This window comes from Nicotiana tabacum, chromosome 3 (assembly GCF_000715075.1).
Source record: "Nicotiana tabacum cultivar K326 chromosome 3, ASM71507v2, whole genome shotgun sequence".
Taxonomy (NCBI): Eukaryota; Viridiplantae; Streptophyta; class Magnoliopsida; order Solanales; family Solanaceae; genus Nicotiana; species Nicotiana tabacum.
Window position 1 is genome coordinate 68,729,196 of NC_134082.1, and position 61,715 is coordinate 68,790,910.

At 39.2% G+C, this 61,715-nt stretch overlaps 1 protein-coding gene across 3 annotated transcripts; it reads left to right on the forward strand.

The window, feature by feature from the left end:
- Positions 1-33,260: 33,260 nt before the first annotated feature.
- On the forward strand, positions 33,261-60,256 carry LOC107831304 (uncharacterized). 3 transcript variants are annotated; one of them, XM_075249523.1, is made up of 4 exons: positions 33,261-34,467; positions 58,260-58,883; positions 58,990-59,165; positions 59,286-60,256. In XM_075249523.1, the coding sequence occupies exons 2-4, from the start codon at positions 58,306-58,308 to the stop codon at positions 59,882-59,884; spliced, it is 1,353 nt and encodes a 450-aa protein (XP_075105624.1). In that variant the 5' UTR covers positions 33,261-34,467; positions 58,260-58,305; the 3' UTR covers positions 59,885-60,256. The 3 variants fall into 3 exon arrangements, with proteins under 3 accessions (XP_075105624.1, XP_075105623.1, XP_016514549.1); XM_075249522.1 differs by lacking the exon at positions 33,261-34,467 and adding an exon at positions 46,630-47,067; XM_016659063.2 differs by lacking the exon at positions 33,261-34,467 and adding an exon at positions 56,281-56,746.
- The last annotated feature ends 1,459 nt before the right edge of the window (positions 60,257-61,715 follow it).

Sequence of the window (61,715 nt, forward strand, 5' to 3'; positions counted from 1 at the left end):
TCCTGGCTGGCTAGTTAACTTAGTAGTAGTTCCAAAGAAAAATAATAAATTTCGTATGTGTGTAGACTATAAGGATTTAAATAAGGCGTTCACGAAAGACTCTTTCCTATTACCGAACATTGATCAAATGATTAATGTGACGTTCGGGTACGAGTTAATGAGTTTCCTTGATGCTTACTCTGGATACAACCAAATCAAGATGAACCCGAAGGATTAGGAAAAAGCTTTATTCATAACAAACTTCGGCACATATTGTTATAATGTGATGCCTTTCAGACTAAAGAACGTCCAAGCCACTTATCAGCGGCTCGTGAACAAAATGTTTAAGAAACTAAATAGGGAAAACTATAGAAGTTTACATATATGATGGTTAAGTCTTTGAACATAGGTGATCACCTTAAGCACCTGCAACAAACCTTTGACATCTTAAGGAAGTACAACATGAAGCTTAACCTAGAGAAGTGTGCATTTGGGGTCAGCTCCGGTAAACTCCTCGGATTCCTAGTGTTGCAAAGGGGGATCGAGGTTAACCCCGATAAAATTAAAGCCATGAAAGACATCTCGGGCCAGTTATCAAGTGTAAAAGGCATTCAAAGGTTGACAGGAAGATTGGCCGCTTTGAGCAGATTCATTTCCCAGTATTCAGAGAAATGCCATCATTTCTTTTCACTACTAAAAAAGAAGAAGAACTTCAAATGGACTCTGAAATATCAGTAGGCCTTGAAGGATTTGAAAATATATTTGTCAAGTCCTCCACTACTGTCAAAACTAGAGGAAGGCAAACAACTACTGATCTACTTAGCGGTCTTGGAGGTAGCAGTAAGTGCCTTTTTAGCCCGTGAGGATGGAGGTACAATCTACTATCTATTATATTAGTAAAATTTTAACGAGATCAGAAACTCATTACCCACATCTGGAAAAATTGGCCTTGGCTCTCGTAGGTGCCGCTCGAAAGCTAAGGCCTTATTTCCAATGTCATCCGATAGCTGTGGTGACTACTTTTCCCCTACGGAGTTTCTTCATAAACCTGATCTTTCAGGAAGGCTGGCCAAGTGGGTATTCAAAATAAGTGAATTTGACAGAAAGTATAAACATTGGACTGCGATTAAGTCACAAGTTTTGGCCGACTTTGTGGACTATTTCAGTCCGGTACTGTTACCTTTGGCTACCAAAGAAGTAGTGATGGCATCATAATCGACATTAGAAGTTTGGACCTTGTTCACAGATGGAGCTTCTAATGTGAAGGGGTCCGAGCTCGGCATAGTGCTAACCACGCCCTCGGGAGAATCCCTAAGGCAGGCCATAAGAACCGTTGCTCTGACTAAAAATAAAGCAGAGTATGAAGCTTTGATTGCAGGACTCAAGCTGGCCCCGGGATTAGACTCTAAGGTTATAGAATCAAATATGACTCCCACTTGGTAGTAAATTAGGTCTACGGGATCTTCGAATCCAAAGAGAAGCGCATGCAACAGTATGTAGTGAAAGTATAGGCTTTGCTTGCTCGGTTCAGGGAATTGTAAATTACACACATCCCGAGGGAAGTGAATGCGTAAGCAGACGCACTAGCTAATCTGGGGTCGTCCATGGAAATTAAGGGATTAGACTCTAGTATGGTCGTACAACTTATGCATTCGGTATTTGATGCGGACAACTATTACGAGTTAAACGTGACCAATTTAGTTTGGGACTAGAGAAATAAGATCATTGACTATCGCGAGCACAAAAAATTGCCTGAAAATCCCAAGGCATCTCGGGCGCTGCACACTAAAGGAGCTTAATACAGCTTCAAGGGAGGCCAATTGTATAGTAGATCTTTCCAAGGCCCTTTTGCCTGATGTTTAAGGGCTTTCGAAGCCAACTATGTCATGCGGGAAGTCCATGAAGGGATCTACAAAAATCACTCAGGCACAGATTCCTTAGTGCTAAAATTAATTAGGGCAGGATACTACCGGCCCCGGATGGAGCAAGATGCTAAGGCTTACGTACAGAAATACAATAAATGTAAACGCCACATACCATTGGTACATCAACTGGAAGAACTATTGCACTCGTTTTGTTGCCCTAGCCATTCATGAAGTGGGGAATGGATATAGTCAGTTCGCTGCCCCTGGCCCCCGGTGATTTTAAATGACTATTTTTCTAAGTGCGTTGAAACAGGTCCTTACTAGAAAATCGGTAAACACGAAGTGGTAGATTTCTTATGGGAGAATATAATTTACAAATTTGAGATACCAAAAGAGATAGCCTGTGACAATGGGCCACAATTTATAGACACAAAGGTCACAAAATTCCTTGAAGACTTAAAAATCAAAAGGATCACATCATCACCTTATCACCCGAGCGCAAACGGTCAAGCAGAATCAACAAACAAGGTGACTATCCAAAATCTCAAAAAGAGATTGGAAGTAGCTAAGGGCAAATGGTCCGAAGAGCTACGAGGAGTGCTATGGGCATATCGAACAACGACCAAGTCAAGCACGAGGGAGACTCATTTCTCTCTTGTGTACGGTGCGGAAGCCTTGATCCCGGTAGAAGTAGGGGAACCTACCTTGAGATATTTTCGGTCGGACAAAGAAATAAACAATGAGGCGATGTTGGTCAAATTGGAGTTGCTCGATGAACGCATGGACTTGGCGCATATAAGGATGGCAACCTAGAAACAGAGAATGAAAAGATATTACAATCGAAGAGCGAACCTCCGTTATTTCAAAGTAGGAGACTTGGTTTTAAGGAAGGTAATTTAGAACACTCGAGAGCTCAACATAGAGAAGTTGGGTCCGACTTGGGAAGGCCCCTACCAGGTATCAGTTGTCACCGGAAAAGAGTTATATGAATTGGATAATCAAGACGGAGTAAAGCTGCCGAGCAACTAGAATGTGGAACACCTCAAAGATATTATTGTTGATGAGCCTCGCCTATAGTGAAAGTATATGCATCACTCTTTTTTCCCTTCACTCAGTTTTTGTCCCAATTGGGTTTTTCTGGCAAGGTTTTTAATGAGGCAGCAACAGAAAGTATACTATGAAGGAAGCTTCGTCAATAGGAATAAGACCCTTAAATGACAAGGCATGCAAGCAACGAGCCACTAAGGAATGGTTAGATAGTTTTTTTCTCGGTAGCAAAGTTCTTATCGAGAAGTAAAGTTTGTTGTAGGACAAAGATTACCCGACTGTTCACAAGTGCACGCTACTAGGGGATTGTTAGATAATCTTTGTCTCGATAGAAAAAGTTCCTAAGGGGAAGTGAAGTTTGCTATCAAACTAAATATTATCTAACCATTCACTAGTGGAATCTTCAAAGGTGCATAACTTTCAGTGTTCAAATTCGCACTCTTTGCATTCAAACACCGGGGGTGGGGGTGGGGGGAATGATATGAGAATACAGCGACAATGACTTCCACATTGACTGGGACTACGAAATTCGAAAATAAAGTTGTATCATCGGTACCTGGGACTGCGCGCCCAACCCCATAAAAACAAGTTGTACAAGTTAGCTATAAGTAATGGCAATTTCTTTTTAGCACAATGAATGCTTATGTACTTTTGAAAATGGAAGGAACAAAGTAAAGTCCTTTTTTCTTATCCTTTGTCCTATCGATGAATTAATTATCATTTGAAAGTTAAACAAGTACTTCAAATTCTAGTGCCGTAATGAACATGGGACGTCCTTTTCAAGAGCATCGTAAACATAAGAGGACCCTCTCTTATAAAACCTTCATGGTAAAGGATTGATTCTGAAAGAGCTTACGCCCCGAATCCAAATGCTCTCAGGGAAAAATACACCTGAACCCTACATAATTCGACGCAAAGAGAAAAACTCCCTTAATACTTAGACGAAACGTACGCAAAGAGAAAGAGTTGCACATACTTATATAAAAATATGCCTTTATTCACAACAAACGTGCCAAGAAGCAAAAATACAAAGGTATGGAAAAGAAAAAAAGCCAAAATATAAACTATTGCACCCCTGGAATCCGGAGGAAGAGAAGCATTTGCACCCCCGAGAGAAGTAGGCGGATCCGTGTCGGCTCAATATCTTGGCCTTCACCATCTTGTTCTTCTACATCATCCTCTTCAAGTTCTTCTTCAATTCCTGAGAACTCGGAATCGGAACCAGAAGAGTCGGTAGCATCAAGTTGGACCGGGATACCCCTTCGGGCAGTTGACTCCAGCTCGCGGGCCTCAGCGATTTCGGCATCAAAGCCAATGATGCCCGCTTTGGCCTCTTCCAAGGTTTTTCTCCTCGTGCTATACATAAAATATATATTTTCAACAATGAGGGAAGCCGCTCGGCGCTGAAGCTCTTCTTTAAGACGGTCAACCTCGGTCGAAAGGTTTTTCCGCTCAGATCTAGCGGCTTGGAGGATGACATCAAGGTCACAGATAGTAGAATTAAAAACACTATTGTGTTCCATGACTTTCTTATGCCTCTCTTCCAAATGGGCATACTTCTCCTCGGTAGCAGTAACATATTCAGCTTTGGAGTTCAAGGTTGCCTCCAAATTATTCAATCTTTCAGCAGGCAGCCTCACGATCGGATGCAGCAAGAACGTCATTATGGACTTCAACCTATTTGGACCTAGCATCTTCGAATTATACCCTTAATAGGGAAGCTTCTTGGCCAAGGTTCACTACCTCTTGCTCACTTTGTTGCAATCAATCATCCAACTCAATGACCTCAACAACTCATGCTTCCAATTCCAGGAGACGAGCAACAATGTAGTCTAGCTCGGTCAACAGTTGATCCTGCTCGGAGGTGAATTCCTCCTTATCAAGAATCAACCTTTGAAGGCCCTCGGAAGAAAGGAAGTTAGCTCATAAAACATAATTACATACTAAAAACCATACCATAACAAAGGATAAACGATGAAGTTACGAGTGCGGTTCCATAATTCAGAAAAGGATAGAGTCATGGCCGGAATGATATCCCTGGTAGAAACTACAATGAACCGCTCCATTCATCCACGGTCGTTGCCATCATCCATGATGGTTAGCAACACATGGTGGCCACGTTTGCTGAAGTTTATCATTCCCCCAAGGACCATCTTGGGGGAATAAAGGTTCATCAGTCGAGCTAAGGATAACTCTTCTCTCGTCTCCTGGTATAGACACCAAAGACAAGCAATAGTTTGCCATATAGAGTGGCTCACATGTGCCAAGCAGACTTGGTAACGAAGGCAAAACTCCAAGATAATGGAGTCAAGCCCCCCGCTCATTGATAACAAGGCCAAAGTAAAGGGATACATATAAACATAGGTAATACCCTTCTTGTAAAAGGTTACCCGCCCCCTAGGTCATGAGCGATGATGTTTAAATCTTGAATTCACAGCAAGGATGCTAAAAAGACAGATGGAAGAAGGATACACGCCAACAACCCATGTGCGAGGGTTAAAAAAAGGGTACTTCTCTTCGAAGTCCTTAGTTGTGATAAGTTTTCTGGGAATGATGGTACCCACCGTAAGAGGAGTAGCATCGTCAATACTTTCTTTGTTCTTTGAGGCACTGGGATTTTTGAAGAGGAGTCCATTTTATCAAGAGGGAGAAAGGGTTTTTTCTCTGAAGAAGAAGATTAGAGGGAGTTGAAAGTAAGTGTGAGTTGAGTAAGGAGAGTTTGAGAGAATTTAGAGAAGCATGAAGTGAAAAAGGGGAAGAGTAATACGTATATGTAAAGGGATAGCCGGCTAAAATCGTGGCCATGATTACCTCGAGAACCAGCAAAAGTGTTGCTAAATCATGGGATGACGCGTGTTCGGGGCATTAAATATGGAGAGACATGCATCTAACCAACCGTCAAAAACTTTTCAAAAGGGCTCATAAGAATTTCCCACCAAGAAAGGTATCTTTACCAACTTCCCGGTGACACAAGGATATTCCACCGGTAAGCAGGGGACTATCTGTATAGAGTAAAATATGTTCATATTAGATGCTCACATGATAAAGTGACACGCGGATCCGTAGACAGAAGGTAATTAGGTCTGAAGGCAACAGTTTCGTTTCTTCCCGAAGGGGATGGTGTTCATAAAGGTGAAACAAATGCCTGCCACCCAATAGCATTTAATAGAGAATATTCTATAGTATTAAGTACATAGTCCATTACAGAGAATATGGCATTCACTGCCTATCATTACACATTCTTCAATAGCCCTCATAATTGTCATTTAAGAGGGGCTTGATCCTAGGACCTTGTTCCCTATGTGCAACTATAAATAGTGAGTTTTACAACCATTGTAACGGACACGCAAATCTGACAAGCATATACTATATTGTGTTCAAAACTCTATAATATTTTATCTTCCTGCTTATTAATATTTGTTATTGTTGCCTCCGGAAGCTCTGCTCCCGGAACCAGGATTTCTGTTGTTTTATTTCGATTTCAACGTTAAGTCCTATATTCTTGTTTAATTTATTTATCATTTTAGGGTCAAGTCAATTCACTTGTCTATAAATCACGTATAAATTCAACTGTATTGCTTTACGGGTAAACATGAATAATTATGTAGTACATTAGCGAAGCGATTTGACCAAAAGATGTCAAAAACTTTATGACTAAAATAATTAATGATAATGATGAGGCCAATCTTAGTCAAGCATAATAAATCCCAAATCTGAGAATGAATCGGAAATTAGTGAATAAAATAAAATAAGAGCGAACAGTCATTATTCATCTTTGTCATTTCTTCTTTTATGAGACAAAAGAGATGATCTATTTTACATTCTTTTTGGAAGAGAATAGAAGGAGAGAGTAGAGATAGAAAAACTGAACCCCCCCCCCCCTTCTTTGGGAATTTCTCCCCTATATATAGTTCAGAGACCCTGGCTACCTTTTACGGTCGGTGTACCTTCACGATGTGACCTTTTTTGTCGCTATTTGAATGTCGTCTTTGACTTACTGTATGTTGTAGGTGCTTAGACCAAAGTAGGTCGTGATGTTCCTCGCTATCCCGCCCCTTAGGCGGGGTCCCAACTGGGTCGGCTACTATGGTCAGATTTTGACCTATACAGTTAGTCCCTCCATCCATCAGGGTTATCTATTGGTGGGCCCGACAGGCGGATTATGATTTTGAACACTTAGGAGAAATCTGACTGTTTTTGCCTTGGACGTAGTTTTTAAATCGAGGCAATGGGATGGCGCTATAATAGTGCCTTTGGAGCATCGTGACCGTTCGGAATCAAAGCGTTTGTTTGATTTGAAACGTCGTTCGTGGCTACTGTCATTATGACACACGTTCCCTGGGGATTGAACCATTTCGTGCCCTTATCAGTTTCGATTGTAGACACTTAGGTTTCCCGCTTGGGGAATTTATGTCCCTATAAATAGAGGAAAAACACCATTCGATTGGCACACTTTCTTTCCTTTGTTGAGAGAGCTTTGTAGATCGTCCTCTTTTTAGATACTTTCAGATTTTTGATCCTCTTCGATTAGCCAGAAATTTTCATCCCCATCTCTTCTTTTTCTTAAGCCCTTTGTTCCATTAAATCGATATAAATGGCTGGTAGTTCTTCCCGCACTAATAATCCTACCGCAATTTCGGCATATAAAAGTGATGTTCTTGCTTCCGAAGGAGTGGAAGTGATAGAGGATGAGGGTATTCCAACAGCGGTAGAAATATTGCCTCCCTGTGGAAAGCCGTGGAATGATTTCCACAGCCCTACCGGAGAAGAGCCGAAACCTGCTCCCTCTGTTATGACTGGGGCGGGGATTGCGGAGTTGAGGGCCAAATGGGGGATCCCTCACCATGTCGAAATGCTGCCGGTGGTTGGATATGATTTCATATATTTCGATTGCCCAAAATATTGCGCGTTCTATGCCTATCCCTTTATCGTCGGGTATACGCTTCCTCTCCCCTTCTTGGTGGTAGATTTCTGCCGTTTCTATGAGGTGTGTCCGTCTTAACTTTCGTGTACTTGTATAAATTGTTCCTTATGCTGCTCAAGTTCGCGAAACTCGCTGGTCGGGAGGTCACTCAGAGACATAAGCTCAATATCTTTTCCCCTCAACTCATCCGAGGCACGATGATCCGCATACGCCATCGAGGGTCAAAGAGTCTGGTGGTGAGGATGGACGACAGGGCCAACCGTCGCTTTTATGAAAACTATTTTAATGTGTCGACCGAGAACCTAGTGGTGGATCCTGCAGGATTTTGAGAGATGGAACTTCGCACGTAAGTTTTTGTATCTTTAGTCGGAATGATAGTCGATCGCTTTCCTTTGAGCGGTATTGAACTTTTTTTGCTTTTGCAGCCACCAGACTACCTCCTGCGCTTGTTGACAATATCCGTAACTGGGTGAACGCCATTCTTCCTCACACGGGGGGAGTTCACGAATGGTCGTCCTTCTATGAGAAATATGGACGTAAGCCCCTTACTGGTAAGTAGGTTTACCACAGTCTCTGTTTTCCACTTTGCAATTTGGCTTTGTTGCTTATATGACATTTATCGTTAGCAGGGAGAGTGCGAAGGGCGAGGGCTCCTCCACTTGCATTTCATCAGCCGATGTCCTCTGCTCGGCCCGTACCGAGTCCTACTTCCCGACCTATGGCAAGGGTTGCTCAAGTTAAATCTGTGGCCATAGCCATGTGCGCGGAAGCTGTTCCTCAATCTGGGGCTCCGACTTCTACTATCTTCCTAATAGGGGAACCTTCCCATGCTGAGGATGGTGAGGGGCTGTCAAAGAGACGACGAGTGGAATCCGAGATGGCTTCATCGGTCGTGGTGTGCCCAAAGGGTGGTATTCTTTTGATGGAGTCTAAGACGGGGAACGATGCTAACCCGTCTGCAGAGGTAGAGCCGATCATCGTACCCAACCCATCGATAGAGACTCCGGCCATTATAAGCGACCAACAGACTACTCTGATGGGGAGTCGGAGTCCCAGGTCGTTGCTGTTACTTTGGGCGGGCCTTCATCTTTTGGATCGGGTCGTGCTTCTTCTTCGGCCACAAAGAGGGGAAAAGGTGTCATGGTCGATGACTACGAATCTGAGTCTGATCTTGATCCTGATGACGTCAGGATGTTTGAAGAGGGCCTTACTTGTTTGGTGGTTCATGCGGGAAGCCCATCCCATATACATGAAATCTCAACGGATATCAACCTCCTAGGGATACAGAAGACCTGGTACCGCAGTTTGAACTTTTGTGTTCTGCCGCCGCGAGTAAGGCTCTACGAGATGTCCGTGATATTGATTTGATGCATGAAGTGGCTACTATGGGCCTGAGGGTAAGTTTCCCCTTTCTTTTATGTTCTTTTCATTTTTGGAGACCTTGGCCGAAACTAATCTTTTTGTCTTTCAGATGTATATGGTGGAGATTGAGAATGCTCGTAGGGCCGACACTCAAGCAAAAATTTTCATGACGATGTTGGAGAAGTATCGGCACTACCGCAACAAGTGTCGTGAGATGCATGAGCAGCTGAAGGCGAACGTCGGTGATCGATCCCTTGGTGAGGAACTGGAGAAGAGGGATCAGGAGTTAATGCAGGCCGTGCTCAAGGAGCAATTTCGTGCAAAGGACGAAGAACTTGAGTTGGGTAAAGGGGTTGCCGCAGAGTGTGAACATCTTCAAGCAAAGGTGCGGTCGATGTAGTCCGAGATAGATCAAAATGCCCTCAGGGTCGAGGCGGTGAGTGCGAAATGGGTGGGAAAGTTAGCCGAACTAGAGAGAAATGTTTCAGGGTTGGAGAATATTGAGAGTGCTTGGGCGTCGGCTTCAGCGAGGGTGGCAGCTTTAGAGGACACTATCCGCGTCCTTCAATCTGAGCAGGAATCTGAGAGGGCGACGTCGATGCTTAGGGAGGAGAGGCTCGAAGAGCGTATTGGTGACATCGACAGGAAAGTATCGACTTTGGGGGATCGGGTCGCTACTCTTGAAGCCGAGAAGGTGCAATTATTGGCCCAAGTCGAATCTGCCTCTACCACTATTCCCCGTCATCTGCACGAACTATGGGTACATGTCGAGGCCCAACGGGACTTATACAAGACTTTGTGGGAAGCGGGCAATGTTTCTGAGGCAGCATATGAAGGAGCACGAGCAAAGGCACGAGAGGCCCGTGTTAACTATGGATATGATCCTGCGACGCCGGGCGCCGACGAGGATGCCGATGCTGAAGAGAGATTTCCTGGAGATGGTGACGAGGAGGACGGCGGTGATGACGCCGAGTGAAAGAAATGTTTATCTTTGTTTGTGTTGTTCTTTTTTTTATTTGTATTTGTGTTGTTCTTTTTTTTCCTTTGGACTTGCCCGGCTTTTAGCCGTGTGTAATTTGTGACTATTTGCGCAACTACATTAAATAAAAAGAAGTTTTCAATGGTGTATGTCTTTTGCACTTCCCTTCCTTTTCCTTTGCATAATTTTGGCGTGAATTTCGAATTCCCGTACCTGATTTTCCGGGAATTTAATCTCAGCCGGACTGAGTAGGACTTCGTCGGGTGAGTCCGAATAGAGTTGTTGATCTGCCTATTTGGGCGAGGTCGACAGGTGACTTATTGCTTTGAGAAGATTAGCTCTTGAATCAAAACGAGATTATATAACATATTCGTTAGTTAGGACAAAGCAAGTCATGACTTGGGTCATCCGGATGGGGCCAAACTACCGTTGATTCGGGCGAAGTCATTTTCCTTTTGGCGAAGTCCATTGGCCTTAAGGGTGTTATTTCGAATATTTGTCGAAAAGTTAACCCGTCGTTGTTCGATCGAGGTCGAATTCTTCTCTTTGGCAATGGCCCTTGGCCTTGAGGGTGTTATTTCAAACTTTCGTCGAAATGTTAACCCGTCGTTGTTCGGTCGAGGTCGAACTCTTTTCTTTGGCGATGGCCCTTGGCCTTGAAGGTGTTATTTCGAACTTTCGTCGAAATGTTAACCCGTCGTTGTTTGGTCGAGGTCGAACTCTTCTCTTTGGCGATGGCCCTTGGCCTTGAAGGTGTTATTTCGAACTTTCGTCGAAATGTTAACCCGTCATTGTTCGATCGAGGTCGAACTCTTCTCATTGGCAATGGCCCTTGGCCTTAAGGGTGTTATTTCAAACTTTCATCGAAATGTTAACCTGTCGTTGTTCGATCGAGATCGAACTCTTCTCTTTGGCGATGGCCCTTGGTCTTAAGGGTGTTATTTTGAACTTTCATTGAAATGTTAACCCATCGTTGTTAGATCGAGGTCGAACTCTTCTCTTTGGCGATGGCCCTTGGCCTTGAGGGTGTTATTACAAAATTTCGTCGAAATATTAACCCGTCGTTGTTCGATCAAGGTCGAACTCTTCTCTTTGGCGATGGACCTTGGCCTTGAGGGTGTTATTTCGAACTTTCGTTAAAATGTTAACCCGTAATTGTTTGATCGAGGTCGAACTATTCTCTTTGGCGATGGCCCTAGGCCTTTAGGGTGTTAATTTGAACTTTCGTCGAAATGTTAACCCGTCGTTGTTCGATCGAGGTTGAACTCTTCTCTTTGGCGATGAACCTTGGCCTTAAGGGTGTTATTTTGAACTTTCATCGAAATGTTAACCCATCATTGTTCGATCGAGGTCGAACTCTTTTATTTTGCAATTGCCCTTGGCCTTAAGGGTGTTATTTCAAACTTTGTCAAAATGTTAATCTGTCGTTATTCGATCGAGGTCGAACTCTTCTCTTTGGCGATGGACCTTGGTCTTAAGGGTGTCATTTCAAACTTTCGTCGAAATGTTAACCCGTCGTTGTTCGATCGAGGTCGAACTCTTCTCTTTGGCGATGGCCCTAGGCCTTAAGGGTGTTATTTCAAACTTTCGACAAAATGTTAACCCGTCGTTGTTCGATTGAGGTCGAACTCTTCTCTTTGGCGATGGCCCTTGGCCTTGAGGGTGTTATTTCGAACTTTCATCGAAATGTTAACCCGTCGTCATTTTCTAAAGGTCGAACTCTTCTCTTTGGTGATGGCCCTTGGCTTTAAGAGTGTTATTTCGAACTTTCGTCGAAATGTTAACCCGTCATTGTTCGATTAAAGTTGAACTCTTCTCTTTGGCGATGGCCCTTGGCCTTGAGGGTGTTATTTCAAACTTTCGTCGAAATGTTAACCCATCGTTGTTCGATCGAGGTCGAACTTTTCTCTTTGGTGATGGCCCTTGGCCTTAAGGGTGTTATTTCAAACTTTCATCGAAATGTTAACCTGTCGTTGTTCGATCAAGGTCGAACTCTTCTCTTTGGCGATGGACCTTGGACTCAAGGGTGTTATTTCAAACTTTCGTCGAAATGTTAACTCGTTATTATTCTATCGAGGTCGAACTGATGGCCCTTGTCCTTAAGGGTGCTATTTCAAACTTTCGTCGAAATGTTAGCCTGTCGTTGTTCGATCGAGCTCGAACTCTTCTCTTTGGCGATGGCCCTTGGCCTTGAGGGTGTTATTTCAAAATTTCGTCGAAATGTAACCCATTGTTGTTCGATCGAGGTTGAACTCTTATCTTTGGCGATGGACCTTGGCCTTGAGGGTGTTATTTAGAACTTTTGTAGAAATGTTAACCTGTCGTTGTTCGATTGATGTCGAACTCTTCTCTTTGGCGATGTTCGTAGGCCTTAAGGGTGTTATTTCGAACTTTCGTCGAAATATTAACCTGTCGTTGTTCGATCGAGGTCGAACTCTTCTCTTCGGCGATGGCCCTTGGTCTTGAGGGTGTTATTTCGAACTTTCGTTGAAATGTTAACCTGTTGTTGTTCTATCGAGGTCGAACTCTTCTCTTTAGCGATGGTCGTAGGCCTTAAGGGTGTTATTTCAAAATATCGTCGAAATATTAACCTGTCGTTGTTCGATCGAGGTCGAACTCTTCTCTTTGGCGATGGCCCTTGGCCTTGAGGGTGTTATTTCGAACTTTCGTCGAAATGTTAACCCATCGTTGTTCGATAGAGGTCGAACTCTTTTCTTTAGTGATGGCCCTTGGCCTTGAGGGTGTTATTTCGAACTTTTGTCGAAATGTTAACCCACTACGAGTCCCAGTTTTTTTAGAGTTTTGGGTATCCTCTGGAGGAGTCCCAGTTTTGATCAACCTCTGTGTTTCCTGGGTGAGTCCCAGTTCACTTGATTTTGTTTGAGTCGGAGAGTGTGATGCTAGAGTGTATAAAACGTTGTTATTTCGCTCACGTTTGTTTTGTACATATGTCGGAGTTTCCCTGTCCAATACTTTCGCGTTTCGGTCTGGAGATGTCATTGGCAGGCGGGGTGATGACTTATGCTTTGGACTCGGGGACGTCTCCCTCGTCGACTTGGTCTGAACCCCCCCCCCCCCCGGAGAACCTTATTAGGACAACTCCTGGGTGAGGGGGAGAGAGCACGACTTAAGGGGCGTTATTTTCTGGAATTTAGGGTGTCAGGTGGGCGATATTTCAATTATTTTGTAGTAGTTTCGCATTCTCTAGTTGAGATGTTCTTTTGCTTGCTCGCCTGCGCGGTGCTTGTGTTCTTGTTTGAGCCAACAACAGAAGGTGAGCCAAAATGATATTTTCCTTACCCCGATCCAATGAGCCGGTGAGTGAGGGTGGATCTATAGCGTTGCTCGCTTTGCCGGGTGTTTAAAGGGTTGATGGAGCAGTGGTTTCTGAATTCGGTGGTCGTATTCAGCTTTCTTTTCCCCTCTTCTTTGTGATCTAGCTCTGCATGGGTTGGGCTTGTCTTAGCTTGTTCATGGATCGCCCGGTATGTGGGGGAGGATGTTGGTTATAACTTCTGCTTGCCTGCGACATCATTATCTAAATTAGCACGTGAGGTTTACTTACCGCTCTTTTTGGTGGATGATCATGTTTTCAGTTTTTGATCTGGAAGAGACTAGAAAATTTGACTAAGAAATCCCCACAGACGGCGCCAAATTGTTTGACCAACAGATGTCAAAACCTTTATGACTAAAATAATTAATGATAATGATGAGGTCAATCTTAGTTAAGCATAATAAAACTCAGATATGAGAATGAATCGGAAATTAATGAATAGAATAAAATAAGAGCGAACAATCTTTATTCATCTTTGTCATTTCTTCTTTTATGAGACAAAGGAGGTGATCTATTTTACATCCTTTTTGGAAGAGAATAGAAGGAGAGAGTAGAGAGAGAAAAACCGAAAAGCCTCCCCCCTCCTTTCTTTGGGAATTCCTCCCCTATATATAGTTCTGAGACCCTGGCTACCTTCTTCGATCAGCGTGCCTTCACGCTGTGACCTTTTTGTCGTTACTTGAATGTCGTCTTTGAGTTACTGTACACTATAGGTGCTTAGACCGAAGTAGGTCGTGATGTTCCTCGCTATCCTGTCTCTTAGGCGGGGTCCCAGCTGGGTCGGCTACTGTGGTCAGATTTTGACTTATACAGAAACTCCAAATAAAAAATACTTATAAAAACTTAACATTTACACTGAACTATATTGATATATCATAGTTAAGAGATAAAATGAAATAAGAGTATATAATATAAAGTCTAATTAAGTAATTTACGCAACAAAAAAAGTTCATTCTGCATATATAATTTAATTCAAATATTAAATACGAGTAAGTTTTTATCTTCTTGTTTTAAAAACTGTAGACCTTAGCCTAAATTATGAGGGAGAAGTTTAAGCTTCAATTGAATGTAATGCTGGAGGGAGGACCAACACAACAACGTGAGCTGTGAGCATACTCATCATCTTTAACTTGTAAATATATATATATATATATATATATATATATATATATATATATATATATAAGATAAAATTTATTTATAGTAGTACGTATTTATAATTACAAAAATAGTAATCATAAATATTTTGCACTTGTTATACAATTATCACAACAATGCCCATTATTATTATGAGAAAGAGAGGAGCGACAAAGCAAAGCAAGCAAGCTGGCGTTTGTTGCTTTGATCGGGTCAAACGGTTCTCTAATTCCAAATTGCAAATAGACAAATAATAATTATTGACACACGTGTGGTCACGCGTGCCGGTTCTGCCCCGTCGTGGACCACTACACATTAGTTCCTTTGACGGAGAAGACCAGACTTTATTTTTGTTTTATATTCTTGTTGTGCATCTTTTCTTGTTCAATATCGAAAAATTAATTTTGAATTATTTTGGTAGTGCTTATATATTGCCTGTAGACACACAAATTGTGTCATTTCTTCGTGTGTTTTGTTTCAGAAAATGATGCACGTTGAACAAACTGCTTTGTTTCCAAAACCAAACAGACTTGGGAGGACATTGGTGATTGAGTTAATGTGAACTATCCAAATGAATATTTCGAATGATCATCAGCTACATAGTTTTTCTGATTGGAGTGTACAGTTTCGAATCTCCCTGAGAATTGACTTTGGGCCTACTCTTGCACAGATCTTATAACTTTGGGCCTATCTATACTTGCATACGAGAATCAATTCTCGTATTTAGAGGCTATCAGAAGTAGAAAAAATTTAACCTAAACTATATATATATCTAATACACATAAACTATATATATATATATATATATATATATATATATATATATATATATATATATATATATATATATATATATATATATATATATCATGGGAACCGGAGTTTCTTCTCAGTATATAATCTATATACTAGCTAAAAAAAGTAAAAAAAATAAATTCCGTCGGCTATTTATATTAAAGATCACGTTTAATTCCTAGCTCTACATTTCATGACTTTGAATTGGCTAGATTCAGTCCAATATACAGCCCAATAAATCTGTCTCGCCTCCAATAAGCTTACTTTCAAGAAAAAATTATCTCCTATAGCAAACCTTTACACCTTATTTATTAATTATTATAAATAAATGCCTTTTTATAAAATTATATTCTATAGCTACCTTTTAGGTTTTATAACAAATTATGTATTTATAGTCACTTCTACTGCCCATGTCACGACCCAAACTGGAGGATCATGACTAGCACCCCGGCCATACTTGTCGAGCACCAACGTACATTTTATCTAACCTTCCTTATTATCTTTAAGGGCCGACGAGATCATTATAAATGGTAGTTATGGATCATGAACAACAAACAATGAAAGATAATGTAATGAATATACACAGCATGGGATGACAAGACTGCCAAGAAACTACATATAAGGTACGAGCTACCACACTCCCATGAAAGACTATAAAACAAAAATCAGCCAACAAGGCATACCAAACTATACATGAGTCGACACCTATCTATGAGCCTCTAAAGGAGCATAAGTGCTGCAACATTGTCGGAACAGGACCCCGACATACCCATAATATCTATAACAAAAATGCATATCAAGATCACGGCAAGTCCGGAGAAAGAATCTCGCCAATAACCACTGAACTGGGAAGCCTACTGTGGTGGGGGAGCTGCGTCTACCTGTCTATCAGGACCTGCAACATGACATGTAGTGTCCACAATATAAAGGACGTCAGTACGAATAAAGTACTAAGTATGAAAGGTAGGAAAGCATAAGTAAGAATAGTAATGTAAACAGGGATAGAGAATATACAACCTGTAACATCTGGATACCTCTGAGGGCTACTGACATGAAATGCATCATACATACATATATATACATAAACTTTTGAAACTTACGCCTCTATGGGCATCATCATCATCATATCGTACCCGGCCATAATAGGCTCAGTAAAACGTACCCGGCCACGTGGAGCTTGGTAAAACCCAATTGATCAGTGGTTTCACAATAGGTGCCGTATCCGGCCGTCTATAGCGCGGCTCGGTAGAGTAAAATAGATTCATATATATAATGCATGCTGGACTCATTAGAATAATATTCTGAACCTTTCAGAGTGACGTAAGGTCGGTATCCTCTGTACACGTTATTAGTACTAACTCTTCATCAAGAATCTTATAAGAATCATGAAGTACCAACAACATTGATAACATAAGAATAAGAGAAGCAACCTCAACATCAATTGTTCCATAAGAAGGGAAACAACGTAAGTACTGCTAGCTTCTAAGAGTAGAGTATCTTTGGAAGCTCGTTCATTGCATTATGTACAATCAGAGTCGTGCAAAAGAAGGAAAGGGATAGCCTCATATACCTTGTATATGTACTGCCCAATCTCAAGCTATGAAAATGTCACGATTCCTTAGTCTACAATAAGAGAAATGACACTATCGTTATCGTTTAAGCGTCATAACTATTATGTATCGACCACAACCTATTTTACGATAAAACGGACAACACCTCCCCTATATATATAACTTCACACAAGTCAAAACAATCACCAAACAGCCCAACATACCCATATCACTTTATACACAATACGACAACCATAATAGTGTCAAACAATCCGAAAATGTTATGACGAACGACCAGCAAACAACCCTGCCATTATGTGGTGTTTCTCCACACCGTTTCTTCTCTCAACTTCATAAAAATAGTAGCAAAAGAGACAACCCAATAGCAATACGAAACAGCCCACAAAACAGTCCTACAAACTCAACAACTCAAAATTAATTTTTCAGTTTACTTAAATACATTTTGACTTGTCTTTTCTTTCAAATTGAGAAACACAACCAAAAGTACATAATTATACCTCTTATCCAATAAATCAGCCATGAATTCAACTTAAAAATAAGTTCACAACCAGCCAACCATGACGCAAGAACAAACAACATACCACTCTTTCAAAACTCGCTAGGTCTATTCTTTATGATCGAGTTACAACTTGCAAGCGCATAGATAATGGAAGGAGAAGTATAACCTTACCTTGTACCACGAAACCTGGTCCTCCTTCATCAAAAACCAGTCCCTCAACGCGGCTACAAGAAGGAGAAAGAGAAACTAGCAAGCTATCCGAACTTTTCGGCACTAGAATCACGTCGTAACACCAGAAATACCTTAGGGTTTGTGGGGGATTTTTGGGGGAGGAGTTGTAGGGGTTCAATTTGGTTTTCAAGGTCTAAGATATGGGTGAAATAAATGAGTTTATAAGCCCTTAAAAGTTCCTTCTTGGTCGACTTTGGGGCTTTTAATTGAGTCCTCTCATTTTGGCAAGTAGGTGATGCACCAACATGTCACCTACCAATCTGCACAATCTTGCAAAAATGCAAATATCTCTATACTCCAAGATCGTATTGACAAACGGTTTAATGCGTTAAAAACTAGACTCATAGATCTTCAATTTGGTGGGTAGTTCACCCCGTAATTCAAAGTAAATTGGGAGAAAATTTTAGTAACATTTGACCTAAAGTTTAAGTAAAATTATGAACATAAGTTGCAACAACTTTTGTCGACTTTTGTTTCATAATTCGTTTGAATTGAATACTTATGATATGGATATTATATAATTCAAATACCTTAAAACACGACCTCTTGAGAATATTAGCACCCCTAGGTTTACCCAAAAATACGAGATACAACATCCCTGATTTGTTTAACTTCTAATACTTGTTAACAACCCTTATATACCTTTGTATCATTTAAGACCAATATGATTAACTTCTCATCATCTCAAAGATAATCTCTTCTCAGATTTACGTCGACTAACTTATGGCATGACCAATGTACGTGAATATGGGTGGAACATATTAAGCCATTAAATACGTTGTGATATATGTTTCTCTCTCATACTTTCTATTTTCTCTCTCCCAATAACACCAGTATTGTATAAAATTTTGTTAAACCCACATTCTCTCTCCACGATCTCTCTCCCAACCCAGTACCATTATGAACTGATTCATCTCCATTCTCTCTCTCAAGTTTCAAACAAATTAGAATACCTTCTTTCTTCGACTAATTCATCTTCGACTGATTTTCAAACAAATACCTTCTTTCTTTTTTCTTTCACCAGATTAGAATATGTACACAATAATTTTTTTGTACTATTAAAAGGATATGAAGAAACAAACTGACAGGTTTTTAGTGTTACAAAGAAGCAAAAATCAAAACCAGGAAAGATTCATGCCACCGATGATAGATGAACAAATTCATACCATAGATTATATAAGAGAGTTTCCTTGAATCAACAAGAGTCACTGATAGTTCTCTAGCAAAGTCTCTGTTTCCTTCTGATTTTGACCAAACTTAAAAAATATGAATTATATTTTACAGTTGTATTCATACGTATTCAGCGTATTGTATATATGTATCCATTGTATATTAAGCAATATGTATGTATGTATGTATATATATATATATATATATATATATATATATATATATATATATATATATATATATATATATATATATATATATATATATATATTGTATTGTATGTGCTCTGCCTTTTGGTATTCACATGTATTCAAATATATTCAGATTGTATTATATGTGTACTACATTTTGTATTCATATGTATTCAAATATATTCAGATTGTATTGTATGTGTAATGCATTTTGTATTCATATGTATAACGCATATTGTAATTATGTGGTCAGATATAACTACACCTGTATGTATTCATATTTATTCAAAATATAAATGCAATATGTATTCAGCAGTTTACTAAATTATATCTTTACTAACTGTTCTAAAAAGAAATCATCACACAGCAAACAGAACTTCCACGAACGATAGCAACAAAAAAAGGAGGGATTAAAACTCTAGAGATTCCTCTATTTTGTGGCATTTTTGGGTTGGAAAATCTTTTCTATAACGGGAAATACAGATTTTGCGTGTTATAATTGAGTTAGTTGAGTTATATTAGGAGTCTATCGCGTTAATTGAGCCACTTACCATTTTTAAACAACTGAAAAGGCCATTTCTATGCAGTTTACGTTGTTGTATTCCCGAATACAGCTCGCGAATACATTCGAATACAATCGTTGCTTAGTTGGACTCCCATGTTTCACGCTGAGTTTTGCTACTGTATTCATAAATACAGTAGCTTAAATACATCGAATATACTCTATAGCAACTAAAAATATAGCTATAGAAAGTAATTTAATAAATGGTAACTATAGCTAGCTAATAATCTCTAAACAATAGTGGTTTGTGAAAATTTCTCTACTTTCAATATACCGCCCAATAAAATTTATGTTGTTTATATAAATTCTTATGAACTTGACCTACCATGCAAAAATCTCTTGAGGTTATGGGTGCTAAGAGAATCAGCGTTGTAGATTACACCAATGTGATTGGCCATTATCAAGTGACTTTAGACTAATGGTTTGAGATTCATATTTACTGTTTTACACTTTTATATTTCCACTTTGATTAACACTATTTTTTATTACTCCATTCCCCCTCCCCCCCCCCCCAAAAAAAAAAATATTCCTATATTTCCTTAATGAAAAACTTTCATAGTTACATAAATGGTATGACATGTTTAAGACAATAAATTTTAAAAGTTTATGGTCACACAAATGCTATTTCATATTTAAAATCACAAGTTTCAAAATTTTTTATTTTTTTATTAAGTTTTGTGTCAAGTCAAACTACGACAAGCAAACTATGGAAGAGCAATTATATTTCTCTTAAACAAAAAAATATTATTTTAAACAAAACTTATGAGTTTAAAGTAGTTATTCCAATGGAGCAATAAAATTGTATTACTCTCAACTCTGTAGACAATAAATTACATCGAGAAAATAAAATCAAGATCGAAAATAGCGCAACAATTGTAGTATTTTATTTTGAATATTTGAGTGTTACAATCTCTATGGATCTTCTGATTCTTCTTTCCAATTGTAAATAAATTCAAGGGCCTTTGAGCTTGATCTTGAATCTATGTTTGTTGCCACGATCGATGATCTCGAATTCAACTAGCACGAACTTTGATTTGAACTCGCACTCCTTGAACCTTGATTTGTTCTTCATTCTTGAGCTTGAACTTGATTTCTTGAACTTGAACTTGATTGCTTGAAGCTTGAAACTTATGGAGGAATTTGCGGTGTTTGATCCACGAGCTCTCTCTTGCTTCTTGTTATAATTTCTGATCCCTTTTCTGGGTTATGAAGCCCCTATTTATAGTTATGGAAGGGAGGAGTCATGATAAGAACAAACTCTTTCCGACCAATCAAATTGAAGTGTGACATGACCGCATTGGATTGGCCAGAACATGTCACTTGCACACGTGGCCCGATTTCATTGGCCTTTCAGTGTGACTGGGCATGCCTTGTCATTTTGACACGTTACGTGGTCCTATTTGCTCTTCCGCTTGACTTGGCGCACCACGTCATTTGACACGTGCCACCAAACTGGGTCTCTAGGAAGATGACATCTTGGGCTTAATGAAGTGGGCTCATCATTTTAGCCCAATGGATTAAGACTTATTTATTTAATCCATATATGTTGGACTTATTTGTATAATCCATAACCCAAAATATTTTAGTTGGACTAGAATATCTTGAATTTAAAATATGGTCCAAATTATTTTATGAATTTAAATTCAATAAAATTTATATATCTGCAAATGCCCCCTACTTCAAGACTTGTCAAAGTATAAATGTGTCGATTGTAAACACGTGATTTTTGATCCTCCCCGAGAATTTTCACATTTTTAGCGTGAATATGTGAAATTGGGTCTAGTATAGCTATTTTAACTATTTTACTTTATTTCGTTGCAAAAAGAAAATTTCAAAAAATATATATATATAAATTTTAGTTTATGTATTTCTCATAAACTTGAAAAATACAAAAATTGCACTTTATTTTTGTACTTTATATAATTTCGAAAATTACAAAAAAATATAGTTCTATTAAGGTTTTATAGTCATTTTTAACTTTGAAAAATACAAAAATATTACCTCATATTTTATCTTAATATTTAAAAAACGAAAATTACAAAAAAAATAGTTTTATTAATATTTTGTAGCTATTTTAAACCTTGAAAAATATTTAAAAAGATATAGTTTTGTTTAAATACTAGTCTTATTTTTGGTAGTTATTTTGCTTACATAGGACTAGTTAAGCAACGTGTTCCTATTTCTCGGGTCCGGGCAAAAGAATAATATTCGGGTTTAAACTACCCGGTTTTAGGCCTAATTTTTGGACCTAGCCCATAATAAACAGTGTCCAGGACACATGGGGAACCTCACCACGCGTGGGGGACATATGCCTCGAACCCCACCACGCGTGGGGCTCATTTTCATGGGCATTGTGTTACAAAATACGGAAAAGCCAACAGAAAAGGGACAACGAAAAAAAGAGACTTTGAATATTTTTGAAAAAGGACTACTGTTGGTCTTTCTTCTTAAAAAAAGAAGAAAGAAAGGAAATCTGGGGGGAACGAAAAAACGAACGAAAAGGGATTTTGGAAATTTTGGAAACGTGTACTGTTCATCTCTCTTCTTCAACAAGAAGAAGAAGCAGAAGCCAAAACTCCATCAACGGACCATCTTCCTCCTCCCAAACACCACCCCGACGCCATAACCACCACCCCCCACGTCCAAAAACTCCAGTCGAACCCCGTCACCTCCAAACCATCCAGCTCCCTCTCCGTCAACGACCACCAGTCCAAAACCAACAACCCGTTAGCCACCTTCCTCGTCGGAACTCTATCGTCGAAAACGACCAACGAACCAGAAAACCCTACCTTCAAAAAACTCCATTTCCGGACCACCCCAAACGAAAAAAACCAGTCGACCTCCATCACCGGCAACCACCCCTCCTCCTCCTAAGCTTCCCACCGGAATAACCAGACGACGTCAACCTCCCAGCTGCCCAAACAACCCACCCTACTGTCGCAACCAACGCCCTCGTCATTTTCCAGTCGACAACCATCACCCCGTCACCATTAAACACTGCCCGTCGACCCCCACAATCGTCGACTAAACAGTCCGTCAGCTTCACGCCACTAGTTGAGCCGGAGTTCATGGAGGTGAGCTGCTCGACCTTGTGTTGAAGTCGAGTTCCAGTCCAAAGACCAAAAGCTGAGTCGAGGTCCAGTCCGTCGAATTTGTTCCGGGGTTTTCGTTGTTGTGCCTTGTTCAGTGAAGTCCGGTTCGAGTTTCGTAGGAAGCACTGTTTGTCGTTCTAGGATTGTCGAGGTTCGAAGGTTGGTGTTCTTCGTCCTTTGTCTCATTTCAGTCATTTTGCATATTATGGTTCAAGGCAATAAATGAGAATATTCGATATATATGAATGTCAACAATGCAATTTTTGTTGTTATGTTAAAAATGTTTATTCTATGTTTAGTTACTGCATGCTTAAAGTAAATGTGAGCATATGAACGAAGTTATTCTATTTTTTCATTTTTACCCTGGATATTATTACCTGTTAGAATCGTTGTTTTTTTTGTTTAACCTCGGATGATTTCATGGGTAGAAAATCGTAATTGCTTTAAGTTTGCCCTCAAATAAATAAATAAAAAAAACGAGACTAGCTTCGCCAAATAAAAATGTATGGATTGCGAAGCCCTCACAAAATATATGTCTTAAATACTTAGATTCCGGGACGGGCCGTTTAGCAAATTTCACGGCCCTACCCCAAATAATAATGCGCTAGTTGCTGTAGGCGCGCCTTTAATAATGTTATCTCCCTAAACTCGGGTGCACATTTATGTGACCCAAATCCAAATCTCAACGGAGTCGAAATATATCTCTAGTCAGGGGCGCATTGATTGTGGCGTGGCCCGAGATGCATTTCCATGACGTTGCAAATTCTTAAAAGAAAAATAAGAATGAGATGAGCCTCGCCGAATAAAAATACAAATTGCGGGGCCCTCAGTAAATACTTGTTTAAAATTACTTAGAATTCAGGAGGGTCGTTTAGCGAATTTCACGGCCTCCGCAAAATAATAATGCGCTAGTTGCTTTAGGCGCGTCTTTAATAATGTAATTTTCTTAAACTAGGGTGTGCATTTCATGCGACCTAAATCCAAATCCTAAAACATCAAATAAAATATGTTTCGGATTGTGGGTGCATTTCATGTGACACAGTCCAAAGATATATTTTAAGCGATGTTCACATTCTTGTAAAAACAATAATAATGCACATAAGTTCATATTGTATTAAAAATCAGATAAATAAGCCAAATATAACAGTTGAGCGACCGTGCTAGAATCACGGAACTCGGGAATGCCTAACACCTTCTCCCGGGTTAACAGAATTCCTTATCTAGATTTCTGGTACGCAGACTATAATATAGAGTCATTATTTTCCTCGATTCGGGATTAAAATTGGTGACTTGGGACACCCTAAATCTCCCAAGTGGCGACTCTGAAATAATTAAACAAATCCCGTTTCGATTGTCCTTTAATTGGAAAAAACTCCCTTGCACCCCCTCGGGTGCGGAAAAAGGAGGTGTGACAGCTCTGGCGACTCTGCTGGGGATTATACCCAGAACCACTGGTTCAGGGTTAAGAATTCGAGCTTGAAATAATTGTTATTATTTGGCTTTATTTATTATCTGGTTTTTTACGTGTTTGAGCCTAATGTGCTAAATGCTGCTTTTACTGCTTTGATATTATTTGGACTGTATATATAAACTATGCCGAAACCCCTCTCTTCTCTCTCTTGAGGAGTGCACGCTGGTCGTGGCTTCTTTCTGTTAGTGTCATATACCAAAATAGAACGAGGATTCGATGGAGTTGCAAAATCGGATGGCCTTTTGGTTACCGGTACACAGCTCCCATCCTTGGCTCGAGTTGTCCGCTCGGGTAAGCCAGGTCTAGAACAAATACCCAGGTTATCAACTTAGAATAACTCAGCTTCATGCCGGATCCCTAGTAGGAACGTTTATTTGCATCATGTGCATTTGACTTAGGGGACTCAACACAGGGGTTGGGTCCGTCTAGGACAAGCAACCTGAAAATAATAGACCATCTTTTGGCATCCTAAGTGCTACATGTTGTATTTATTCAAGGGTGAATGAGTCATTTGGCGGACCAATAATAGTTGCGGACAAATAACACACCTTGTTAGGTTGATCACATTTAAATAAGAAGGCCGCACGTTTTTCCAGCATGATGTTATTTTAATCAAAGCATGGGGAACATTTGTGGAATCCAAGAATTCTTGGAATTCCCTATGTCCCCCACGCTTGCTTTTTGGGAAAGCACATGGGGAACATTTGTGGAATCCAAGAAGCCTTGGAAATCCACTATGTCTCCCACGCTTCATTTTGGGAAAAGCACATGGGGAACATTTGCGGAACCCAAGAAATCTTGAAATTCCCTATGTCCCCCATGCCACATTTTTGAAAATATAATAAATATAAAAAAATAAAATATATATGTATATATGTATATATATAAAAAAAAAACGTTGAAAAATTCAAAAAAAAAAAAAAATTTGTATGTTTTTTCATCATCATCCACAAGTTAGAAATAGTGGAAAAGAGGAAAAATAACAGTTTATAAATGTGAAAAAAACAAATGTCCAAGTAGTGTCGGAACTCTGCCGAATTTTTGAGAAAATAAGGAAAATATATGTCTTATTAGTTAGTTTTATTAACAACAAAGGAAAAGTAGAAAAAATCATCATTGTTTGGTTTTGTTTTTCAAAAAAAAAATAGTTTGTCTTGCCATAAAAAAAAAGTAAAAAAGGGTCTTGTTTTTTTAAAAAAATATGTTTATTTACTTGTTTATGAAAATGCTGAAATTACAATAATCCAAAAATACTTTCCATTATTGATTTCTTTAGAAATTCTTTCTAATTGTTTTAAAAAAAAAACATGTATATATAATAAAAAAAATCCGAAAATATTTTGATTCTTTTTCAAAATTGAAAAGAAAATTCAAAATCCAAAAAAAAAACATTTTTGAGAAGCATTCCTTTTATTAAAAGCAAAATTCCGAAAAATATTTTTCTTCTTCTTCTTTAGAATAAAGAAAAAAAAAGAGCAAATGAAAATTCAAAAAATATCTTAGAAGTCTTTCTTTTAAAAGAAAATCAATCAAAAAAAAATACTTCCTTGCTTCTTTTATTTGCCTTCCTTCGCAAATTCAAAAAAAAAGTTAGTTCATCTACTTATTCTTATTTGCCTACTTATTCTCATTCGACCGAACTACGCGGGTTTGATTCTCACCGGATGTGAGCTACGTAGGCAACCCTCATCGGGTCCAACCCCCATTTTGCTAAAAAAGCCAAAAACAAACAAATAATGAAAAACATGTCGAATTTTAAAAGAGTCGTAAATAAGTCAGGTGATGTGTTTTGCCATAAATAGCCGAATGTTCCCGAAAGGGACGCCGGAAGGCTGACTTTGCGTAAACAGCCACCTTCGGGTCATTTTTTAAGATTTGGTCCAGTTGACCCACACAGCCTTAAAAATCTTCGTCCCCGAGATGTTGAAAGGTCGTGCTTGCAATATTGAGTTTTCTAATTTGAAAAAATGATAAAAAGAGTCATAAATAAGTCAGGTGATGTTGTTTTGTCATAAATAGCCGAATGTTCCCGAAAGGGACGCCGGAAGGCTGACTTTGCATAAATAGCCACCTTTGGGTCATGTTTAGGATTTTTGGTCTAGTCGACCCACACAGCCTTATAAATCTTCGTCCCCGAGGCGCTGAAGGCCGTGTTTACAACGCCAAGTCTTTTATTGTAATTTGAAAAGAAAAAAAATCAAAGAGTCAGCGGTCATGTGAATACCGTCTTTTGTCATAATAAGCCGAGCCAGCTTCGGCCGCATCTTAAACCGTTCTTGCCGAAATAGCCTTAGAGTATCTTTCAGGTGTCGAAAGGTTATCTTCGTAAAAGAATGGACAAGTTTGTAAAGTGTCGAAATAATCCTCCCCAGCCTCAAAATTCATGTGAAATTTGGAAGGAACCACATTTGCAAAAAATAACCATTTGGTTGCATTTGTCGAACCGAGAAAGGGAGCTGGAATTTTGTTTTTGAGTCTACCAATCTTTTGATTAGAACATGCGAGTTGTTTGATTTTCAAGTTTGCGGGTCATCTTTAAATCCTTGAAACCCAGTTTGTTTCAATATGAAAATTGGAAAAAATATTCATTATTGTTTATCTTTTATTGGTCCGAACTACGCAAGATCTGATTCATGCGGGGTCATGATACGTAGGCAATCTCCATAAGATTCGACCACAACAAAAAAAAAGAGAATGAAAAGAAAAAGAAAAAAAATAAAAAAAGCAAAATGAAAAAAGCAATGAAAAAAAAGAAAGAAAAATAAAAAAAAAAAGAAAAAAAGGCCAAAAAAAAAAGAAGAAGATGTTGTCAATAATGAGGACCGACTGAGTCCATTCTAACATGTTTGTTTCGCAAATAAAGTTAAGGTGGTTGGTTTGTGGTAAGCCGGACAATGACACGCAGAATCCTTTACTTGCACCTCATGATGCACACTCTGCGGGAATCAGGCCTGATGATAGAAGCATTCAAGTCCTAGTGGGAACTTGTTGACTAAGGGTAATGATATTGAAGTTGACAATGGTCATTGCAGTACTAATGCAAAGCTCAGTGGCTACGATGCCAAGTTTGATAAAATGGGAGGACGCTCCCTTCCTTGGTTAACAAGAAAGAAGCAGCTGGTGGCTTATTTTGTTGTCATTTCTGTTGTCCGGATTATTAAGGTTGTAATTTGATTTTGTCTTGTGTCAAACCTTCTTTCCATTTTGTCATAGCAGTTTGTTTAAATTTCGTCCAGTTTGTGGTAGGATTTTATTCTGGTTGTTTTGATTGTTTTATTATTCAAACCATTTCGCCGGTAGTCTAATACAAAGTCGGTCTTTTGTTAGTTCCAGTCGTCTTTTGTTTAGTCCTTTTATCATTTCATTCAATGCTGATTCTAGGGACATGACATGCGCACACACTTTGGGCCTAGTCTTTAAAGTTAATCATAAAACCCTGGAAAGGCGATCAGACCATTTAAAGAAAATAAGGACGGTTTGAGATTATTCAGAGCCCGAGTCATGTGGAACTGGGGCAAGTTAAGCATGAAGAAAAACCGTTAAAAGCAAGATTCGCCAAATTGGCATGAGGGGCGTTCATGATAATGAGAGTATCGCCCAACGGTGCTTTAGAAAGGACCAATGAAAAAGCAAATGTTGAATATAATTGTCAAGTCCAGCACCATCAGAAGAGACTACAAATTTAAATTGTGTTGTTTGCACTTGGCATGTTTTGAAGGCTGAAATGACGAAGGCATTTTGTTCTGCTACCTAAACACTTTATCCTTCGTTAACCCCTTTTGAGCCTTATTTATTTTCTTTCATACCCCTCGTTCGGAATCAGTAGCAACGAAAAAAAGAGAAAAATGAAGGAAGAAAAAAAAATGATAAAAAAAAAAAACAGCAAAAGAAAGTCGGAATGAAAAGAGGAATTGGGAACTACGTTTGACCTGATTCCTCAAAGAGGATACGTAGGCGCTTCACGGCTCGGTCATAGTTTTGAAAAATGAAAAAAAAACCCAATCAAAATATCCCCAAGCAAGAAACTGGGGCAAAAGTTGCGTTTGTTGTAAATAAATCTAATTCCGAAGGTTGTAATTAATAACCCAAAATCGATTCATTTTTTAGCCTTTAATACCCTTTCTTTCTAGCCCTATCCAAAACCCACATTACGGTCCAAAGAAAGACCTTCTGACCAGTCTTCAAAAGATGCCAAGTCAGACAAATAAGATTCTTACCGGCGAACATAACATTCTGTTTCCACAACAGAAAGGACTCTAATCTCCAACAAAAAGAGTCATGCCGGCAACACTCCAAATTCCCAGCTGGAAAGTGATACAAATGAGAGTCTTGTTGGTGAAAACCTTCACAGGCACCATAAGGCGATGAAAGCTGAGAGAAAAGCCAAAAATGAGAGAGACTTGATAGTGAAAACCCTTCGGGCACTGCAAGTCGAATAAGATTAAGAATCAGATGGGGAATCACCAATTGAGGATCTTGAAAGATGATTGACGGTAAAGGAAAGGCCCATATGCATGCCATGGCCATTAGAGTCGGTATCTGCGTTTGATAGATTTTTATTTTTAGTTTCCTTTGTAAAAGAGTCATCGTTTCCTTTGTCTTTTATTTTGTTTCCGTTATCTTTCTCCGTTCATAAAAAATTTGCCCCAATAGAGTCTGTCCGGTCAGAACAAGTATGAAATGACTTCAAAATATGCCATCAGCTTTCCAAGATGAGATCTGACTAGTATATCCAAATGGTATAGTCAGCGAGGAACAAGCGCGAGGCCAGTGTCAAAAAAGATATCCCCAGCAAAGGGAATTGACAAAAGGATTGACGGGCGTCAAGAGAGATATACTTGTCAAACCCAAGGTTATAAACCTCAAAGCCAAGGCCCATGAACAAAGCGAGGAAAGCAGTGAGCATGATTTGGCGAAATCCATACTAGACTAAAAGGTCGGGGAAATGCCAGTTTCCAAGCCATGCCACAAAAGAAGAGGGATATCCCCCAGCAGGAAGGGATTATCCCCAGCACATAAGATCATCCCCAACAAGTTGTTGAACGCAGAGCAAGGAAGGAGAAAAGGGAAAGCCATCCCAGCAGGAGTATCACAACCAACCACCATGTTTTAAACTAACAATTTTGTTTGATTAGAAACAGGTAAGGGAAATGGCATTGAGGCAGAAACGCATGCCACAAGGGATATTATCAAACTGGGGTAGAAAATTTTCCTTCCATTTAGAAAATTTTCTGGAAGTCAGGTACCCCCAGCTGATAACATTTTACCCCCAACAGGTAAGTAAATAATTCCTCAACAGTGTTATCACTAGCAGTTGCGAGGGGTCCAACACAAGGTTGGAAAGTCGGTATCCTCAGCGGTTAGACTTCAAAGGAGTAAGCTAATAATGATAATAATAATAATAATAAATAAATAAATAAATAAAAAAAAGAATAATAATAAAATGGGGAAGGTAGAAAAGGAAAATTCATCCCAATCCCCAGCAAGTATTCAAGGTCCGCCCTCAAATAGGATCTGTCGGGTTCATCCGCCCTCAAATAGGATATGTCGGGTTCATCCGCCCTCAAATAGGATCTGTCGGGTTCATCCGCCCTCAAATAGGATCTGTCGGGTTCATCCGCCCTCAAATAGGATCTGTCGGGTTCATCCGCCCTCAAATAGGATATGTCGGGTTCATCCGCCCTCAAATAGGATATGTCGGGTTCATCCGCCCTCAAATAGGATCTGTCGGGTTCATCCGCCCTCAAATAGGATCTGTTGGGTTCATCCGCCCTCAAATAGGATCTGTTGGGTTCATCCGCCCTCAAATAGGATCTGTTGGGTTCATCCGCCCTCAAATAGGATCTGTTGGGTTCATCCGCCCTCAAATAGGATCTGTTGGGTTCATCCGCCCTCAAATAGGATCTGTTGGGTTAATCCGCCCTCAAGTAGGATCTGTCGGGTTAATCCGCCCTCAAATAGGATCTGTTGGGTTCATCCGCCCTCAAATAGGATTTGTTGGGTTCATCCTCCCTCAAATAGGATCTGTCGGGTTCATCCGCCCTCAAATAGGATCTGTCGGGTTCATCCGCCCTCAAACAGGATCTGTCGGGTTCATCCGCCCTCAAATAGGATATGTTGGGTTCATCCGCCCTCAAACAGGATCTGTCGGGTTCATCCGCCCTCAAATAGGATATGTTGGGTTCATCCGCCCTCAAACAGGATATGTCGGGTTCATCCGCCCTCAAATAGGATATGTTGGTTTCAGTCTTTACATTTCTTGACAGGCGCCCACCTGAATAACGAGAGGAATACATTTTTGTCTTTTTCTGTTCTAGGTCACCCACCAGTATAATGCGGGCATATCATTTTCATATCTTTACTACCAGGCGCCCACCTGAATAACGAGAGGAATACTTTTATGTCTTAGTTTGACCAGGCGTCCACCTGTATAACGAGAGGAATACATTTCAGTCTTTAAATTTCATGCCAGGCGCCCACCTGTATAATGAGAGGAATACATTCAGTCTTTTTATTTTAAGTGTTGAAGTTGGGAGCCCGTCCAGATAACAGAGGCATAAATTCAGTCTTTATTTTTCAAGTGTTGAAATTGGGAGCCCGCCCAGATAACAGAGGCATACATTCAGTCTTTACTTTTTAAGTGTTGAAGTTGGGAGCCCGCCCAGATAACAGAGGCATAAATTCAGTCTTTTTATTTTCAAGTGTTGAAATTGGGAGCCCGCCCAGATAACAGAGGCATACATCCAGTCTTTTTATTTTAAGTGTTGAAGTTGGGAGCCCGCCCAGATAACAGAGGCATAAATTCAGTCTTTTTATTTTTAAGTGTCGAAGTTGGGAGCCCGCCCAGATAACAGAGGCATAAATTCAGTCTTTACTTTTCAAGTGTTGAAATTGGGAGCCCGCCCAGATAACAGAGGCATACATTCCACGTCTTTACCCATAGGAGATGCATTTCCTCCTAAGTTTGTTTTAGTTTCATCCATAGGAGACGCACTTCCTAAAGCAAGTTTCATCAATAGGAGACGCACTTCCTAAGTTTATTTCACCAACAGGAGACGCACTTCCTAAGTTTCAGTTCTACCCATAGGAGACGCACTTCCTAAGAAAATTTTAACCAATAGGAGACGCACTTCCTAAAGCAAGTTTCATCAATAGGAGACGCACTTCCTAAAGCAAGTTTCACCAATAGGAGACGCACTTCCTAAGTCAGTTTCACCATAGGAGACGCACTTCCTAGAGTTCAGTTTCACCATAGGAGACGCACTTCCTAAGAACAAGTTTCATCAATAGGAGACGCACTTCCTAGATTCATTTCACCCATAGGAGACGCACTTCCTAAGTTTAGTTCTACCAATAGGAGACGCACTTCCTAAGTTCAGTTTTACCATTAGGAGACGCACTTCCTAAGAATAGGTTCACCAATAGGAGACGCACTTCCTAAGCAAGTTGTACCCAGTAGGAGACGCACTTCCTAAGAACAGTTATCCTCAATAGGAGACGCACTTCCTAAGTTTATTGTACCCAATAGGAGACGCACTTCCTAAGTTTATTGTACCCATAGGAGACGCACTTCCTAAGTTTATTGTACCCACAGGAGACGCACTTCCTCAAAGTTTAGTTTTACCCGTAGGAGACGCACTTCCTAATCGAGATTTTATTCATAGGAGAAGCACTTCCTAGTTTATAGTCACTGAAGTTTTCACCCTTAGGAGACGCACTTCCTAGTTTAGCTCATTCCGATTCAACCATAGAAGACACACTTTCTAGTTTGAGTCATTGAGGTTTTTATTTTAGCAGACACATTTGCTAGCAAGAGTTTTGGTTTTACTCATAGGAGATGCACATCCTAGCCTAGTCTTTAGTTTACCCCCATCATTGCATCAGTAGTGTAAGTAAGTTACGATTTTGCTAACGACTCACAAACCTTCCCAGTACAAACTGGGTTAGGAAATTTTGTTTGTTTTGATTGTCAGGGACCCGCCTGTAGAACGGAGGTTGTTGCGTGTCAAAGATAGAAGAAGTCAGAAATCCGCCTGTAGAATGGGGAAACATTTTTCAAGATCAAGCAGTGACCCACCGGAAAGCAGAAGGTTACAACAAAAATCCCCAGCACTCAATCCAAGATAGAAGCAACAAGAAGCTCGCCCCAAGAATGCAAGTCAACAGTCTGGGATGATCAACAGAAGTTGGTCACCAAAAAACAAAAATAAGAAGAAAAGAGAAAAAAAAAAGAAAAAGAAAAAACCCAGATTACGGAAGTGGAGAGCGAATGTGGTCTGCTCAAGAACTAGCACCTACAACTAGCAAGTATCAAGGTTCAGATCCAAAGTCTGCATGAAGCACCATTCAAGACTCAAGACCAAGTTTCAGAAGACTTAAGAGATAGGAATCCTTGTAACAAGTAGCTGATAGGCTTAGTTAGTCTTTTTCAGTTTTCATTTTTGTTGTAATGACAGGACCGCGGACCGGAACCTCGACGGAACGGCACCTCGATCGGCTCTCCACCTCGGTACACCTCACTATCTCTATCATATCCCGAACTACACGTGGCCTGATTCCTGTATAACCAAGGATATGTAGGCAGCTCAGATACCAGGGCTCGGTCACAATCCCTCCCTTTCCTTAAGTGTAGTCCGTCTAAGTAATGGTCGGGTCAAAAACACGTCTAGTCGTTCTTTGTCGGAAAACTCTTCGTGTTTCCAGTCAAAGAGGGCAGCTGTAAGCACGTGATTTTTGACCCTCCCCGAGAATTTTCACATTTTTAGCGTGAATATGTGAAATTGGGTCTAGTATAGCTATTTTAACTATTTTACTTTATTTCGTTGCAAAAAGAAAATTTCAAAAAATATATATATATAAATTTTAGTTTATGTATTTCTCATAAACTTGAAAAATACAAAAATTGCACTTTATTTTTGTACTTTATATAATTTCGAAAATTACAAAAAAATATAGTTCTATTAAGGTTTTATAGTCATTTTTAACTTTGAAAAATACAAAAATATTACCTCATATTTTATCTTAATATTTAAAAAACGAAAATTACAAAAAAAATAGTTTTATTAATATTTTGTAGCTATTTTAAACCTTGAAAAATATTTAAAAAGATATAGTTTTGTTTAAATACTAGTCTTATTTTTGGTAGTTATTTTGCTTACATAGGACTAGTTAAGCAACGTGTTCCTATTTCTCGGGTCCGGGCAAAAGAATAATATTCGGGTTTAAACTACCCGGTTTTAGGCCTAATTTTTGGACCTAGCCCATAATAAACAGTGTCCAGGACACATGGGGAACCCCACCACGCGTGGGGGACATATGCCTCGAACCCCACCACGCGTGGGGCTCATTTTCATGGGCATTGTGTTACAAAACACGGAAAAGCCAACATAAAAGGGGCAACGAAAAAAAGAGACTTTGAATATTTTTGAAAAAGGACTACTGTTGGTATTTCTTCTTAAAAAAAGAAGAAAGAAAGGAAATCTGGGGGGAACGAAAAAACGAACGAAAAGGGATTTTGGAAATTTTGGAAACGTGTACTGTTCATCTCTCTTCTTCAACAAGAAGAAGAAACAGAAGCCAAAACTCCATCAACGGACCATCTTCCTCCTCCCAAACACCACCCCGACGCTATAACCACCACCCCCCACGTCCAAAAACTCCAGTCGAACCCCGTCACCTCCAAACCATCCAGCTCTCTCTCCGTCAACGACCACCAGTCCAAAACCAACAACCCGTCAGCCACCTTCCTCGTCGGAACTCCATCGTCGAAAACGACCAACGAACCAGAAAACCCTACCTTCAAAAAACTCCATTTCCGGACCACCCCAAACGAAAAAACCCAGTCGACCTCCATCACCGGCAACCACCCCTCCTCCTCCTAAGCTTCCCACCGGAATAACCAGACGACGTCAACCTCCCAGCTGCCCAAACAACCCACCCTACTGTCGCAACCAACGCCCTCGTCATTTTCCAGTCGACAACCATCACCCCGTCACCATTAAACACTGCCCGTCGACCCCCACAATCGTCGACTAAACAGTCCGTCAGCTTCACGCCACTAGTTGAGCCGGAGTTCATGGAGGTGAGCTGCTCGACCTTGTGTTGAAGTCGAGTTCCAGTCCAAAGCCCAAAAGCTGAGTCGAGGTCCAGTCCGTCGAATTTGTTCCGGGGTTTTCGTTGTTGTGCCTTGTTCAGTGAAGTCCGGTTCGAGTTTCGTAGGAAGCACTGTTTGTCGTTCTAGGATTGTCGAGGTTCGAAGGTTGGTGTTCTTCGTCCTTTGTCTCATTTCAGTCATTTTGCATATTATGGTTCAAGGCAATAAATGAGAATATTCGATATATATGAATGTCAACAATGCAATTTTTGTTGTTATGTTAAAAATGTTTATTCTATGTTTAGTTACTGCATGCTTAAAGTAAATGTGAGCATATGAACGAAGTTATTCTATTTTTTCATTTTTACCCTGGATATTATTACCTGTTAGAATCGTTGTTTTTTTTGTTTAACCTCGGATGATTTCATGGGTAGAAAATCGTAATTGCTTTAAGTTTGCCCTCAAATAAATAAATAAAAAAAAACGAGACTAGCTTCGCCAAATAAAAATGTATGGATTGCGAAGCCCTCACAAAATATATGTCTTAAATACTTAGATTCCGGGACGGGCCGTTTAGCAAATTTCACGGCCCTACCCCAAATAATAATGCGCTAGTTGCTGTAGGCGCGCCTTTAATAATGTTATCTCCCTAAACTCGGGTGCACATTTATGTGACCCAAATCCAAATCTCAACGGAGTCGAAATATATCTCTAGTCAGGGCGCATTGATTGTGGCGTGGCCCGAGATGCATTTCCATGACGTTGCAAATTCTTAAAAAAAAATAAGAATGAGATGAGCCTCGCCGAATAAAAATACAAATTGCGGGGCCCTCAGTAAATACTTGTTTAAAATTACTTAGAATTCAGGAGGGTCGTTTAGCGAATTTCACGGCCTCCGCAAAATAATAATGCGCTAGTTGCTTTAGGCGCGTCTTTAATAATGTAATTTTCTTAAACTAGGGTGTGCATTTCATGCGACCTAAATCCAAATCCTAAAACATCAAATAAAATATGTTTCGGATTGTGGGTGCATTTCATGTGACACAGTCCAAAGATATATTTTAAGCGATGTTCACATTCTTGTAAAAACAATAATAATAAAGCGGTTAAAAGATAAATTTGCACATAAGTTCATATTGTATTAAAAATCAGATAAATAAGCCAAATATAACAGTTGAGCGACCGTGCTAGAACCACGGAACTCGGGAATGCCTAACACCTTCTCCCGGGTTAACAGAATTCCTTATCTAGATTTTTGGTACGCAGACTATAATATAGAGTCATTATTTTCCTCGATTCGGGATTAAAATTGGTGACTTGGGACACCCTAAATCTCCCAAGTGGCGACTCTGAAATAATTAAACGAATCCCGTTTCCATTGTCCTTTAATTGGAAAAAGACTCCCCTGCGCCCCCTCGGGTGAGGAAAAAGGAGGTGTGACATCGATCTCAAAAGACTAGGCTTGAAGTATTAGTTGAGCAATGAATTTGGAGTCCAGATCAAATAAAAATTGTCCCACAATTTATTCCTTGTCAATTCAAATGTGTATAGAAATAATACTAAGCAGCATAGGCATAGTATTCTTGGAACTCAAATCCAACATTATCAAGGATTTCATTAGAAAAGAATCATACGTACGTTGGCATTGGATTCCTGGTGCTTGAATTTAACATTGCCAAGGATTTCATCTTCCCTTAATTAGAAAAGGATCCAACAGTAATGATTAGGCTATGATAAGTTGCATTCACATATTTTCGTTACTGTATCCACCTTATTCAGTTGGCAATTTATTTTACATTGCTTTAGACTCAAACGTAGCTATATTAGAACTCTTTCCCGTAATTTACTATGGATTCTCACGCTTTGAAAACTCTTTCTTCCAGCGAAACTCCTTGCTTAGATCAGATTACTACGACTGCCTCAATAAGTTAAATCCTTGTAGGAAACCAATTGTTGTAATGTACCACATTGAATATTACTTCTCAATATCCGCCTTTAATCATCTATATAAGGATACATACTCTTCTCTCGTAAACACCAATCTCAGCGTGTTTGCAAACCATTTTGACAACTTGGAAGCATTAACGTGAAGGTAATTTCTTCTTCTTTTCTTGTGCTTTTCTTCCTTTGTCTTTTTTGTAGGTCCAAGCGCGAAAGATATGTTCTCGTTCAATAAGATGATTCATGCATGAAGAAGACAATCTTAGGGTATGAAGGGATAAGTACTCATCCTGACCCGACTATCGGAGAGATTACCCTCAATGTGGCTCGACTATCAGAGAGATTACTCTTAAAATGGCCCGACTATTGGAGAGATTACTCTCAATGTAGCCCGAGTATCGGAGAGATTACTCTCAAAATGGCCCGACTATCGGAGAGATCTTGACTATCGAAGAGATTACTCTCAAAATGACCCGACTATCGGAGAGATTACTCTCAAAATGGCCCGACTATCGGAGAGATTACTCTCAATGTTATCTGACTATCATAGAGATTACTCTCAAAATGGCTCGACTATCGGAGAGATTACTCTCAATGTGGCCTGACTATCAGAGAGATTACTCTCAAAATGACCCGACTATCGGAGAGATTACTCTCAAAATGACCCGACTATCGGAGAGGCCAACTTAAGGTGCAAAGGGAATTATATGTCCACCTTAAGATTGAAAAGTTATAGTTCCTTTTAAGGACAAACCCACGAAGAGGCCAACTTAAGGTGCAAAGGGACTTATATGTCCACCTTAAGATTGGAAATTTATAAAGCTTCAACTTGAATACAACATCGACTTGAACACTTGGAGAACTTTGAAGATTTGGCGGACTTTGCAAACTTCAACTCGAAGATTCGGAGGGCTTAAACAATTCAACTGTAAGATCGGCGAATTTGAAGACTGAAACTTGAAGACCGAAAGACTTGAAGACTTCAACTTGGGGGGCTTAAATATTTCTTTAAGACCGGCGAATTTAAAGACTGAAACTCGAAGACCGATGAACTTGAAGACTTCAACTTTGAGATTTGGAGGGCCTAAATATTTCAACTTGAAGATCGGCGAATTTGAAGGCTTCAACTTGAAGACTGACGGATTTGAAGACTTCAACTTGAAAACCGACGGAGTTGAAGATTTCAACTTTGAGACTTGGAGGGCCTAAATATTTCAACTTGAAGATCGGCGAATTTGAAGACTTCAACTTGAAGACCGACGAAGTTGAAGATTTCAACTTGGGGACTTCAACTTGAATACTGACGGACTTGAAGACTTCGAGGGCTTAAATATTTCAGCTTCTCTTTTTCTTTACATTGTCCGACTTTTATCTTAGTCGCATAATTTTCAGCTTTACGCTCTTGTAACAAAAGATTCATATCTTGTCATGGGAGAGTCCAAATAATGAACCGTTTGATGACTTCAATATCTAAAATATATCCATTGCTTAGAATCAACTTGAATAATTGCGCCGGATAATATTTTGAAACCAACTGTAGATTTCACCATGTTGAAAATTTCAGATTTGCGTAGTTTCACCAAAAAATTCATATCTCGGTGTAGAAATATTGAAATTGCAAACCGTTTAATATCAAGAAAACTAGACTTCAAGATATAGAAAATATCCAAAATCCTCAATCAAAAAAATTCAGAATCATCCCAGATAATATTTTGAAATCAACTTTATATTGCACCACGCTATCAATTCCAGATTTGTGCAGTCTCACCAAAAAATTCATATCTTGGTGTAGAAATATCAAAATTGCAAATAGTTTAATTTTATGAAAACTAGACTTCAAGATCAAGAACATATCCAAAATTCTCAATCAAACAACTTCAGAATCGTCCCAGATAATTTTTTGAATTTAACTTTATATTGCACCACGCTATCAATTCCAGATTTGCGCAGTCTCACCAAAAATCCATATCTTGGTATAGGAACGTTGAAATTATGAACCGTTTGATTTTTCGGAAACAAAACTTCTAGATTTAAATCATATACAGAATACAAAATTTAATACCTTAAGGATAGTTTCAGATAATATTCCAAATTCAACGTAAAATTCTGGCATGCTGATGATTTCAGATTGTGCGACTTCACCAAAACCTTTGCATTTTGGTACGGAAGACTCGAGATCGGAAGATGTCTTACTTTCCATCAATCGAAATTTAAGAGCCATATTCTCACAAATATCTTGGGTTCAAGTCTCACTGAATTTGAAACATTGTGCCAAGCAATCTTTTCCTTATACGTGTGTTTCCTTTTAACGCCTCTCTTCTCTTCCCTTTTTTTAAGGCAGAGGGCGGACTTGGAGACCAAAAAAACTTGAACGTTTGGCGAACCTGAAGACATAGAGAATCCCTGGCCTTCAATATAAATACTTGACATCCTTCTAAAATCGGCCCATTGAAGATATTAATTTACCATGGAGAGTTGCCCCTTTTAAATCAAATGAGATAAAAGTTCAACAAGAGGATGACATTTCAGCTTGATTTTGCATTCCTTAATACTTCACTCGGACAACAATTAGGGCAATATGTATCTTTTGAACTTATACGACTGAACTTAGAATGAAACTCTAAGCTGTCTACGTACCTCGGTGAAGAGGATCAAGTCATACCGTAGTTCAGAATAGGTAGATTTCTTCCTTTTTTTACGTCCTAACATTTGCCTAGGCCACCTCTTTTGAGATTTCAAACCTAGTGGATTTTTTTCTCTTTTTTTTTTCTTTTTTTTGGGCCGTACACAATTTATACTCTTGCGGGCCAGGAGTATAGCAACATGCAGTTTAGGCTCATGCGTCAAGGAGCGTTGCAACTTCAAGGATAATACTTCTTCAAAAACTTGCCATTGATAGGGCCGATTCTATACCATCCGCATCAACCAGCTTGTAAGCCCCACTGAGTAAGCTTTTTGTACGACATATGGCCCATCCTATTTTGAAGTGAACTTCCCTACAAGTTTAGGGGAAGTAATTATGGGTCTTTATACGGCTAGGACTTGATCTCCTACTTGAAAGGATCTCGGGTGGACTCTTTTATTGAAGGTGCGAGACAATCGAGCTTGATAACATTCAAGACTCTGTTGAGCTTCCAACCTCTTCTCATCAAGAGCCTCCAACTCTGCTAATCGAAGTCGAGCATTTTCTTCATTAGTGATCCCTTCTTGAATAGCCAGTCGTAATAAAGGTATTTGACGCTCAAGTGGCAAGACGGCTTCGACTCCATAAACGAGTGAATAAGGAGTCACCTGTGTTGGCGTGCGGTGAGTCGTCCTATATGCCCATAGATCTTCTTTCATATGGTCATTCCAATAACGTTTGGATTTGGAGATGACTTTCTTTAACAAGTTGCATAGAGTCTTGTTGAATGCCTCAGCTAAACCATTGGCGGCAACATTGTACATCGAAGAGTTATGTTGCTTGAAGCCAAAGAGATCACAAATCTTGTTCATCAGTCTATTGTCGAATGGATTTCCATTATCCGTTATTGTATAACGAGGAATGCCAAAGCGATAAATAATGTTTACTCAGATGAAACTTGCAACATTTTGCTTCTTTACTTCCTTAAGAGCAACAGCTTCAGCCCATTTTGAGAAGTAGTCAGCCCATTTTGAGAAGTAGTCAGTTGCAGCCAAAATATATAGTTGTCCAACAACATCCAATCCCCAAGCATCAAATAGCCAGGATGTAACAGTCAGGTGCAACACTTCAGGAGGTTGATGAATAAAATTCGCATGGAATTGACAAGCCTTGCATCTTCGAGCATAGTCCAAGCAATCTTTTACCATCGTTGGCCAATAGTATCTCATCCTTTTTATATGGAAGTGGAGCTTTGGTCCAGACCAGTGTGACCCACATACTCCAGAATGCGCTTCTTGCAAAGCTTGGAGTGCTTTATCTTCCCCTAAGCATCGCAAGAGTACTCTCTTGAATGATCTTCTGTATAGGGTATCTTTGTAGTAAAGGAAGCGAGGTGCACGACGACGGATTTCAGTTCTTCTCCGCGGATTTTCTGGAAGTATCCCATAGCACAAGTAGTCGATAATGGGTTGTCTCCATTCTTCTTTCTCGACTTCAGAAACAGCAACAAGATGCTTGAGTTCATTTTCTTCATCTTCAGCCTCATTTGGCTGCGGTACTACCCATTTTTGGCAGACAGTAACTTGCACTTGATCAGGCAGGGTTAAAGATGAAGCTAGGGCAGCTAAAGCATCCGCCTTCTTATTTTCTTTCCTTGGCATATGCTGAATAGTCACATCACCGAGCCACCCCATTAACTTTTTAGTGTAATCATGATATGGGCGAAGTTCAGGCTTCTTGACCTCGTAACTACCTAAATGCTGATTGACCACTAACTAAAAGTCACCAAAGACTTGCAATTGCAACCGCTTCATTTTGACAACCATTTCGAGCCCAAGTATTAGTGTTTGATACTCAGCAACGTTGTTAGAATAGAGTTGCATCAACGTTAAAGAGTAGGGCAGCACTTCACCTTGAGAGGTGACAAATACTACACCAGCACCAGCTCCTCCATGATGTGCAGCACCATCAAAGTACATCTTCCAAGGAGGATGAACTTCGATGACCATGGCTGTTACACCCCATATTTTCATACATGAAAATATGCCATAAATAAATTAATGAGAGCCCGGAAGTGAGATGTCACATTCCGCAGTACTACGTTACAACGATGTTGCACCCTGTAGTATTGTACGTGAAATTTGTCGTAAGGTAATTGACATCAGTCCAAGGAAAAGATTATTCGGAGATTATAAGAATTATGCTATTTCAAACAAGTAATAAGTAAATTCGTGAATGTAAGAGGGTAAGTAATATCGAAGAAAATGAATTTTGTCGAAGTTTGGCATGTTGGAGTAAAATACGGTCTGAGCTAAAATACCCAGTATTTATGGACTAGTGTCGTATAAGGTATCACATGACCATGATAGTAGGATGTATAAAGTGTATTAAAAATAAATAAAATTTAAGTAATTTGAAACAATTCTTAATTATGCGAGTAATTGATTAATTACCGAGTAGCGGGATACTGCCTAATTAATTATTGGATAAAGTTTAAATTCCCAACGAGGGGGTTTACGTGGCAGCAAGCCATTTCCCCAAACAAGTGACTCTTAGTCACTTGGGATTATGTGGCAACTTAACATTATTTACATAGTAATATTCACTTCCATCAGAAGATGCAAGCTAATATTTGCTATGACACTTTGGCTTGGGTTCTCTTTGACGTAGTAGAATACCATTTCCTTACCTTGCTCTGTCATGGTTTGATAAGTTGCTCTGGCTGGATTTTTTTGTGGAGCAACGCTAGAGCCTTCATTCACAAATCTGCACCACACATTCCGAAAGTTCACATCCCCGAGAAACCTGTATTGGAGTTTGCCACTGGTCTTAGGAATGAGATCAACCGTGCCTTTGTAGTTCTGACGGAAATTGTAGCTGGAAGGGATCTAAAGATGTTCCTTATGGATAAGGGATCATTTAACAAATCTTGGATGCTGCACGAAGTTGTTGATATGCCAAATTATATATCATCATATATCTCAATGATATTATCTAGGATTGTAAGTTCTTACTGGATCATCGTAATAGTTATTGGGACATACATTTTTGTGGTGCATGGACTCGTATACGAAGATTGAGGACATACCAAGATTCAGGTATGTTAAGGCTAAGCTCTTCTTTCATTTGGCATGATCTCATCATTACATTCATATTCCGGAATTTACATATATTTTGCTAGTCACGCAAATTGCGTATATTTTTCTAGTATTGTAAGTTATAATATTTTCCTTATCAAGACTTCCTATTCAGTTGAATATTTCCTTCTTCCAGTCAAGAGAGCAGAGAAGTTACATATATACAGTATTAAAAGTATTTTCATTACCATCGAGCTATAATCGATGGGCAGGCCCCTATTGGGCAACCTCTGATCAGATGGTAAGTTATATGACGATCCTACTGTGGCCGAGCGCATATGAGCGAGCCCAGTTGGTCGAGATACAGAGCCTAGTATGGCCGAGCGCTTATGAGCGAGCCTACTACGACAGAGCAGATATATATGTATACCGAGCCTTATAGGGTCGGACAACTATTTTACTTATTATATTGAGAGAATTGAGTCAGTATTAGCAGGTAAGCATATTTTCAGATTTTCTTTGACTTCCAGCTACTTGCAGTATTATATTATCAGTTCAGTTTCAGTTTTCAGTATATTGCCTTACATACTCGGTACATTATTTCGTACTGATGCTCCTTTTCTAGGGGCGCTTCATTTCATGCGTGCAGGTTCAGACAGACAGTTTTATATTAACATTTAGTCAGCATTCGTAGTCATCTTACAATGTGGCCCATGGCCAAAGTATGGCATCATATGTTCAGATCCCCTTAGTTGCAAGTTGGTACGCAAGGATAGGTGATGCATTAGGTGCCGGTCTCGCCCCCAAGTTCGGGGCGTGACAAAAGTGGTATCAGAGCAATTTTGTCCTAGGAAGTCTACAAGCCGTGTCTAGTAGAGTCTTATTTATGGGTGTGTAGTGCACCACACTTATAATCAGGAGGCTACAGGGCATTTAGGATTGTCACTCTTTCTTCTTACTCTAGATCGTGTGGTAGAGCTCACTTATAAGAATTCAAAATTCGAAATTCTATTTTATTCAACGATACATACGGAAAGAAGGTTGGAAAGAGAAATAATTTTGGAAGAGCTGAGTCAGAGGAATTGGATTTTTGTATGATGCCTACGATAAGTAAATATAAGGTCTTTAACAGATCATGGGTGTACTGAAAGGTGTAAGCTTCCTGATAAGAAGCCTTAAGGCAAGAATGCGATAAATGCAAGAGGAATGAGATGAAACTTATCCAAATCTTACAGATACGCTACGATTCAAGAATATTGTGCAAGCACGACTTCAAGGAGAGGAAGTAAAGGTTCATGCCCGAGCTGTAGGAGCCAGTGCGAGACGTAAGTTAAAACAAAGTAAATAACCCAAGAAAGATTACGAGGAATATTGATGTGAGAATGGGCCAACAAGTAGTTAGTAGCTAGTCAGGGAGATCCCAGTTATGGCTAAACAGGAAGTTACAGACGAGTCATCAGATCGTGTAAGATAAACATAGTAGAACCCAACATGGAGAATTCAGCCTCGGAGAATATCATTATAATACTTGAAATATGTTCAAACAAGAGTTGGGGTAGTTAAATACACTGTATGAGTGTTACAGGGATAAAAGAAAGTGTCATTAGGAAGGCAGTCAAAATAACAGTTCAGAAGCAACCATACAAGCACAAGGGCATGGAAGTAAGCAACTACGGATGACTATAGGAAAGTAAGGACATCAAAAAGGTTCATAATAAGCTCACAGCTTTACGAGAGTCAAGGGTTCTCCCTAAGTACTACAACGAAAGACTAGTTGAGGAGATAAGAAAGAAGGCTTCAACCTAAGCACAACGACCTAAAGGAGAAATGGTCGTGTAACAATAGTCTCACAATAACATTGTAAGCACTCCAAAGGAAAGTGGCACCTACCATGGTTAATGAACGGGAAGAAAAATTAAACGTAATATTCAAGATCATATGAGTTGCACGAAAACTCTGGCATGCATGGGAACTAAGATAAGCTAAGCATGCATGCAATAAGGGGGGAAAATGACTAGGAAAAGAAATAGCTTACGTTAAAGAAATCCAAGAAGGAACGAAGGGAATTATTCGATTAATGATCCCGAGTTGGTGACGTTATTAACACACTTAAGAGTTTGGAGTTTTATACCTGCATCATATACAACCATAGAAGATTTCGGTATACGTTAAAAGAAAGAATTGAGCCTAGATCATAGATGAAGGATTGAATTGTTAAAGGATTTTATCATGAATATCCCTCAGCGCCTATGAAAGGCTAAAGTAATAACTAATACCAGGAGCCGCAGGTCGGAAGATGTCTTAAGCCAACATAGAGGCTGATCAGAAAGAAGATGAGACTAAAGAGTTACATCGACTAAGCAAAACAGGAGGGACCAAGAGAATTATACACCTCAGGATCACTCTTAAGTAGCAGAGGTATAAGAAAGATAGTACATTAGCCATATTTTATAATAGCTCCACGATGAAGCCAACTGAAGAGTACCAGACTTATAAGAAGTCAGTATGAAGCTCCCACCGGATTATGTATGCACTAAAGGTGCAAGTATTATAATATAACTTCAGGTTGTGGAAATAAATTATGCCTATATGGAAGGGAGGTTATGAAAAAGATAGAGAAATGTGAGGCAATATTTTAAGGTAAGCAAGGGAAAAAGTGAACAACATATAAGATACTCAAATACAAAAGGTTATGAATAATCCATATTGCGGAAAAGGGGCTAGAAACATGGGGATTCAGTATCGAGGAATAATAGCAGCATCGTCATTAGCATATCTTCCAGCCTATGGTCTAGGTATCGAAAAGCCTGACTAAGAGAGTAAATAAGAGTCAGAGATGATGCGATGTCTCGCTTGACGTTCAAAATGACATAAGGAAAATCTATGATGCAAGAAAGTTGAAAAGTTACAAGTAATATAAATAGAGTTGTGTAGGTCGCAATCCATTGTATGATGAAGCGACAAGGTTCTAGAAGACAAGAGTAAGGATAAGAACGGGCGAGTGAGAAGGTAACGAAAATGGATAAGTCCTCAAGATTAAGCCCATGAAAATAAGAAGAGCATATGGTTTCTCTAAATTATACAAAGCCCACTATAGCCTGAATGAACTCAAAGGAGTCTAAGACTAATAGCATTTAGAATGCCACCCTGGTAATAGAATGAGGGTGTAATTGTGATAGATAAAAGATGACGTTTGGGCCTTCAATTGAGTAATGATTCAGCAAAGAAAAGAGATGGATCTTATGAATTGGACAGGATTAAAGTACCCACGCAAGGTGAATCGCATTGGGATGTTGTGAGGTACGGTTATGAAAGCAGGGTATCGCCCCAGGTGGATCAATCTAATTATTTTAGACGTTCACCGATAAAACGTGAATCCTAGTAGCAATATTACATAAAAGGTTAAGTTATCAGGGGTGGATTATGGATCAAAATTAAGGTGAATTAACAATGGATGGATAAAAGTTATAAAATATGAGAGGAGATTAGGCCGTCATTCTTAAGATGAATAGTAATGTGGAAGCATTAGAGAACATAGATTTATACGTATGGGATAAGCAACGAAAGTAACCTGGGAATTGGTAGCAAACCTCAGTAATGAGAAGTTGAGGTAAGAGTTATGGTATAGTATGACCAATGTAGATGTAGTAAAGTTATACGAATGGATAACCAGGTCTATAAAATAAGATAGAGAAATATTCGTAAGTTCGACAAAATACCAAGCGAAGAATTTCAGGATTGGCTAAAAACTAGAGGAAAAAGGAGAGGAGAGTCGCATAGGCACACTTACAAGGTCAGTATCGTAGAAGCTGCATGATGGAAGGTAGCAACAGTTACGAGATTGAAAGAAATTCGATCACAAGTCATGGCATGGGGAAGAGGCCTAAAGGGGGGAATGCCCTGGCCTTTGGACTTATATACAGAATATTTGCCTAGATGGCAAGAGGACTACTAAAGTATTCTAAAGAGCTGTGGGATAAGATAACGATAAGTGCATCAATCAACATTCGAGGATGAATGTTCCAAAGGGAGGAATGATGTTACACCGCATATTTTCATACATGAAAATATGCCATAAATAAATTAATGAGAGCCCGGAAGTGAGATGTCACATTCCGCAGTACTACGTTACGACGATGTTGCACCCTGTAGTATTGTACGTGAAATTTGTCGTAAGGTAATTGACATCAGTCCAAGGAAAAGATTATTCGGAGATTATAAGGATTATGCTATTTCAAACAAGTAATAAGTAAATTCGTGAAGGTAAGAGGATAAGTAATATCGAAGAAAACGAATTTTGTCGAAGTTTGGCATGTTGGGGTAAAATACGGTCCGAGCTAAAATACTCAGTATTTATGGACTAGTGATGTATAAGGTATCACATGACCATGATAGTAGGATGTATAAAGTGTATTAAAAATAAATGGAATTTAAGTAATTTGAAATAATTCTTAATTATGCGAGTAATTGGTTAATTACCGAGTAGCGGGATACTGCCTAATTAATTATTGGATAAAGTTTAAATTCCCAACGAGGGGGTTTACGTGGCAGCAAGCCATTTTCCCAAACAAGTGACTCTTAGTCACTTGGGATTATGTGGCAACTTAACATTATTTACATAGTAATATTCACTTCCATCAGAAGATGCAAGCTAATATTTGCTATGACATTTTGGCTTGGGTTCTCTTTGACGTAGTAGAATACCATTTCCTTACCTTGCTCTATCATGGTTTGATAAGTTTCTCTGGCTGGATTTTTTTGTGGAGCAACGCTAGCGCCTTCATTCACAAATCTGCACCACACATTCCGAAAGTTCACATCCCCGAGAAACCTGTATTGGAGTTTGCCACTGGTCTTAGGAATGAGATCAACCGTGCCTTTGTAGTTCTGACGGAAATTGTAGCTGGAAGGGATCTAAAGATGTTCCTTATGGATAAGGGAGCATTTAAAAAATCTTGGATGCTGCACGAAGTTGTTGATATGCCAAATTATATATCATCATATATCTCAATGATATTATCTAGGATTGTAAGTTCTTACTGGATCATCGTAATAGTTATTGGGACATGCATTTTTGTGGTGCATGGACTCGTATACGAAGATTGAGGACATACCAAGATTCAGGTATGTTAAGGCTAAGCTCTTCTTTCATTTGGCATGATCTCGTCATTACATTCATATTCCGGAATTTACATATATTTTGTTAGTCACGCAAATTGCATATATTTTTCTAGTGTTGTAAGTTATAATATTTTCATTATCAAGACTTCCTATTCAGTTGAATATTTCCTTCTTCCAGTCAAGAGAGCAGAGAAGTTACATATATACAGTATTAAAAGTATTTTCATTACCATCGAGCTATAATTGATGGGCAGGCCCTTATTGGGCAACCTCTGATCAGATGGTAAGTTATATGACGATCCTACTGTGGCCGAGCGCATATGAGCGAGCCCAGTTGGTCGAGATACAGAGCCTAGTATGGCCGAGCGCTTATGAGCGAGCCTACTACGGCAGAGCAGATATATATGTATACTGAGCCTTATAGTGTCGGACAACTATTTTACTTACTATATTGAGAGAATTGAGTCAGTATTAGCAGGTAAGCATATTTTCAGATTTTCTTTGACTTCCAGCTACTTGCAGTATTATATTATCAGTTCAGTTTCAGCTTTCAGTATATTGTCTTACATACTCGGTACATTATTTTGTACTGACGTTCCTTTTCTAGGGGCGCTACATTTCATGCGTGCAAGTTTAGACAGACAGACGGGTAGGCCTCCTTAATAAGTGTTGCCCGAGTTCAGCTTGATCGGTAAGCTCCATGCCTTTCAGAGTTTCCGGGTCTATAGCTTTATGTACATCTTGTATATATATGTATATATGTTATGAGTAGGTCAGGGAGCTGTTCCGATCATAGAATGTCCATCAGTAGAGGCTTGTAGACATATCCTGTCAGTTAGTGTAGTATGTTGGACTTCCAGGCTTTGTATGGATATTTGGTTGGTTTGTCAGCTGTAATAATTATGACGGCCTTGTCGGCCCAGTTTTATATTAACATTTAGTCAGCATTCGCAGTCATCTTACAATGTGGCCCATGGCCAAAGTATGGCATCATATGCTCAGATCCCCTTAGTTGCAAGTTGGTACGCAAGGATAGGTGATGCATTGGGTGCCGGTCTCGCCCCCAAGTTCGGGGCGTGACAATGGTGTCCTCATCAGGTAGTTCATCAGTTAGCTCCCAATCATCAGGTATAGGGTGATCTGCCAAAAAGTCCGTTAACCCTTGTCCTTTTATAGCCTTTTGAGGGATGTACATGATTTCAAATTGTTGAAACTGGAGGTACCACCTTGCTAGTCGATCACTAAGGACTGGTTTTGAAATCACAAACTTGATGGGATTTGCTCTAGAAACCAAACAAACGACATGAGCTTGAAAGTAGTGCTTCAACTTTTGAATTGAGAAGACTAGCGCCAAACATAACTTTTCAATTGGCAAATAATTCAGCTCATGTGGTGTCATCATCCTGCTCAAGTAGTAAAGGGAGTTTTCTTTCCCTTCACTATTTTCTTGGGCCAACAACGCTCCAACAGACCTTTCTTATGCTGAAATGTATAGTATCAGCGGCTTTCCAAGTATAGGGGCTGCCAAAACCGGAGGCTTCATCAAGTAGGATTTAATTCTCTCAAAGGCATTGCTACATGCTTGGTCCCATTTGAAAGGGACACCTTTCTTCATAAGGCCAATGAATGGTTGGCACCTCCCAGCTAGGTTTGAGATGAATCTCCTAAGGTATGCTAGCTTTCCTTGCAGACTTTTCAATTCATGAATATTCCGAGGCTCAGGCATTTTCAAGATTGCATCTATTTTGGATTGATCAATTTTAATCCCTCGATGTCGAACAATGAAACCAAGGAACTTCCCGAAAGTAACTCCAAAGGCGCATTTCAATGGATTCATCCTAAGTTGGTACCTCCGGAGCAACTCAAACACCATTCTCAAGTCTTTCAATTGGTCGCCGTTCTCTCTTGATCTTACCACCAAGTCGTCAACATAGCATTCGACATTCTTATGGAGAAGATCGTCAAAAATATTTTGCATAGCTCTTTGGTAAGTAGCACCAGCGTTCTTCAAGCCAAAAGGCATTATCTTGTAGCAATAAATACCCTTGGGGGTGCGGAACGCAGTAAGCTCTTCATCATTTGGTGCCATGCGAATTTGGTTATAGCCTGATGAACCGTCCATAAATGACATGGCCTCGTACCCAGTAGTAGCATCGATCATCAGTTCTGGAATGGGAAGCGGGAACTCATCTTTTGGACATGCATTGTTAATATCCCTAAAGTCAACGCACACTCGAATCTGGCCATTTTTCTTCCTTATAGGGACAATACTTGAAACCCATGTTGGGTATTTAACTTCACGAATAAAGCCAGATTCGATGAGTTTGTTAACTTCTGTTTCAATCAAGGGAACCAAGTCCGGCCTAAAATGCCTTTGAGCTTGTTTAATAGGGCGAGCACCATTTTTTACTGCAAGGTGATGGACTGCTACTTTCGGGTCCAAGCCAGGCATCTCTTTGTAACTCCAAGCAAAGACGCCCCTGAACTCCTTGAGTAACTCAATATAAGTACTTTCTTCATCAACTTCTAGTAAAGCACTTAGGTAGGTGGGTCTTTGTTTTTCATCAGTGCCAAGGTTAACTTCTTTTAAGGCATCAATCGTTGCCTTCACCCCTTCTTCAAGTTTTGGAGGAGCATCATTTGCATCTTCATCTTCTTGAGGGTCCCCATCTTTGAAGGATATGTGATAACATGGTGAAATATTGTCCAATTTCTCGTCATCCTCCATTAGAGATAAAACACCATGCTCGCCTTGTGCAGTAACATGATACGAAGAACCCATACTTTCTTCATCTTCGTCACACTCCTTTGTGTAGACCACAGTATATGGCTTTACCTTCAGTACTTCTTTACATGAAACCACAAGTTTTGTTTGTCGCCTCATTCTAGAAGGAACCAAACTTTAAAAATCCTTAGAGATTTTCTGGATTTTGGGCGAGGCGGGTGTTCTTATGCTTTGAAAATTTCTCTGGAACTTGTTCCCCTTCTTTAATGGACCCAATCTTTCAAATATGGAGGTCCTAACAGGTGATTTTCCAAGTCGATCAAAGACAAAAGGCTTGTTAGAAGTGGCAGATTTGTCTCCTACAGTGATATAATTGATACTTGCCCTTCTTATAGAGATGCGCACTGGTGACGGCTGATTGTATCCCAAACCTTCCCGTGGTTGTCTCGTTGCAGCTTCTAATGGTAGCTTCACTAAATTTGATGGCTTATTAGGATTTATACAACTTTTGCAAATAGCTTGTAAACGTTAGGATCAAAACCTTCATCTGTTCGCTTTGTAGGGAGTGCCACATTCTGCAAATGATTTTGGGCTACAAACCCTGCAAGCAGTTTCAAGGACAACTTTACTGCCTCAATTCATTTTACCGGAAGAGTTAACTCCTTTAGCGTCTTGGTTTGGAGATTAGATGATTCACCTTCATCTTTCTTCCTTTTAGGGACATATTGGAGCGCATGACTCACTTTCTTGCCATAAGATGCAATACCCCCTCTATAAGATTTATTCGCATTGGGTTGTACCTCCTCGATAACATCTTTGACTCTACTAGTAGTCACTTCATCTCTTTTAGTTTTGGGCTCGCCATTCTTGCTTGTCATGCCATCATCAACTTTTATCTCCTTCACAATGTGGTTCTTCAAGTAGAACTTTGCACTGGCGAAGTGTGACTCTGCCTCGGTGAATGGCTCATCATCAGCAACTATCTTTTTCTCGACTTTACCCTCGTAGTACTTCAAACATTGATGGTAGGTAAATGGAACCACTTTGTTCTCATGTATCCAAGGCCTTCTAAGCAAGACGTTGTATGAAGTCTTTGCATCAATCACATGTAGCCATGCACTTGATTACATATCTTCAATGGTGATTTCCAGCCTAATCGCACCTATGGCTCTTTGCCCCCCTTGGTTGAATCATTGGATCATCACACGACTTTATGAGAGTTCGTTCATGGGAATACCAATTTCTTTCATAGTGCGAATCGCCAAAATGTTCACTGAGGATCCTCCATCAACCAAAATTTGATCTACCCTTTCAGCACGTATATAGCCAACCAGGTACAGTGGGCGTTTATGAAGAGTGTCACCTAGCAGAAGATCGTCATTTGTGAACTTGACTTCTTCTCACAAGCATTAACTTCTTGAGAAGTGGACTTAGTGAGCTTTTCTGAAGATGGTTCCAATGGTAGGTCATCACTCTTTTCTTCCCCTTTGTCAGCATTGCAACAAAAGGCCTCAACACGATTACAGGAAATCTTTATGCGGAACCAAGATGGCAAGAAATCCTCCAAAGCCACTGTATGTCGTGGCTTTTGAGGGTGGTGTACCTCCACTTTTGATTTCTTCAAACGCCTAACTGGATTCTTTTTCATTGGTCTTTTTACCATCATCTTCCTTGTTGGTTTTTCTACTGATTCTTTTCGTGGGCTCCTTTTGTGGCGCCTACGACGAGTCACCAACGTCCAACCTTCATCATCATCAGGTTGATCGTCTTCAACTTTGTTGTTCTCCAGTAATTCTTCATTTTTGATTCCTTTTAAACTGCATAACTCATCTAGATTGAATGAGACAAAGGTGATAGGGACTTGGTCCACGCTTGCTTTCTCATCTTCAAGCATGATCTTCTTTTCGCGATCCAAGTCCATGACTTTGTCCTTGAAGACAAAGCACTTCTCCAGAGGGTGGCTTACAAGTTGGAGATATTTGCAGTAATTTGGGTCATTTGTTTTCCCAACTTAATTTGGTCACTTCATCTCCGGAAGCTCAATGAGATTTAACTCGAGGAGTTCTTCGAAAATGGCTGGCACATCAGAATCTAGGAATGGGTACTCTTTTTCCTGCATTTCTTTTAGAGTCAACTTTCCACTTGGCTTATCTTGAAAAGAAGTGGATTTCATACTCTGCTTCTTGCTCACTTTCGTCGGGAACTTCATAGGTGACGTGTTGACATTCATAGCTTATTTGCTTTCAGACTTGGGTACGAACTTGCCCCACTTCCTGACTTCTTGCTTGTCATTCCCTTTGCGAGGTTCATAGATGGGTAGCCTCTCATTTCCAGTGGAGGCCATGCTCAATTCCATGTCATGGGCATGAGTCGTAAGTTCTTCAAATATGATAGGTTTGATACCTTACAAGATGTAGCACAATCCCAATATATGCCTTGGATGCACATCTGTATGCCAGAAGCTTCATTAAGACTCTCTTTGCAGTTGAGGCTTGCATTCCTCTAACTTGATAAAGTCGATAACTGGTTCACCTTTTCATTGATGAGTATTTGTAAGTTCTATCATACTCATAGTGCGTCTCGTACTATAAAAGCGATTGAGGAACTCTTGCTCTAGTTGATCCCAGCTATCGATATATCCAGCCTCGAGGTCCGTGTACCAGTCAAAAGCATTTCCTTTTAGCGAGCGGACAAATTGCTTGATGAGGTAATCTCCATAAGTCCCAGTATTGTTGCACGTCTCCACGAAGTGCACAACATGTTGCTTTGGGTTACCTTTACCATCAAACTGTTGAACTTTGGAGGTTGATAGCCAGCAGGCATCTTCAACATATCGACCCTTGCAGTCTATGACTTTGCATATGTAAGGGAGGATTTGGTAGCGACTTCATATTTGTTCTTAATAGTTCCTTCAATGAACTCCTTCAGTTGATCGATTGGAATCATCCCTTCAGATGAGACAGGGATAACCTTAGTGGATGTTGCTTGTCTTGGTGGAGAGTCACTCTCTAGAACTTCTGGGAGCTTGCCAGGTGCATGGGTGGATTCTTCTTTCATCAAGATTCCCACCCTGTCTGTTATCTTGTCAATTCTAGCCTCTTGATTTTGCATGCATTTGGTCAAGCCAGCGATTGCTTCCGTCAAGTTTGCCAACTGCTCCTTCATAGATGAAGTGTTTGTCACCATGGCTTGCATGATTGTCGTGGACGACGGAGAGTAGCATGGATTATCACATAGATTGATCCTTGATTGGCTCACGCTATGTGGTGTAAGTGGGGAGGATCCATTACTTGAAGCATCATCATCTTCCTTCATAGCAGAGTATTTGGATCCGAATAGGTTAAGCAGAGCAAGAGTTTTCTTGATCTTTTCAACAACATCGCTTCCTCCTTCAGATGCGTTTGTGGAAGATTTTGCTCCTTTTGAGGATGAAGATCCGAAAACAGGGGTTGACACGAACGGCACTTGGGGTGTTTGTTGTCCTAAAGAGCTTGCTTTGCTCCTCGTAACTGGTCCGAAGCTTCCAAAGGTAACATCGAGGATGCTTTCCACATCAGCATAGAACCTGGAGTTAGCAGCCTTGGTGGAAGTTGAACCGGAGTTGATTTTCTTTGAAGCCATTTCAATGTTCTTGGACTTTAATGATTGAAAAGTTGAGATGAGAGGTAGAGATTGCCCCACTGGGAGTGCCAGAATTTGTAGACAATAAATTGCGTCGAGAAAATAAAATCATGACCGAAAATATCGCAACAATTGTAGTATTTTATTTCGAATATTTGAGTGTTACAATCTCTATGGATCCTCTGATTCTTCTTTCCAATTGTAAATAAATTCAAGGTCCTTTGAGCTTGATCTTGAATCTATGTTTGTTTCCACGAACGATGATCTCGAATTCAACTAGCACGAACTTTGATTTGAACTTGCACTCCTTGAACCTTGATTTGTTCACGAACGTTGGTCTCGAATTCAACTAGCACGAACTTTGATTTGAACTTGCACTCCTTAAACCTTGATTTGTTCTTCGTTCTTGAGCTTGAACTTGATTTCTTGAACTTGAACTTGATTGCTTGAAGCTTGAAACTTGTGGAGGAATTTGCGATGTTTGATCCACGAGCTCTTTCTTGCTTCTTGTTATAACTTCTGGTCCCTTTTATGGGTTATGAAAACCCCTATTTATAGTTGTAGAAGGGAGGAGTCATGATAAGAACAAACTCTTTCCGACCAATCAAATTAAAGTGTGACATGACCGCATTTGCCAAAATACGTCACTTGCACATGTGGCGCGATTTCATTGGCCTTTCAGTGTGACTGGGCCTACCTTGTTATTTTGACACGTGGCGTGGTCCTATTGGCTCTTTCGCTTAACTTGGCGCGCCACGTCATTTGACACGTGGCACCAACTGGGCCTCTAGGAAGATGACATCTTGGGCTTAATGAAGTGGGCTCATCATTTTAGCCCAATTAAATGAGCTAGCCCAATGGATTAAGACTTATTTATTTAATCCATATATATTGAACTTATTTGTATAATCCATAGCCCAAAATATTTTAGTTGGACTAGAATATCTTGAATTTAAAATATGGTCCAAATTATTTTATGAATTTAAATTCAATAAAATTTATATGTCTACAAACTCCTTTAGACCAAAAAAAAAAAAAAAACAGTTCTTATCACTTTCCTCATCTAGACTCCTATACACAGGGGCGAATCCACCCTTTAGAGTGGGATGGTATGGCACCCGCTAGGCAGAGGCGGATTTAGGGGGCGGAAGGGTGTTCATCTGAATCCCCTTCGTCGGAAAATTATACTATATATATAGGGTTAAATTTGATTCTTATTGATATATATTAGATGTTGCATTCCCATGACATAAGTCTAAAGCTTAGCTTAGTGGTGAAGGAGGTTCAAACTCTCTTTAAGGGCTCAAGTTTGATTCCTACTTCCCACACACCGCAATTGTTTTTTCTTTCACACTGCTTGAATAATACATTACGCAGAAGGTGAGGCTAATAACACTCCTACTGTTTGCCTTCAACTTCTTCGTCTTATTTATTATTAAAATAGTTATTTTTGCAATTATCTTTTGCTCATTTTTAATTATTATTTATTATACATGATTTATTTTGGCCTTTTCTTCCTTATAATGCCCCTTTTTACTAGTATATTTTTTCTGTAACAACAACCAATGTATTAGTTTTAATCCAACATATCGTTAGCATGAGTTTCAGCGATAGTTTCGTTCCTATTTAGATTTATTTTTTTCTTATGAACCTGTTTGATATTATATTTGGATTCAACAAATTTCGATGAATTTATTCGATGAAATTTTTATTGTTCACTTCTTTGTAATATTGAACCCCCTTGCTCAGAGTTTTGGATCCGCCAATACCGCTAGGTTGGTAAACTTATTGTGTATTTATGTAAAAAATTCCTTAAACCAGGTTAAATATTTGATTCCGTAAGTCCCAGTTGCAAACTAGATAAAGGTGCCATAGATGGTAGACCTTATTGAAAGTTTTGCTCGTGTGTAAAATTCAAATTCGAGTTTATCTTGAACCTTGTTTGACTTTCCCTTTTCGTTATGCTTTTTTATTTCCTTTGTTCCAGTCATTTTCCTTTGTGGCTACCTCCCAATTTTTTATTTGCCGTTTATTATTTTTTTAAAAAAAATTCCTTTATTTTATTATTTTATCTGTGATATTTAGCAAGAACACTAAAAAAAGAGCTTCCAAAATTAAAAAATTTATAAAGAGCATTTCTCTTAATCTTTACTAGTTTTTTTCTTTTAAAATAAAAAAACTTAGGGCTTTGATATGAATTTTGAATTGAGATCAAATTTAATTTTTATAATTTCTTTTTTTATTATAACATAAAATTTTGTGATATTCTATGATTATTAAATACAATTTAAATTTCTTTATTATTAAATTATGATGAATATTTCGCAAGCATTACCAAGAAAAATATGAGATTTATGATTTAAATTTTTGGGATCTTGTAGTTTATCTAATTATGTATTTACTTATGAGGTATAACTTATCTATTGAAGATATTTTTTTTTTCTTATTCTGATTAGTGAAATTTATTCGTGCAAATTTATTTTTAGCATACCAAAAAGATGTAGTTCTCTAATAAAAATATTGATTTTACTTGTATTGTTAATAATAAAGGTGTGATTCCTTCTTTTAAAATGCTAATTACTTTTGCTTCTTGATGTTTGAGATGTAATTTTCATACAACAACAACATACGTAGTGAAATCTTATAAATAGAGTCTGAGAAAGAGATATAATTTTCATACATGCAAATAAAAAATGCCTATTAAATTGTCCGAACGAGTAAAAAAAAATTAATCGGACATTTGGCCTCTACTTTGTTGAAAAGGAATCTTTAGTTGTAATCTCCCATACAGGGTCAAAGCAAATCTCACCAAACAAACGCTCCGACCTAAAGTCATTCGCTTAATATTTCATTTCTGTCTTCCACTATATTAACAATAACAAAAACAGACAACAGTTTAAATTGCATTGTCCTATGTTTAACTGTGTAAATTTTGCATAATCTCAGATATTTAATTTCGTATTAACAAAGTATGACATGTGCTATGATCCAAGTATAGTTTAGACTATGTTTGAATATTGAATATTCTATGCTTAGTATTTGCTTATTACGCGATTCCTTTGCGGATATCGTAGCATAAATTTCTCTATTCCCACGTTAAATGGTTCCCTACCAAACCTAGCAAGTGCATTTACTCGAGTTTGTCAAATAGTTTATGAAAATTTAATAGCGTACGTATTGGATTATGCATCCACTGGTTTAATTCCTTCAACCATGGCTTAACGGGGAAGAAGACCGTTGACCTTACATATGGGCTTAACATAACTGCTTGACTTTCCAGATTTTGCCCTGCAATTTTCAATCTGTTACTCTAACCACATTTATTCACACCATGAGGTTATCTCCACTCTTGTTACTTTTCACTCTTTATTTGATTTTCTTAATCTTACACTGTGTGTTAAATTGCACCATCAAATTTGTTGTTTCCTTTTATTGTATTTTTGGATTGATTCTGAATTTTATTATGTTCTCATTGGACTTCACTCTCTCTGGTTGTTTTTTTAGATAACTTGCAAATCAGATATATGTCCCACCGTCTATTACTAGTTGTTTAGTTAAGATTAATTGTTGCTTTCCTTTGTGCTTTGAAGGCGTTTGATTTGATTCTGAATGTTCTCAATAACCTCTCTTTATGCCATTAGATTGGTATTTAATGGCAGTTGTGGAGGTAGAGCTTGAACTTGTGTAGGCAGTTGAATTTTTTTTAAAATATATGGTACTCCATAATTTTACTTAGTTTGGACCTACTTCTACAAAATACTAGTAATATTGAGTGCATCAACGGACTTAAAATGTTAATCGGCCTCTCTGTAATGGACCTTTAGTCATCATTAAGTGTCAAGTGGACGAGAGTTAATCAGTAAAGTTGTAAGTTTTAGTGCCCATTTTCTTCAGTTTCCCATCAGGGTTATGATACCGAAATCATATGAACACATTTTAATTTGATATTTTCATTTATGTGTAATGCTTACTAGATTTGATATCCTGTGGATTGAAGATCAACATAACTGACTCTTTAGTGGATCTTAAGGGATTATATAACTAAAGGGGAGCCTTGGCGTAACTGGTAAAGTTGCTGCCACGTGACCACGAGGTTACGGATTTGAGCCGTGGAAACAGCCTCTTGCAAAAATGCAGGGTAAGGCGGCATACAATAGACCCCTGTGATCCGGCCCTACCTCGGGCCCTGCACATAGCGGTAGCAAGGATCAGAGGTCTCAATTCGAAAATTAAGTTCATATGGATATTGAAATCATGTTTATCCATAGCTGAAGCTAAAAATCTGATCATTCTCCATTTGCAGTTCTCTTTGTCGTGCTACTTCTTGTACGCCGTTCTCTGTGGTTTCCCTCTGATAGTTTAAGTTGCTTTTCTTGGATTTGCTCTCTAAATCATTGCACTTGTTCGAGCCTGACCTATATATAGTAATGCAATCCCCTAGTGCGGATTTGCTGCTCATTCATTCAATTGGTCATGGTGCAGAATGTCTGATGGTCTGTAGTAACTCTTCTAGCAGTTTTGATTTAAATAGAACAAAGTATTAGTGAAACTGTCTCGGGATTTTTGGTTCAAATTTGTGCCTTGACCCTTTGGTGTGGTCTTTCAATAGCATATACTTTTAGTGAAATTAGGGGTTACCTGATCAACTATCAGTGATAATGCCAATTAATCATGTCTAATCACTAGTCAAGTAATCAACTCAATGATAATGAATATATGGCTTATGGTGTTCACTGAGCATGTTTTGTGTTTTCATCGTAAGATACTCCGTGCACCAAACAATGTTATCCCTCTTTGTTTTAGGTCCTATTTTCTTCTGATTTGAATTTGATATGTTGATCCATTACAGATCAAGGAGATTTTATGGGATTTCTCTTTCCCTAATCATCATCAACATGGCTGCCATAATGGAGCGTGCTGATGAAAATCTCCTTCCAGCTGTTTACAAAGAAATCAGTGAAACTTTTAAGGCAGGGCCATCTGATCTTGGTTATCTCACATTCATAAGGAATTTCGTCAAGGGAATTGCATCACCAGTAGCAGGTATTTTAGTCATAAACTATGACCGTCCCCCTGTTCTTGCAATTGGGATACTGTGCTGGGCACTGGGTACTGGTGCAATGGGTGCTAGTAAGTATTTTTTTCAGGTTGGATTCTGGAGGGCAGTAAATGGTTTTGGACTGGCAATTGTGATACCTTCTCTACAGTCATTTATAGCTGATAGCTATACGGATGAGGCTAGAGGAACTGGATTTGGATTTCTTAATCTTATTGGAACTATGGGTGGGATAGGAGGTGGAGCTATTGCTACAGTTATGGCTGGCTATGAATTCTGGGGCATTCCAGGATGGCGCTTTGCCTTCGTCATGATGGCAACATTGAGTAGTTTGATTGCATTTCTTGTATTCAAATTAGTTATTGATCCAAGAAGAAGAACCAGCATAGAGCACGATATTGCAAAAAATAGTGACAGGTAGGGTTGCTTGTTTAAGTTACATTAGATTTGTCAGAAACATTGTAGCTTCATGTCCTATGCTCTAGTTAACCATCATTTCACTCTTTTTGCGATCCTGTTTTAGGAAGGATTTGATAGAGAAGGGACATACCAATTCAATGTCGATTTGGATGGAGTCTTGGACAGCCATGAAAGCTGTCATTAAAGTGAAAACGTTTCAGTGCATTGTTCTGCAGGGTCTGGTTGGGTCCTTACCTTGGACTGCCATGGTTTTCTTTACATTGTGGTTTGAATTAATTGGTGAGTAGCCTGTATTTCATGTTTAGTAAGGTGCCTGCTCTTTTAATTTCCAATGTTTATTGTATTATTTAGTTCATGACCGTGCACTGCATCAATAATAAACATGATATGATGATGCAGGTTTTGATCACAACAATGCAGCAGCACTAGTCGGTCTATTTGCTGCTGGATGTGCATTAGGTTCCTTTTCTGGTGGTGTCATTGGAGATAGAATGTCTCGCCTATACCCTAATTCAGGCCGTATCATGTGCGCGCAATTTAGCGCTTTTATGGGCATCCCATTCTCATGGTTCCTTCTTCGTGTTGTCCCCCAGTCCGTGAGCAGCTATTTCACATTTGCTGTGACTCTATTCCTGATGGGGCTAACAATCAGCTGGAATGCTACTGCTACAAATAGTCCGATGTTTGCTGAAGTGGTGCCTTCAAAGCACAGGACCATGATCTATGCATTTGATCGCGCCTTTGAGGTTTCATTTTCTTCGTTTGCAGCTCCAGTTGTAGGAATTCTTGCAGAAAAACTATATGGTTATGATTCCAAGTCTGTTGATCCGCTGTTAGGATCTTCAAAAGAGGCCTTAGCATTGTCAAAAGGCCTATTCTCAATGATGGCAGTGCCTTATGGTTTATGTAGCCTATTTTATACCCCTTTGTATTGGACATACAAGCAGGACCGTGAGAATGCAAGAATTGCAAGTATAAAAGAAACAGAGATGATTTGACAATCACACCTCTTCGCTTCCTTGTCGGTGCTGAATCGTGTGGATGTGGTTATTCTGGCATCAGAGATTATGAGCACTCCGGTGTTATAGCAGTTTGCTAAGCATGGCTGCGGTATATATCAGAAGGTGACCTGCTCATGGAAGCTAGGATTTGTTAGAAAATAATAAACAAAATTGGTTTTGAGGCGTGAAAATCGACTGTCCTTAAAGAGTTATCGTCTGTATACTAATTTAGGGAAAATACAAAACGATTCTCTTCAGGATACAACAAAGCCTGCAATAACACTTGTGATTTTCTTTATCATTTCGTTGGAATTCTTGTGTATTTATAAGCAACCAACATACCCTTTCAGAAAAGATGTCTTGTTTCACAAACAGACACGACTATTTATTCGAATTTTGAATTTAAAATTCAAATAAATTTGATTTTTCTGTTAAAAAATAATTAACTTTAGGATCTCGTGTCTGTTGAGTCAATTTCGTGCCTGTTGAGTCAGTCTCGTGCCTATTGAGTCAATCTCGTGCCTGTTGAGTCAATTTCGTGCCTGTTGAGTCAGTCTCGTGCCTATTGAGTCAATCTCGTGCCTGTTGAGTCAATCTCGTGCCTGTTGAGTCAATCTTGTGCCTGTTATGCGCTATTTCATAATGATCAGTTCCGAGGCTAACAGACACGGTACGAGAAAGAAACGTCTCACTTCCAACTTGCCAATAATAAACTATCTTACAATCCCCCACTAGTTTGTTATTTCACTTCATAACACTTGTGAATAATTGAAAGTATCTTTTACAGATTTGAACTTTCCTTTAGTGTAAGTATATTAAAGTTTTGACGAAGTTAATGATATCTTAAGATTTGAACCACAAATCCTTGTGCCAAAACCGAAAGTACCACACACACGATGTTATCTAGTAGCTTAGAAAATCCAGTATTCGCTTTAGCACGTTTACGGCCATGTGCTCATCCTGGATTCATGAATATTTACAAGATCAACCCTTTAAATTTTGTTAGAAGCGACACCACTTCAATATTCATATAGGTGGAATTAGTTACTATGTCCCTGTTACTCCAGACATTAATAATTCCATTAAGATTAATCAACCTCTTCATGTAACAATATGCACTTTGGAGTGTCTTTATGCCCCTGTTATAACAAGCATTTAACAACTCCTTAACTCCTCATATAACAGTAAGTAGTACAATAGAATTAGGGCTCCTAAAGAGGAGATTAGTGCTTAAACAATACAAGTAACTTGTTATTACCCATTGAACTTATATTGTTAGAGTGTATACTAACTCAAAGTGGGGTTCCTATTCCTTGTATTTAATTTAAGGGTCTCAGCCCCATCCCTCCACAAGTTTATTGTACTACATCTCTACCTAATGGCTTCGTAAGTGGATCAGCCACATTCTTATTTGATCTCACATATATTATAGTTATAGCTCCATTTGTAATTAATTCTCTTATATAAGCATGTCTCAAACTTATATGCCTCGATTTTTCATTATATATTTTATTGTGAGCAACACACATTGTAGTCTCACTATCACAGAATATGGAAATGGCTGGCATAGGTTGTGGCCACAACTTTATATCAAGTAACATATTCCTCAGCCATTCTGCTTCTTTTCCAGCAGCTGCTAATGCAATAAATTCAGATTCCATAGTAGAATGGAAAATACATGTTTGTTTCTTGGATGCCCAACTAATGGCTCCATCGCCTAGAGTAAATATCCATCCTGATGTGGATTTATTATCATTAACACTTGTAATCCAACTTGCATCAGAATATCCCTCTAATACATTAGGAAAACCATTATAGCAAATGCCTA

Coding starts and splice junctions, on each gene's coding strand:
- LOC107831304 (XM_075249522.1), top strand. CDS start 47,027: ATGGACTCGTATACGAAGATTGAGGACATACCAAGATTCAG. Junction 47,068..58,259: donor GAGGACATACCAAGATTCAG/GTATGTTAAGGC, acceptor GATCCATTACAG/ATCAAGGAGATTTTATGGGA. Junction 58,884..58,989: donor ATTGCAAAAAATAGTGACAG/GTAGGGTTGCTT, acceptor ATCCTGTTTTAG/GAAGGATTTGATAGAGAAGG.